The 54,431-nt window shown below is 38.1% G+C and overlaps 1 protein-coding gene across 1 annotated transcript; it reads left to right on the top strand.

Moving 5' to 3' along the window:
- Nucleotides 1-2,065: 2,065 nt before the first annotated feature.
- PROM1 (prominin 1) lies at nt 2,066-54,020 on the top strand (the record flags this gene model as incomplete). Its single annotated transcript, XM_080623994.1, has 26 exons — nt 2,066-2,285; nt 18,634-18,692; nt 21,738-21,764; nt 23,318-23,529; nt 29,060-29,180; nt 31,388-31,451; nt 33,713-33,802; nt 34,462-34,485; nt 35,105-35,322; nt 35,737-35,811; nt 36,981-37,044; nt 38,837-38,996; nt 40,752-40,904; nt 42,287-42,410; nt 42,836-42,939; nt 43,256-43,340; nt 44,947-45,093; nt 45,354-45,425; nt 48,064-48,156; nt 48,874-48,891; nt 49,479-49,532; nt 51,010-51,090; nt 51,179-51,247; nt 51,790-51,882; nt 53,439-53,554; nt 53,984-54,020. 26 exons carry the CDS (start codon nt 2,066-2,068, stop codon nt 54,018-54,020), a joined length of 2,580 nt encoding a protein of 859 aa, XP_080480120.1.
- Between the last annotated feature and the right edge of the window lie 411 nt (nt 54,021-54,431).

Raw genomic sequence — 54,431 nt, 5'->3', positions numbered from 1 at the left:
ATTCACTGAAAAATATCTTTTAGGCTGAAAAACTAAGCCTCAAGAAAAAATGAAAGGAGGACAAATATTTTGGAGCTTTACCTTCTTTTCCTCCCCCCTTCATTATTGTTTAACAAAGCATTCTGTTCCAGATAGGAAAATACTCAGTTTGGTATGTTCTAAATTCTTATGTTCCTGTGTTGAGCATCATATTACAGAGTGGTTAATGACATCACCTTTTTGAATAAGGCTTGGATAATTCTGCTATTCATAGCATTATTACTGTTCGTTCTTCCTGATTTTCACTATCCATGAAGGTGAAAAATAAATTTGAATTTTCCTTCTTCACTCAGTTGGACTTCAGGGAAACAAAACTGTCTCTCGTTCTTTGATGTAGTCTTGTATTCCTCTGTTCCATATTTTCTTGATCTTGAACTATTCTTTGAGTGCAGCACAGACTGCTAAATAAGCCTGCAACATGGGTTGTTGTTGGTTTGCAGAAAGATAGCCTGTGTTTTATCAGAGACTGTAAAGCATGGGAGAGACATCCTACCTTGTTACTGATTTTTAGGTCTTTTTGTGTTCAGAATCTCTTTGACCTGGAGGCACCTTGGAAGTCAAGGTGTTAGTGTAGGATTGCTCTGACTGATGTTGTGAGGTGTTTGTGTTATTTTGCTGTCATTCTTGTAAGTGAATAGTCTGAACAATATGGTGGAGATTAAAACATTGCTGTTGGGTAGTGCTGCTGAAAAAAGGCAACAGGTGCACAACTATGCTAAGCAAAGGCAGTTTGTGCTGGGTGCTTTGAAGTAGGTGTTTGAAGTGGGTGGCTTGTCATGAAAAATGTGTTCCCAGGTATTCCCAGCAGCAACACTCTGGTAGATCACTGAAGACGTATAAAAGATAAGCCAGTTTGATGGGTGAGAAAGTCAGTGTAATCACTTGCGTGCTTCTCAAGTACATGTGGCTTCTGAAGTCAGTAAGTGGCAGAAGTTTTCTGTTGCCTTTTACTTACTGGGTTTTTTTCTTGACCTGTTTCCTTGGAGGCCACCATAGCCCACACTGAGGTGAAGAAATCTTGCCTAGCCACAGATGGATGGAGATGTGGTCAGTTGTTTTGTTGGAACCCGAGGGTGTGTGTTTGTATTTTCTGTTTACATTGCTTAGGTAGTGGTTGATTAGACTGCTGTGATTTTGTAGATTCAGAATGTTCTTAAATGTGTAAGCATCCAAACTGGCCTTAATGACTCTTGGCTTTAGCAAGCTATGAATAAAATTTGTTGAGTTGACTTCTCCAGTTCCAGAGGGGAGAATTGAGATAGCTTGAGTTAATAGAAAGTAATTGTTGTCACATGTTAGGAAGCTGAAGTTTTTATGTTGTGGTATTAACTTTTCAGTCATAATTTCTTTCCTCAGTTTTAGAGGATGGTTAGGAGTAGCTGCATCTGGAAGGCTTTACTGAAAGGTTGAGATTAAAGAAGCTACGGGATATGACTTGTGATAATTGCCATAAACTACGGTAACATCAGGTGGCTGATTAAATGCATTGTGTAACTGTTATGATATGACATACTGTACTTAGTTGGAAGTGCAATTCAGACATGGTTCCTTTAGTTTTATTTCCCTTGGAGCTGTCCCAATGCTCTGCTTTGTTTGTATTTGAAAACTCACTGACCTGGAACTATGCATAATGGTTTTTGCCCCTTGTTCAAGTACAGTGTGTATAGTAGACCATATTATTACCAAGTCTTGATTTTATTTTTTAACTTTTCTGTCCAATCTGGCCTGCTTTTGCAACTATCAGTGTGTTCAGTTTTCACAGAAGATTGCAGGTTATCTTGCACTTTAATATTTGCTTGCACACATCTTAACAAGCTCTTTCTTGTTTTTGCCAGAGATGGTGCACTGAGTGATTTCCACAAGAGGCTTCTCTACCCCTCTAAAGCAAGAATACATTGAAGAACCTTGTGTGAGGGCACAGCATTGTACTCCTGGCTAGAAGGCTAACTCCCAGGTGAATGTATTGAAGATTTCTAGACTTGGTGGGACAAATATCTCTACCTCCAATTTATGAATACTGCTAGCTATGGCTGTGGAACTCTGTTTGCTGCTGCTACTGTTTTGTGGAAGTACTGTTTCAGAGGTACAGCCTATATACAAACCGCCTCCTGGGACTTTGGATTTTGGATTTGTACCAGCCAAGACATATGATACAGGTGCATACCATGAACCTGGGCCAATAGGAATTTTGTTTAAAATAGTACATGCATATCTGTACTTAGTGCAACCAAATTCTTTTCCGCAAGGTAAGCAGATAAATTACTTTTTTTTTTAATTAAATTGATGCGTTCATCGTGTTGTACATACCAAGACCATAATCTGGAAGTAAATTATATGAAGGGCTTTCTTAGTAGCACATGTTATGGCCTGGAAATGTGTACAGTTTATAAAATAACATTTTTCTGCTAAGCATAGTGGGGGGGGAGGTTGTTAATGAAATTTCATCAACATTTGGTTTTCATAGACCTTTACTTAAATATCTCAAAGCTGTCACTGATGCATTTGAGGCTATTTTTATTCCCTTAACTGACTTTTTTTTTTATGTTTGCCCAGAAGCATGAGTTAGGAGTAAAGCATAAACTGCTTTGTGTTTAATATTAAATCTGTAAGAGACAACTCTTGGATTTATATATTATGATAAACAGTCAGAAGGTTATAATATGGTGCAATTTGGGTTAGGAAATGGAAATTTAGCAGCTTGAAATAAATTTCATATGCTTCCATATCTGTGCATCTACAGTGAGGTTTTATATAAGGGCAGTTCCTTTACATGGTTGTATGTAACTTCTCACTCCTTTGTAAGTGGTCAGGACTTGAAATTACATCTGTTTTATTGAGACTTTCTTTTTTCCACTGCTTTCCTACTAAGTTGTCCCTTCTTTGAAGAAAATGTTAAGATACAGAAATGTGTGCTTATTGAGCTTGTATTGATTAAAAAGTGCTTTTGGGAAGTCTCTGTGGATGTGAAAGTTAAGTTGTATGAACTTAGCTTTCCAACATGCTTTTTGTTTCATTTAGCTCTTAAAAGAAATGTGTTTGTAAAATACTGCCATTTAAAATTATATTAAGGTGAAACTTTGATAAAATCTAAGAATAGCTTTGGTTTGTTACCATTTCCTTTTGTTTAGCTATAAGTGTATACAATAGGTGTTTATATTATTTTGTAGTGTGTCTTTCAATTTGTATATTAAACCTTTGAGTAATTTAAAGTCTTAAATCCTTTGGTCATGTAGTGGTATGATGCCTGTGAGTTATTATTTGCTTGTATTTTTGACATTTCTTCAATAGCTGTAGAAGAATGAGCTCAAATGAACTTGAATGAATTAATTCTATTCAGACAAGTGCCCAATGTCCCAGGTGTTAATGAGGAGAGCAAAATCCTGGCCTGTTCCCTGCAGGATTACACAAGGTGTAATGAGGGCAATTGCATGAAGCTAACAGCAATGTCACCTTTTGGAGGAACTGTTTCCAGATACCTCTGCTTTTGTGGCTTTTTTCCTTCCATTAAATATATAAGCAAACATACATACATCTAAATGAACATACTTCTCTGTGAGACCTGGTATGTTAGGATTGTCATCTGCATTCAACAATGGCCTTTATTCTGCCTGAAGCCCTGCTGGAATATTTTATTCTTTTAGGACTGTGGAAACCTGATTTCAAAGAGATATTTGGTGTGTCTTATACAGGAATTTGGTCTGTAACTTTGTAAGTCAAATTTAATATTATGTGTCCTAAGCATGTAAATAATTGAGTATCAAGTTTATCGTCACGATTATGATACTGTGGGACCTCCTGTAGTAAATTCTGCTTCGAGTAGGTGCTGTGAAATCCAGCCTTAAAGAGAAAAGGTCTCATGCAGAAGTGTTCAAAGTTTGTTCTTTCCTTGTTAGCGTTTCTTATCTCTCCTTCCTTCCTGGCAGATACTTTTTGCCAAATCAGTTATCTTTTAGAAGTTTAGCTTTCATTATTTGCATTGAGTGAAGTCCTTTTCCCATGGCCCTGCTTTCCTCACTGCAAAATACGGATCCAATGGATTGTGTTGGTTTGAGTCATACCATTTAATTGGTTAATCCACATAATCTCTTTTGCCATATGCTGTTCTATTTTCACATCAAGTGTATTAATGATGTAGCTACATATTGAAAATGCTTTTTTTTTTTTTGTACTGCCGATTGACATGGAGTTCTGCTTCGGGGATGAAAACAAATGTAATCACAAATGTGCACAGAATGCAAAACTTTTGATGTTTCTAGCTCAAAACTTTGTCATTGTGATTTTGCTGGTGCTTCAGAAGAGTTAGCTCCGGGTTGATGCCCCAATGTATTGCATATAACCATAACAGAGGAGAAGTGTGATTTGTGTGCAGGACTTGGCATCAGTCACTCAGACCTCTAATCTTAGTAGTCTTATATTTTCTTTCATAATATTTGGAAGTACTGGATGTTTGGTTTCCCAATCTTCTGCTAGTACTCTTAGCTGGGAGGAAAAAAGTGTCAGGGTTGTCTAACTGCATGTAGATATTCCTGCCTTTCCAAATCATCCATGTGCTTACAGTAGCACTCTGATGGAGCAGAACATATACACTATAACATTCATACCCCTTCAGTCCCATGTATGCCTTTTAGGAAGAAAGCTAGTATGAGCTTTATGCTGTTACGATAAATCAGAATATGAAGTACATCAGAGTCTTTGGGGAGCATTGTTCTTAAAGTATTTGCATGCTGCTAAGCCTTAATGTTCATTTAAAAATTCTTATATGCTACTTTAGATTTAATAGGTAAGATGTTATTGAGATTAAATATAGTGCTCATGTAAAGCACAGTAACAGAACCAGGGCAAGGAAGTTTTTTTACATTGCTGAATCTTTCGGACCATCACTGTGCTTTTTGGATGTGGCAAGAAACTAGTTTAAAAAAAAATGTGCTAGGATATCTAATTACAATGCTTCAGTGAGCATAAATAGATTCTCATTTCAACTCCACCAGTCAAATATTTTGACCTCACTAGATTGTTTACTGGTGTAAATGGGAGTGAATTTACTCCCAAGTGTGAGCTGTTATGCAGGGAAGCAGCCTCCACTTAGAGTAATGATACACTGGAGTGCGAAACACTGTGTTTGGTCACTGATTTGCTACCTGAGGCTCAGTATGTCACTTTAATCTTACTGTGCCTTGGTTTCTGCATCTATAAAATGGAAATGATGGTTCTACTACTACTTTTGTTGAGGACTGTGTAGTATAGAGCATCGTTATTCTTTCCTGTTAATAGCATCACTTACAATAAATAGATGGTAATAAGAAAATTATTAGTTGCTTCCATCTGTCAGCTAAGAGGACATCTAGCAAAGCAAATTGTCAGTTTTTCACTTAGAATGTGTCATAAACTGAAGCATTCATTTATTAATAAAGTGAAGTCAGTTCATGGCTGTGACATGATGCATGTCACCTCTTGTGTTGGAGACCTTCAGATGTGAATGTGGTGTAGACAAGGCATGGTCAGTATGCTCCCCTGTCTGCTGTGAATATCTTATCGTGGTTTTGTCTTTGTTCCCGTGGAAACCAGTTGTTAGTTGCAGTAAGACAATATTAATCTGAGATTCTACTTGCCAGCAGGATGGGCATGACAAATCTTCAGCTTCCCAGCTTGTGCCTTGTAATGAGAATGTGAAGAGTTTATAAAGCAAAAAAGCTGGGGTTAAAGCTCCTGCTCCTGGTTTTAGGTGAAGTAAGACAAAGACTACGGGCCTGTTTACCGTACACTTCTGTAGCTGAACATACTGCAGAACAACTGTGCCACTTAGGTTGAGTTGTAACTGCTTTTTTCCAGCTTCTGTTTTTTATTCTGGATAAACCTGTTTCCTCTGTAGTGGGAATAAAACTTTAATGTAAAAATCAACTGTTGAATGCAGGTACTTCCTGGGCAGAATATAAGATGAAGAGTTAAATATACTATTGGCCTGTGGGGAACAAGAGCAGGCTGTTTTTCACACCTGGACTACACTCTTCCTGTTTGTAGAGCCTCACTTGTTGAAAAGTTTGAGCATAAGACTGAGGATAAGAACTTGACTATTTTAATGCAAAGTCCTAACTCTGACCGTTTTGACTGTCTTTCTCCTCACCTGGCCAGCCTTTAAAGTAGCTGCTAATTGTGGAGTTCAGCAAGTTTATCCTGTGTTCACTATCTCTGTAATTAATAACCTGAAGTGTATTCAGCAATTAAAACATTTTTAGAGTAAAAAATAATCACTTTATGTGAGAACAAACTGTATCTGTAGCTGTAATAGAAAATGCATATGTAAAACCCTGTTGAAGGTAGGTTTGATGAGCTCCTAGAATATTGATTTTTAATACATTAGCTGTGTTGGATGTGAGGTTCTAAAGCAAATCATCAAAATGCTTTATCACCCCCTCAGTTAAAAACTCAGTAAGCGAGATTTTTTTTAATCTTTTTTTTTATGTAAAACTAATTTCTTTGCCTTTTGTAACTGTTTAGTTCTTGGCTGCCTGATTTCTACTTTAGTTTTGCTTCCTGTTAATAATAAATCTTCCACAGCTCCCCTACATAAAAAAGTGCATGTGTCTGGATGTTGCAGCATTGGAGCTAAACTCAGCAATGCATAGTTGGTAATGCCCTTTGTTTTTAAACTTGAGACTTTCCCAGGAACTTTGAGCATAACCACACTAGCATGTGATGAAAGGACTGTGCATCTGTGCAGATGCTGCAGTCCAGCCCCTAAAGCAATTACGACTTTTTGTAGAAACATAAATTACAATGACCTTTCTCCAGTTGTGTGCAGTTTGGGTGTGAAACAGCACTGATGTGATAGACTTGTGTTTGACAGCCGCCCCCCTGTACATAGGCATTGGTTTTCTTAAAGCTTCCGTCCTAGAGCTGGGTTGGGAGCACAGATGTAGTAGCTGGTGCAGGAACTGAGAAGGGAGAAGAAGCAAGACCTGCCCTTCAGTAAGTTAGCTGTTAGACTGGCTAAGCTGTATTGTGAAATGGCAATTTCGGTGAGCTATAGGGTCAGTGCCTTTACCACATAGAATGGTTAGGGTTGGAAAGGACTTTAAGATCATCTAGTTCAGCCCCCCTGCCATGGGCACGGACACCTCACACTAGACCATGTTGCCCAAGGCTCTGTCCAGCCTGGCCTTGAACACTGCCAGGGATAAAGCATTTGCCACTTCTCTGGGCAGCCTCCTCCAGTGCCTCACCACCCTTGCAGTAAAGAACTTCTTCCTTGTATCTAACCTGTACTTCCCTTGTTTAAGTTTGTACCAATTACCCCTTGTCCTATCTCTGAAATCCCTGATGAAGAGTTCCTCTATAATTGATTTCCCCTTTTTTTTTTTCTAGTGGTGTAGCTAGAGCTGTGGCATAAAGGTACAGTAGTAGCTAAAGTGCGTACAATAAAAATACAGGTTTCAGTGACAAGAGTTGTATGTAGCAAGTAGTGGTGGTGTCACTTGGGTAGAACTGGGTTAAGAAGGGGAACTTAAAGTGCTCCTTTATTTGATAATATGGTGTACACATTGAAAGAAATTTCTTCTATCTAATGTTGGAAATACTGGGGAAGGTGGAGCAGCAGAAAGATAAAAGATGAATTAGCCTTTTTTCTCTGCCCACTCATATATGTTTAATGAAATAGTGTTTATAAAAAATCGTTGCTCTTTTCATACTGGGAAGTTAAGAGGTGGCATACCCATGTAAACAAGGAACACGCTGAGAGTGTTTCAGAAGCAGTTTTAAGGTCTGATTTATTTTTTTTTTGTTTTGTTTTCTTAGGTATCAGAAGAGTAATGCCTCTTTCCCTTAACTACTCCAAACTACACACTATCTAACAGATTGTGTGTCAAAGGGATTTTTTGTGGACAGGGAGGAGACAGAGGTTTTGGGGAGGGGAGGTTTATGTACAGTATCTACTAGAGAGTGCTGCAAAACTACAGTTTCAGTCATTGACACTTCTTGATGTCTTCCTGTCCACTCATTTGGATTATGTAAACAAGGAATCTCTTTTGCAGTCAAGTATGATGTGGAAAATATGCAAGTAATTTTTTTTAATCAGTGTAGTATAGCCGGTCATTTGAAAGTCTTGCACTGTACACACATCTGGAATCCTTTCTCTACAGTACCCGCAGTGCTTGCCCTAATCTGGTTTAATATTGCCTGCCAGCTGTGCCTACGAGAAAAAACATGCCTTGACAGCAATTGGAAAATGACAGTCCAGCTTCGCAATTTCAACACTATTAGTTCAGAAGGGAGAAACTAATGAAAATCAACCTCAAGCAGAGTTTGAGGGAGTTGGGTTACTTTCTGTGGGGAGGGTGCTCAGAAGTGGTGTTACCACAGATGGCTGTGGTAATAGACTGGAGGGTGCCTCAAGCAGTAGTGCCTTTTGGAGGCTAGCTTGTACTAGTAAATATAATGGGCCTACAGTCGTGTGGTATTGAGACTCAGCTCATATTTCTCAAACCTAACCTGCCTTCTACCCCTTCCAGTCCTTTCAGTCTGTTTAGAACATTTCCTGGCAAGCAGGTTGGGCATTTTCTGGGTGAGGTACTGAGGAAACCTGCTAATAGTTACAGCATGGCAGTGCCAGGCCAGTGCTTGAAACTGTCCCAACCCTGTTCTGTTTGTCTGTGGACATTACTGAGAGACACAAGGTCTCAGACACAAAGAGCTGATCAGGAGCATTCCCTGCCTCATTGTGCAGGGGGAACGAGTTCTGAGCACAGCTAAATCCAGGGGTGCTGCCTACAAGGAAGGGAAGGGAGGGAGGTACACGATGGTACTTTGACAGAAGGTGGTCTTGTTGTTCGTTTATCATTCTAGATAAAGAAGCTTTGTTGACAGGGTTTGTATATTTAAAGAAAAAAGCAAAGGCACTATGTCCTAAAAATGCATGTATCTAGATAATTGGTACTACTGTGTGGTGTGTGTATTGGGGGTAGGAGTGGTGATGTTGGGTATGTTGAATGTGGTGTGATGTCTGTGTGCCAGCAATTACAGCAAAACACTGAATTAAGTTCTTTGTGCATTCATTTTTCTTTTCTAAAAGATTGCCCATCCTATTTAGTATCTCATAGCAAAGAGATAAGCACCTTGGGCATCAACCCGTAGTCAAAGCCTAAGCTTTGTCTTTTGGATGCCAGTGAGTCAGATTATAACCACGTGAAGAAGGCAGTTTTTTGTGTCCCTCCCTCTGTTAGCAGGAAATCTAAACCATTGAAAACATGAAAGCTTAATTGAGACTCCAGAACATACCTGCAGCATTTTATATGGTGAGAAGTGGGATTTAAATAGGTTTTGGGTCAGCCACAGTCTCTGGTAACTTACATTGTGTGTGAACCTCTCTGAAAATTATCTGTGACTGCAGACATCTTAGGGGTTTTCAGGCCACTCTGCTGAGGCTCCATGAGTTTCCTAGCTTAACAATGGCACCTGCTCTGCTATCCATCCTCCCCCTCCATTTAATTTTTTACAAGCTTATCTATCTGCATAGTGTTGAACCTCATTCTCTTTTGCAACTTTTGTAGTTCATGGAACTGATGGGGATGTCTCTGAACATACTGGAATAATGTTTTTACAGGCCTCTAACGGTCCTCTCAATTACTTCATTGTCTTGGCTGTTATGAAGCATTTGGAGTATTTTGTGACATACTTACAGATACTGCCTGTTATTGGAAAAGCAGTCATTTGACTTCTTTTTTTTTTTTTTTTTTTTTTTTTCATTACAGACCATGGTAATCAGATAACATTAGCCCAGCCTTCTCATTTTTTGTCGCTTTGGTTTGTTGTTGTTTACACAACAACAAACTCCTATGTCTCATGCAATGATGGCTTTTTCTTGCCTGATATCAGCTGGAGTAATAAGAATTTGACAGATCTTCACAACAAATCTTCTTCCCACTCTCCTCATATTCAGTGTTTAATTACAGTGAAGATTGAGAATTAGAATTTTTCCTCTCCCTTTTCCTCACCATTTCATTTTGCTTCTCAAGATGCTTTGCATAACTTTTAGATCTCAACAAAAGTTATGCTTTTGTTTCCTAAGTGAATATGCACTATTCAAAAGTTGCTGAGGAAAAATAAATGTGTAAATATTAATTTTAGTGGGTTTTGTCATCCTTTTAACAGTATTAAATCTTTTCATATTGGTATGAAAGCTTTTGAGTATACTTCTTCCTTTTCCACAAGCAAATTACCTTGTTAGAAGGGAAACCAGCTGCCACAAGCGTCAGCTATTGTAGTTTAAGCTGACTAATCTATCAGTCTATAATCCTAGTGCAAGACTACCAGTTACAAAAAAAAAAAAAAAAAAGTTTTGACACTTTTTTTTTTTCAATATGTAGATTTATTTTTTTTTTTTCTCATCTAGGAGCAGTTCTAAGATTAAACTATGATCTGTATTGTGTCCGGATCTTTCTTTTCTCTGAAAATACAGCAAATCCGTTTATTTTTGTGAACTTTTAACAGTGATTACAGTTGTGAATGTGGATATCTTACTAAGTATTGCTTTTGCTGTTTAACTCAGCTGAAAGATGCCTGGGTGTACCTATATAGAACAAACGCAGGCTTGATGCCTAATTAACTTCAAAGTGGCGACCTTTACTTTTGCTTTGTTTTTTGAGTGAAGTAGTGATCTCTGTAATACTTGAAACCTGTATGCATGCCACAGATACTGAACATATGTGGAAAATTGTGGCTCTTGCAGAAATGGGAAAACAGAGAGAAGGAATTCTAAGGTATCTCAGTGAAGCTGCCAGAACACCAGTCACTGAGGTAATTAAAAGCTGGTAGCAGCAGGGATCCAGTGTGTCATTCCCAATTATCTCTGTTCGTATTTCAAATAATTCAAGTTACGCAATGTAAGAGGATTTTCTATGCTTTCCTCAGTTTACAGCAACTTCTGAGGAGAGAAGGGGGTAGGAAAAATGTTGTTCATACAGTCTAAATATTTACTACTTTGATCAAAGTTACAAGTCCAATATGTCTACACAGTCCACACTATCAAGAAGTTGCTCAGTCTCTGCAGTGTGCTAAAACGGTGCACCAGGTTAAATCTTTGCCCATAATCTGTTGTAAATCCTTACCAGATGGTGGCCTAGGGAGAGCTTCAGGTAGCTACTGCAGGCATAGTAAGTGCCAAAAAATAGCTGCTGTGGCACAGTGTGCTATAGAAGTTTTGTTGCCTTCGCAGAATGAGAAAATGCAGTTTCTGTGTGGAATACTTCTTCAAAGCTTTCTACTTGACTTTGTGTCTGCGTGATACATGCAAATTTATTACAGCCTCCTAAGCAAAGATTTTTCTAAAGGCTTCTCTCTTTTTGTTCTTTTTCCAAAACTTCAGCAAGATCAGAACTTTCTTTGTAGCAAAGAACAGCTAGAAAGCCCCTGCAAAGGTTATTTTCAAAGGAGAAAGCTTTCATTCTAGGTGTCCTGTAACAGTCAATATTGTGGCTCTTTCTTTTTTTCTCCAAACCTTTTCCTGACCAGGCTCTTTAATGTTGCCTGTGCATGTTGATGGAAAGCAGAATGTGCCTAAACAGAAAATGTAACTGCGCTAATGGAAGAACCTCACATTTGGGCAGCTATAAGGTGTGAGGTTTTTCTGTGGAAAGATTAAATTGCCTGTTTGATCTTTCTGACTAACAACAACCCTGAGAAAGCTAAACTTGGAAAACTTCCATTGTCTTATCCATATATTTTGAATATTGGGGAACTTTTTGCATGCATAAATGAGGTTCATGGACTGTTACTATTATCTGATCCTCTGCTGTTTAGTTTCTTAAATGGATCAGTGATGTTTTCTGTCAGAAAGCGTTAAAGGGGGTCTCCTTAATTTCATGGCCTGGCTCCTTCAGCAGCTGTGGATGCCCTGTAGTTCCTTATCTTCAGCAGTTCCAACATGCCTAGTTCTACCTGTGCTGTGGTTAAAGCTCACCCTGTTTAGACTACTTCTGCAGTTCCAATCCTGCTCATAGCTGCTCCTCAATACATTACCTACTTGGTGTTGCAGCTCTGCCGCCTCTGATGTTGCTCCTCACTGCATCCAATATAAGCTAAGACTTATTTCTAGGTGTTCTAGTAACTTGTCCATTCAATTATGAATAAAGCAGTATGTGCTCTACAAGTCTGCTGAGATCTTAAAAATGCATTTGCTATATTTTTGCTTGTGTCATATGTTGTTGGACTTTGAGATTGAGCCTAAGCACAATAGGATAAGTGCTTTTGATCAGGGTGTAATTAAAGAACACAGAGTCAGTGAATGGGAATGGACGATGATCATGTTGGTGAGAGGAAACAGCATACGCAAGTCAAAAGATGGTGAAAAAAAGATTACAATAGAGATGAGTTAAAATACTTACACAATTTAGTATGTATTTGTTGTTTTTTACTCCCATTCAAACATGTTCTTCCAGCCATTGTAGAGTAACAGGTTCCAGGGCTTCATTTTGTGTGTCAGTGGTGAGGTAAAGCAGAAAGGCTCCTTTCTTACTTGCCTTTTTTTCTTGTCCAAAGGCACACCTGATGGTTTAAGACTATAGTTTTTGCACATTATTTCTTCAATGTAGGAGAATAAACAGAACTTCGTTTCCACATCTCTGTAGTGTAAGTAGGTGTTCTCATGTGTGGGCTTCAGAAGCGAGGGGAAGATAGGTCGCTCAGGAGTCGTGCTGAAAGGGAAGAGGGCCAGGATGGCCTTCTGCAAGGAGTGGGAGGGTGGAAGCCAAACCAGCCTGATGTTCCCAGTAATTCAAGGAAAAAGATGGCAATTGTATAGAGAGATAGCTTGCCTAAAAGTTGTGGGGAGAATTTATCTAAGAAGGGTAGGGTTTTTTCTTAGTCTGGGGACAAAGGTTATGTCCCCAAACAGGAGGAGGGACATAACCCGTGGCTGAGGGAGACATGAAGAGAGTTAATTCTGGAGCTGGAAAAGAATGGTCTAGGCTGTGAGTGGACACATGGATTAGACTCCTCATCTTTGTACTTACTCTTGTGGGAAGTGGGAAGATTTCATCTGTGAGACTTTGCATTGGCCTACAGAGTGAGTTTTCTTGATGCTCTGTGGAAAGAGGACAGACTGCTTAGGGGGTGAGCAGTGTGGCAGGATCCTCTCTGCAGTCTCTGCACCAGTGAGCATGGTGGATGCTGTGGCCATCAACATCACTGAATTCTTGCCTCTGGGGAACCAGAGCCAAGTGATCTCTGTGGAATTAGGGGCACTGAGAGTGAGCAGAGCCGTTAGGTAGGTGGTGGCAGTGAAGGGGATCAAAGGTAGCCTTGGGATACCTGCTGAAGGAGACCTTGTCAATGGCAGCTGAATCTGACTATAGTGGCTGTCTAGCTTTGGGGAAGTAACCAAGTCCCCACTCAAGGCAAAGCAAGTATTGTGAAATGACAATAAACTGGACTTGCAGTAAAACTTACCTGAAAAGCTTTTATCTCTGGTAAGTCTGAAAGGCTAATATAGATTTCCTGGTTTTCTTGGACTTGCAAGAGTTATTTGTCAGTCTGAGTCATAATTAGAGAGGAAAAAAACAAGCTTGAAGTAATTTTAATTCATAAATTTCAGTCTAGTTATCGCTGTTTATTTATTACACTAAATGTGGTCAAACTGACCCATATTCAGAGAGATGCTGAACTCTTCTGTATGTGTGTAGTCCATTGAGTCTATTTATTATAGCTGAAAGGGAATGGGATGAAGTACTGTTTTATGCATTAGAATGAGATATCATTAAAACAGTTATTAATTTATCATGTGTATTATCTATGTAATTCTCCCTTGTTGCTCTGAAAAATCTCCATTCAGTGTGACATGAATGCTTCAGTGATGGTTCTTACTGGTTTGTTTGAAGTCCTTGTCAGAATAGAAGCTCAATATGTTATGCATAAAAAGATAAATTAATTTCTGGCATAATGTGATTAATGCGGGAGTTGCCCTATAACTGAACTGGCTCAATGGAATTGTTTGAGTGAAGAGGAAGCATAGCATTCCCAAGGGTTTTACTCCAACTGTTTTCCTGTCGCCTAGATTTGAAAAGCTTTCTTGGAAGAAGAATTTGTAACTAATTTATGTTGGTACTTAATAGCCAGACAGCTTATTTTTAAATCTCTTATTATTTTTGCTATCCCTTTTTGTAGAGCAGTTCTGAGAGGCAAGCCTAGTGATTACCCAAGCGGGAAAATGAGGTTATGAGATATTGAATGTATGTACACAATACTCATGCAGTGCAGCAGTCAGTGATTATGTTTTCTTAACTGGGATTCCTCAGAGGTGCTTAATATTTCATCACAAATTGCATTGGTAAATTAACAGTTCATCTGGCTAGTTAGATTTACTAGGGCAGATGGCATTTTGCATGTGTGATGAGAGCAGGGAGGAGACAGAGAAAACAGTAATGTAATTAGCTGTGTAAATGAGCCTCACAAAGTAAATCTCTTTAACCCCAGTAATAAAATATGTTCTGTGCTAAAGCCTTGGATTACTGGTCCTGTGAAACAATGTGTGCAGTTGGTCAAGCTGAGATTTCAGAAGTAATCCTGTTAATTTGAAAATAGAGGACACTGGTTTTTATCACACCTTCCTAGCACTTTTGTATTTGAAACAGAAATCAGCCTCAAGGTGGTACTCTACCAATAATGCAGAAGAGTTGAGTGGAGTCACCTTAGTTTGATTTTTAAATAAAATCTTACTTCAATACTAGACATGAGATGTACTAGCTAGGGAGGAAAGATGCTTCATAAAAGCAAACCAAAATCACAGACTGAATTAAATGTGAGCAGAGATGTCTTTTTGCTGTGCTACAGCGAGCAGCGTAGCCATACCTGAAAACATGGTGCTTCTGATTGCAGAGTACCTGGCACAGAACATTCCCTAGCCTAACCCTTATGTGCCGCAGTAGTAGCTGTGATTGCTATCAATGTGCATAAAACTCAGTAGAATCATAGAATAGTTAGGGTTGGAAAGGAACTTAAGATCATCTAGTTCCAACCCCCCTGCCATGGGCAGGGACACCTCACACTAAACCATGTCACCCAAGGCCTCATCCAACCTGGCCTTGAACACCGCCAAGGATGGAGCATTCGCAACCTCCCTGGGCAACCCATTCCAGTGCCTCACCAGCCTCACAGTAAAGAATTTCTTCCTTAGATCCAAGCTAAACTTCCCCTGTTTAAGTTTGAACCCATTACCGCTTGTCCTGTCACTACAGTCCCTAATGAATAGTCCCTCCCCAGCATCCTTGTAGGCCCCCTTCAGATCATAGAATAGTTCGGCTTGGAGAGACCTTTAAAGATCTCTTTAAAGTCCAATGCCCTCTGCAATGAGAAGGGAGATTCTTGGTGCTGCAAAACCACTAAGGCATGTTTGTACTTACAAATGTGTGGGTGAGTAACCGCGGGTAGTCTCACATTCTAGGCTGAGAAAGTTGGGGCTGTTCAGCCTGGAGAAGAGAAGGCTGCGTGGAGACCTCATAGCAGCCTTCCAGTATCTGAAGGGGGCCTTACAAGGGTGCTGGAGAGGGACTCTTCATTAGGGACTGTAGCGATAGGACAAGGGGGAATGGGTTTAAACTTAACCAGTAGGAGTTCAGGTTAGATATAAGGAAGTTCTTTACTGAGTGAGTGGCACTAGAGGAGGCTGCCCAAAGAAGTGGTAAATGCTCCATCCCTGGCAGTGTTCAAGGCCAGGTTGGACAGGGCCTTGAGCAACCTGGTCTAGAGTGAGGTGTCCCTGCCCCGTGGCAAGGGGTTGGAACTAGATGATCTTGAGATCCTTTCCAACCCTAACTATTCTATGATTCAGTTATAGCCCAAAATTTTTATGAGAAATATGACTGCCACATTTCATTTGAAATGAATTAACTGGGAATATGTCTAATCCAGTTGATACTGAAGGCTATTGAAATAGTAAATTTATGGCAATGACTGGTCAATCCCTGTGTGTTGCCTAGTGAGAAAAACACCCTGAAGCATCATGTTACGTCTGAAAAATCATTGCAGAGTAATATAAGTAGTAAATCTTTATTCAGTAGGGAAATCTCACATTCTGGGAAATTAAGGGGGAAAATGGGCTGTGTAATAGTGGCCATTGTGCTGTGTATGAAACCTGTATTGTTCTCACAATTTGACTTATTCAATCCATGTGGGAACTTTATGTACCTAATTTCAGGCTTTCTTATTTATGACAAACCTAAAAGTTATTAGGTTCTGATGAGCAGGATTTAGAACTTCTAAATTTCAAAAACACATTGAAAATGCTGTTTTCTCCATCAGTTTGTCATAGTGTATTCAGGTTGATTTCTGTCATTTTTTTGACTGACATGCTATAAATTACTGAAACAATATAAACAAACAACTGAATCGGGAATATTCTGAGCAATTTAAACATCTTGCAAGTACTTGCAATAGTTTTGGTTGGTGTTTTTGTTTGTTTGTTTTTAAAGTATTGTCTGTTCTCCTTGGAGATACTTTTAAAACCTGACTGGATGTGATCCTTGGTAACCTGCGGTGGGTGAGTGTGCACTGAGCTGGGGGGTTGGACTGGATGATCTCAGGAGGGTTCTTTCCAGCCTCAACCATCCTTTGTTTTTCTTGAGTAGCTGTACATATCCATACAGATGTCTTTAAATATATGTGTGTGTAGATGTATGTAAAGCTTTATGTAAAGTGTTTGTTGGGGATTTTTTATTTTAATTTATGAGTGGAACAGACACTCAGCTAGAAAAATGGTTAAAAACTTTCAACTTCTATGTAACAGGAGAGGCTGATGCTTTTGAAATTTTATCTTGTACTAGTTCCCAGTGGTTGGGAATTCAGCTTTCTAAAATGCTTCCTGGCAGTGCCTTCACTCCTCCATTAAATATTTTATAATAAAAAGTCATGATGATTGTAGGATAACTTTGAAGTAATTCAGATCAGATGGGACCTCCAGAGGTCATCAGGTCCAACCTTTTTCCAGAGCAAGAGGAACCTTCAAGTTAGGAGCAGTCTGGAAGTGAGGTTGCTGGGGAGTCTTCTCTGTTTGCATCGAAGTAGCAATAAGGAGAGTGATGCCACAGCATCCTTGGCAGTCACATCTCGCATTTGACCACTTGCACACCCATGGTCTGTACTGCCTCATGCCACTGAGGATCACAGAAGTTATCACTTTTTGTTCCGTCCCATCACACTCTCATTTAAGTTGGTAGAAGTTTCTCTTCGGTGGCTGTTCTTCAGTGTGTTGTCAACAATGCAAAATGGTTGAATAAAAACATAAACAAGAGGGTTGGTTTAGCTCTTTCCTCTTAGAGAGGAGTGAGATCACAGCCTCTGTGAGCTCACTGAGCATATTTCATGAGTCCTACAATAATTTCTGAGAGGGTTTGGATTTTTGGGAGGTCGACAGTCAATTTTGAACCTTCAGGTCCTTTACTGATCCCCAGGATAGCTAACTTACTGGAGGGTTTTATCAAGTATGTTCATTTCCGTATGGGGCCACTAATGACAGGGCAGTAGTAGTACCATGAAGTCCAGCTCTGTATGAGCATGGAGGGCAGAGTGCTCTTCCTTGAGGTGTAGTGTGCTCCTTCCTAATGTTCTTCTTCTTCATCAGAGATCAGAAGGCTGTCAATCATTCCTTCGAAACATTGCTGCTTTTACACAACCAGAGGGTCTGCAGAACTGGTGGTGCCCCTCTTCAAGTGCAGGGTGTCACAGAAATGAAAAGCGACAGTTCCCAGCGTAGTTCCCATAGGTTTGTCAAAACCTTGATAAGGATTGGGCTAGTGATGTCCCCAAAAGGAGATCCATTCATTGCAGCTGCTGGTTTATATTGAAAGAAACTGATGTGGTGAAATGACATTTACAATGTGAAGTGGTGCTATTTGTATTATATTCCTACTTTGTGGTTTTGATTGGGGTTTTTCTTCTTGGTGGTTGCTGTATTTTGTCCATATTTTGAATAAGTTAAGGATGAGTGTGTTAGATGGGGCTGCAAGCACAGTAAGTTATCATCTGTTAGGCTTTCTGATTTGTTGGTGGTGTTGTGTACTCTCATGCAAAGTCTGTTGGTCCAGAGAGACCAAAAGAAAAGGAGGGCATGAAGGGGCAAAGACCAAATGATTGAGATAATGCTGGCAAGATAAGGCCCTTCTTCCTTGTACCATTCAGTCAAGAAGTCATTGTTTACATGCTTGTTTGACACATTTTGTATCTAATGCTTTATGTGTATCTATAATGTATTCATGTATGTACTTCGCGTAAACATGAAGTGGAACTGAACATTGTCCAAATAACTGGTGTGTGATTAACTTTTAATAATGATTTTATGATACAGAGGATGACCACAGAAAAACCTTCACTGTATTTCAGTGGGAATTGATTCATTGACAGATCATGTGGTTATCTTAATGTACACTCAGAGTTAATTAAAAATCTTGTTAGTAGACAGGCTTATGAAAACACTTACGTGCTTGACTATCCTGCTGATGTCTGTTCTTAATTTTGTCATGCCTATCTTAACAATAGAATTTATACCTACTTTTCTTCCCCCATTTTTATAATGTATGTTGTTTGAAATTCTGGCATATTCTTGCTTATTTTCAGATCTTGTCAGAAAACTAGCACAACAGAAGTTTGGAAATGCACAGGGCGATTATCAAAAGGTAAATTGTTTATTTATCTCTGCATAAAACAATGAAAACTGACTTTGAAATTTAGTTTTGTTTCTAAAGCAGGGAATAGAATTTTAAAGCTTTAACAATAGGATGCAAGAATCAAATTTGCGAATAACAAGTCTGATGGTTTCCTAGAAAATATGGGATGAAATCCTTTCAAAAAATGTTACAAAGAAAAGTCCATAAGATACTATAAAGAAGCTAAGCATAGTTAATTCCAGCTGTTATGTGATTATGGTGTCTGTTGCACAAAGATTGAAGGCTCTTTGTACTGAAAAATTCTGCCTTTATTTAAAAACACTTAGAGGGACCCATTACTGCTCAGCTCTCATGTTAGTTTCAGCTGGTGTTCTTAAAAAGCTGAATTTATATGCTGGTTCTTGTGCCTTTGTAAATTGCAAGTTTCCATATAAGTTTCCTACTTGTAAAGTATGTTTTAGTTTATGTAGCATGCTAATCACATCAAAGATATTTTCTGTTCTCTCTTTTGGTTTGTGATTGTCCTGAACAGCTGGAATTCGTAGGGTATCTGGTAGCAAGAGAAGATAGAATGTAACATCCATCTGATTCAGGCTGTTCCCAAGGAGAGTAGCCCATTTTTGAAGCAGTGTCACTGGTTGAGTTCCTGCAGTAGGAACCTTAACCACAACCATGCAGTAGATGTTACTGTGTATGAATTTACTTGCTTGTGGTGCCTGCAGTGTGGTGTATCTGTCAGGAAGATGAGTATGGCACTTGGCATACAGACACTCAGCTGTAAATCAGAATGACCTGAATGATTCTGGGATTTGAAGGGGAAAAGTCATGTGCTTCTGTGTCTTCCTGACAATGAGCCTATTGCTCCAGTAGTAACCTCTGCATGACATTGAAGTGTGTGGGTATAGTTATACTGCATGAAGTTACTTGCATATCCGATGTGCTTGTTTGGTGGGGCTCTGTGAGAGTGCTGCATCACAGACAGTGCCTGCACAACCATGAAGGAATGTAGGGTAGACTTGGTTGGCAGTCTGTGGACAAAACCGTTAGACCATAGGTGGTATACATAAGCACAAGTATAGTGTTTAGTAACTAGCACCTAAGTCATGAGAAATTAAAGACAAATGACAGCTGTAATCTTGTGTGGTGAAGGCACTTGTTAAAATACAGTGTGATTATAGGGTGGCAAATATAATATTAGGTGTGCTTAAAAAGCAAAACAGATACAGGTCCTAAATGTGACCTGACTACAGTGCAAAACTTGAAAACAAATTTGGAAAAGGAGACTATATCAGGGCAAATATAGGGTCCCTCAGAAGTATCAGCGAGAGAGAGCTGTGCAGAGATCAGTGTGTCTGTAGAATGTACCCTAGATGAATTTCCAATGGGAATAGGGAATTATGGATGTCTTTGAAGGGTGCAGGTAAGTAGTTAGAAATGACTGTAGTTTTGATCACTCAAATTTAGGGAGAATGAACTCGAACTTGATGAGTTCAGAAAGTATCTAGTAGGGTGATCTGGGGAGCATGCAGGTCTTCAGAGGAGACTGGAAGAGTTTGGTTTGCTTAGGAAAAGAATTGATAAGGGGTGTGATTTGCCTTTTAAGATATATCTGGAGAGGAAACACCAGGAAGAAAGCACTCTTATTTGGGCAAAAGATGGTGCTACCACAGAAGCAAAGGGACAGAAATGGGCCATATGTAAATCCACGTGAGAAGACTCATTCACCAAGCATTAGGAACAGCCCTTCAATAGCAAGAACAGACCTGCCTCTGCTGTCATTCCTTCCTATCTTTTTTAGTGCGTGTTTTTAATCTATATGTAGAATGTGTCAGTGACCCATGAGGCTCTTCCCACTTCTGTGCTGTGTCCCCTAGTGTTCCCAGTTGGACTCTTTACCAATGACATGTCCCCGTCCCCTGCCAGGGTGAGCAATCTGGCAGGACAGCCCAGCTGCCGTGCCTGCTCAGGGGGAGCCAGCTCGTGGCTGCTGCCATTGCTTTACCTCTGCTGGGAGATGTGTTGCTTAAAACGTCCAAAATTGTACTTGGGACCAGGTTTATAGGGAAGAGTAAGCACTGGTTTCCCTCCCATTAAAAATACAGTTCTGATTTTAAACATTTTAAGTATATTGTACAGTAGATGTTTCATAAAGATGTGTGCGATACTGAAGAAAATTTCCCAGGACTTGAGAACATTTCTGATTCGCACACATCAGACCTTGGGTTGAGTGGTCTTGCTGTCTTTAGCTTGTCTGTTTCCCTTTTCCCTTCCACTTATGAGAAAAAGTGAAAGTGTTATCAGCTGTGAACTTGTCATACAGAGATGAAGGGTAAAAATACAAGAAATTCTATTTCCATTTTGGAAACAAAGGGGAAGTTGGGTTCTTCTGAAATTCCTGTCATTGAATATTTAGTTTTCAGTGTTCTTCTGAAATTACAGGTAAGAAGACAATTAAGAACCTTTTAAGTAGACTTCTTCAGTTGTTCTTGAATGCCTGTTCTTTTTCTACCTTTGAATAATTTAAAATTAACTTCTACATAATTAGTTAAAAGAGAGGGTGAATTTTGTCTGTAATGTGTTAAGAACCTAAAACTGCTATTGAAGCTGCTTAAAATAAGTGTTGAAAAGAAAAAATTAGTCAGGAGTATCATATCTGTTATGACTGGAATTTGTGAAGAAATTGCTAAACCACAAAGTAATGTGATCTCTGGCCTTCTCTTTTGAGAGATGTGTTTGGAATGATATGAAACAGATGCTCAGTGTGGAAATAAGTGGTCTGTTGTTGGTTTAAGATGGAAATATTTGTTGGGCAAATCTTAGATTCCTTTTATTTACCAAGAAAACTGGAAGTTATCTGTTGTGTATTTTATCATAAATATTTTTCCATAATTATTTATTGGTGTTCCTATGCATTGTTTTACTTCAGTGGCTTTTTGTTACTGTTTCTGTGTCAGTTGTTTTGGTCATGGTTAATTATTCATTATTCATGCGATTTGTTTTTGTGCATGCTGCCTGTGTATTATACACATTCTCCATTTGTTTTGACTTCCACAGCCAGAGAATGTTGTCCTGACTCTTCAGGTAATGTCTTATAGTAGAGGTGCAGCTTTGAAAAGAAACTAACCATGTCTGTATGCACTACTTCTATTAAAACATCAATAACTATTATCAGTGTTATTTTAAATAGTGTTTTTCCATCTAACCTATATTAAAATAATGTATGTTTTCAAATAATTTCTGAGGTGTTCAGCTAGCTAACAAAAAACCCCCAGTAATTCTTTTGCAAGGTCTTGCCAAATTTTTCTTCCAAGCATCTATTTCATATTCTCTAGAAGGGATAACACCTTTTAACCAGCAGTTAATAACAATAATAATAATAAACCCACCCAGATTTCAACCTAGAATTGGTAATTAGGTCAGAAATTTGCAACTGTGCTAATGGTGATGGTTGCTGTATGTGGATCACTTGGTAATTAAGGATTGTGAGGGAGGGCATCAGCAAAGGTGGAACTGGAGTGTGATTGATAGCTTGTGAGAAACTAACTTATTTTGCAGGACAACACAGCCTGCATTTCATCCTTTTACCGCCAAGTTACCCTTGTGCTGGTGGATTTATAAAATGGAAGTGGACTCTTAAGTACTAGAGTGAGAATTGGTCCTCATAAAATTGGGAAAGGAAAGGAAAAGAGCTTTATCAGGGAAAAAAGACCACCGGGGCATGCCCAGACTGCACTGTCTAGCTCTGTGTGCAGACACTTGCCTGATCTTGTTTGGGATGTGCTGGCTTGTGTCTGCAGCAGAGGGAAAAATGCATGGCCAACTCACAGCTTGTCCCCTTGAGGCCGCATTGCCTCATGTAGGACTGTGCCAGGGCTGCCTGCCCCAGCTTCTCTGTCCTGGAGCACTTGCACTGTTTCCAGTGTAAAAGCTAGTTAGGGTATTGCACTGCATTGCTCCCTTTCACTCCTTCCAGCTTTTAAAAGCATCCTTGTAGTTGCTGTTGCTTTGCTGTTTGGCAGCACAACAAATGTCTTTACCTGGAAGAGCTTAAAATCCACTTCTTCATGTTTTCCAATCCCTAAGCACTTTTAACTTCAGCACTTTGGAGAAACCTCTGCCACTGCAATCCATCACCCAGAGGAGTACTTCCCTTTGTGGTCATACATACAAATCTTTCTACTCATAACTAATTAAAATGGAGAACAAGCTAAGCTTCCTTTCCCCCCTCTCAGATGAAGTATTGATCTAGTCAGCCTTTCTGGCATTTGTGGAGCCTTTTTGGAAACAGATGTGAGAAACAGTAAATTTGTGGTCTGGGAAATCAAATGTGTCCATCTTTAACCTGTTTCACTTGCACTGATTCACATTTGTTTCTTGTGAGTGTATTTTTCTCCTAGTACTCACTCCTGTAGTTTACCTAGAGTATTCTAGCTAAATAATTATTAGCTATCAGTATTTGATGTTATGTATCTTTTTGTTAGAAAAGTTGTCAATTGATAAAACACACCAACTCCATAACCTGGGTAACTTAGTAGATGGTTTAGTCTGTAGTTTGATTTTTAATTATTTGCTCCATATTGATTGCAGTTACTTTGTGATATCTGCTATTACCACTATCTTTTTCTGAATTACAGGCCATCTACTATGAAATCGGTTTTATAGTCTCCGCAGCCTTGGGATTCGTATTTATTTTGTTACTGCCTCTTGTGGGACTTTGCTTCTGTATGTGTCGTTGCTGTGACAACTGTGGTGGGGAAATGCATCAAAGACAGAAGAAAAATGCTGACTGTCAGAGGAGCTGTTTTGCAACATTTCTTTTTGTTGCTTCTTTAATAATAAGGCAAGTGTAATAAAGAGAACAATGTGAAGCTTGGCATAGCACTAACTTTGCAGTTTCACATGATAAATAATGTTACTGTATTAGCCTACTGATGTGGAAATGATTTTATTAGACAAAGTAATATTATTGCTTATTAAAGAAAATATGACTGCATTATGAAAATGATGCTACCATTACTATCCACAGGTCATTGTATACTCGAGAGGAATGTAGGTATGAAACCAAACAAAATTTAAGCTTGAATTTGGGAAATGAAGTTTTTTGCCAGTCTTAAAATGGCAATTGCAGAATGTTACATTAGATTTATGAACATAAGATACTATGTCCTATGTTCATTTACCATCCCGTTGAGAATCTGAGGTACAAAATAATGCTTTGGTGTTGATAGAGTAGTAGGAGTGAGAAAAGCAATTGTGTGACCTCCTTCACTATTTGCCGTACTTGAGATTTTTCTCATTAGTTCAAAACAACGGTTTTCTTTGGAGCACTGAGTTGTTTAAACCATGCATGCACTCACTGTAAATTCATGGAGTTTGGAGCTCTTTTTGCACTACTGGCATTCAGAGCATACATACTCCTGTGCTGGGTGTGTTAACAGGTGATGAGGGACTGACTGCAGTCAACTTTTCTTTTTGCTTTAGATGCTTTCAAAATACATTATTTGCTTCAAGCTTTTTATTTTCCTTCAACTTCTTCATATTTTCACTTGCCTCCTATCCTTACTTTGTGATTTATTTTTTTTTTATATATTAAAAAATCGAGTTTTGCTCTGTACTGTGTGACTGTTCAGTCAGATGGGATTTACTTTGTCACTTCAGTGTAATCTAGAATTTTTTTCTTTTTACTACTGTTTGTCATGACAAATTGAGACCTCGCCTATGCTCAAATGTAAGCCATGCTGATACAAGAGATGAGAATACATTCTTTTCTCCCAGGCATCACTAACAAACATGACACTTCAGTATTCTAAAGAACAGGAAGCCGAATGGTATTGTGGGTGATAGGTGCATTCCTGCTATGATGACAGGACAAAAGTTCTTCATATGACAATGAAGTCAAAGTAAGTTATTAAATTACCTTGTGGCATGCCAAAACTGAAGTTGGCTCACAGAGCTTGCCAGCTATCTTTACACCAGCTTGCAGAATGCTACAGTCCAGTTATAATGGCTGAGGAATGTTGCCTGCCAGCTGAGAAACTAAGAAATCGTCCTCTCAGTTGGTCTCTCTAACTTGTGTGTTTGCTGCCAGCTATTCTAGTGGTATTAAGCATATCCCAGCACTGGCAAATGTTCCTTCTCAGGTCATGACTGGCAGATCAGTGATCCATAGTAACATGCTTTCCAGGAGTAGGGAAACTGCCTCTTTAACTCATCCTTTCTTTTCTCTCTTGTATAAGACATGAGGAGTATCAGATGCTTACCCTAAGGGAGGTGTTGGCCTGAGCTCTGTCTGCAGGTTTCACAGGTGAAGATAATCTCATATGACTCCCTGGCTAAGTCTCTAATGCTGTGAGTGCTGTGCAAGGCAAGATAGGACTTTACAAAGCTAATATTACTGACCTCAGTCTGATTGAGTGCTCTGGTCTCTAGTACGCCTCTGTATAAGGCAGGATTCTGCTGTCCTTCCTGGATCTTCTTTCACAAGGGAAAGAAGATGCTGTGCTTGGATCTATTTAAGCCCATGTCAGCTTTCTTACCACTATGCTGAAAAATGAAAGGACAGTCTTGTTGGTAGCCATTGCCCCAGCAAAACAAGGAAGGTGCTGGAAGGAATGGGAAGGTTTTCTAGGGGATGTACTTCTTCAGGTTTATCATCTAAGTGTATGTTATGGGTGACATTTCTGTGTGCCAGCATGCAGATTCAAACTGACTTACATATGTATGCTGTTAATGTAGATTTTGGAAGGTTTCAGCTAGTAGATTTAATCACAAAGAACATTTCTTATTACTTTTCCAGTGATACAGTGCTCTCGTAATTAGGATGACGTTTTAATACTAAGTTTACTGGAATTATGTGTAAATAATATATAAAGATGGCATTTTTTTTATTAAAAGATCTGCTAGATCTTAGATCTGCTTTGTGAAGGTGAGGTATACATGGGAATTATGCTTTCCTCAAGGAAGAGGTGTAAGAAACAAGTCAGAAGACTTGTGATTACATACGGTTGTTTATCTTAAAGTAAATAGGCCTTAAGTGTGTCATTTTCCAGTACATGTATTTTGTGCTTGAAATATTTCTTTCGATAGAGTCAAAAATACATTCAGAGTCTTTGGTAATTCACAGCTTTCATACATGAATGTTGTCCTACGAAGTAGGATTCTATTGCTAAAGAGCACAGGATCTAGAAATAATGTATCAAATAGATAGCTGGGTAGGTTTGACATTCCATATTTATCATTAAACAATTATGTGTTTTTCTTCAAAGGTTAAGAGTTTAGGGACAGAGAAATGGGAAAAAAATGTAATTTCATCAATTCCTCTATATTGTAAAGGCAAGGAAGGGACATTTGATTTTTTTAAGAACGTGTACATTGTAATACCAAAAATACCAAATTTAATAGTGGTGGTAGAAAGTGTCGTGGCTATTGGACAGAAAAGCACATAGCCAAGTTTTCTGTCCTTCCCAAGACAGCTTGTGTTAAAAGCTCTTTCTTGAAATTGTGGATGTTATATAAGAAGCTAGGGAAAGCCAAGTCTGAAGGAAGGAAATGATACTCCATTGTGGCAAGTACCTCATGCAGGCTTCATAGAAGTTCTCTTGGCTTTCTGAAAAAGCATTGCCAATCTCACAAACTGGGAGTCAACGTTATGTGAAAGAATTGGTGAAAAAGTTGGTACAGAAATCTGTGGACCATTATTGTCTTGAATTCATTAGCTAGCAGTGAGAAGGTGACATTCTTTCAATATGCAAATCTGTTTCTATTCTATGACTCGAAATGTTTTGCAAGCACAGCTAAAGGGAAAGCTTGGGTCCCCCTCCTGCAACTGGTTTAGTAACATTTGTATCAGCCTGTGAAACCTGACAAGAAATTGAGGGTGGAATATCTGACTCTTGAAGAGACTGTTTCAACAGTCCTCTAATCTGTTACGAAAAAAAACGTGTCCTTTTATTACTGCTTTATGACTTTCTCCTTGTAGCCACTTGCGGAATGTTGACTCAAGCCTCAGCTACATCATAAATGGATTTCTTCCTTTCTCACATTGTGTTTGTTTAGTTACGTTTGAAATGTAGTTGCAGTTGTCTGCTTAAAGCATCTCTGCTGTCTTGTTTCCTCCCACTCCTTCCATTTAGAAGACTGAAAAGAAAAATGATCATGCTCAGGTCTTACAAAGTACTGTTTTGTTAGCTTCCAATTGACCTTTGTGCTCTGTGAGCGTAACTTTGAAAGGACATAAAAATGCTGACTGTCCAAAGAACAAGGATGTTGTTACAGACTCCAAACCTCAGAGAGATATAAAAATGTTTACTTTTCCTGATAGCGTGAGACAGTTTGTCTTCTGATATTAAAAAAAAAAAAAAAGTTTTTAAAACAATTACTATTTATAACTGTGGAAGAAATAATATATTGCATATGTCTAAAATGAAACTGCTTACTTCTGCTTATCATGGAATCACAGAATGGTTTGGGTTGAAAGTTACTCAGTTTCTTGGGTGCATTCAGTGTTCTCATTCCATGGGCAATAGCCAATGATTGGCTGCTTGAATGTTGGTCATAATGGAAATAAAACTATGCCATTTGCTGTTAGTTAAATAAGTAGCAAGAAAAATGTTGGTGTCCCTTCATTCATTAGTGACTTCTGGGAAGGTAGTTAATAGCCAGTTCTGAATACATAACTGAAATCTTGGGTAGAGGAGCAACCTCTTTATCTCAAACTCTGCCATCCTGTTCTGAATATTTTTGGATGTTGATAAAAATGTTAGTGAAAAAATCCTAGTAGACCAGCACCTGTAGCGTATGGTCTTGCCATTTCTCCCTGTCTCATGCTTTGGACTCTGAATTTTCCAACTGAGAGTATTTATTTGTCAGAGCAGCAAAAATGCTTGTACTTGACCAGTTTTATAGGGAGATCAAGTCTTTAGGAAGTTAAAGTAGGCAAAGTAAAATAAGGATGAAGATTTGTTTTTGGATCACTGATAAGAGGAGACAAGCATCATCAGGGTGCTTGCACCCATCTTACCCTGGTTGCCCAGGTAAAATGCGTAAATTGTGTCATTTTAGGTCCCCATTTGCTTTCCACCATCTCATTTCTCATTTGCATGGCTGTATTATGGCTTTCTTTGAACATACATTTGGATCAAGAATTATGCTTACCATATGTATTTTGTCCCATATGGAGCCTGGTATGGTTTTCTTTAAGCCGTATTTAAAACCAGTGGTATTTAGGTGGTCTTGACACTCAAACTCAGGAAAAGTATCAGTCTGGGAAGAGTACAGTACCATTTGTGTTAGTGACTCCCTTCTCCTGTGGTGCTTGGATTTTTGTGATGGCTTTTCAGAGTGCTGCCTGTCTAGTACTGAGCTCCAATGCAAAGTAAGAAACTGAATAAATGTGCCATCCAGGAATTGCCTGTGATGCACCTGACTGCAGCTTCTAGGCAGTCTTTGCCCTCTGGGGTGTATCGTGCCTGTGTGTTGAGTGGATCTGTGCTGCTCACAAGTTAATCTGTGGGAAATAAGTGCTGAACTCATCAAGTGGGTTTGTAGTCAGCCTGCTTTTGAGGCTATTGCCACTCTGATGGTTCCTCTTGATTTTTCTGGTGCTTATCTGAAAGGGTAGCTGTTAATGTGAGATGTTTAAAAAAAAAAAGTCATCCTTCTGTTTAGGTCTGGTTTACACCTGAACTAAACAAAAACCTAAGGATCATATACACTAAGAGAGCTTTTGAAGCCTCTCATGGGACTTTTAATTGCCTTTTTACTTACTGTTTGCGCAGATCTTCTGGGCTGTAATTAGAATTTCACAGTGGGGAATGATCAAATAGAAAATAATCAGCAGTGCTGACTGGAAGTCTAGCTCACTTTCCATCGGGAAATCCTTATATAGTATTTTTGAGACTATTCAAGTGCCTTTAAAAGATCTATGCAGTTGTGTAAATAAATTGGGCCATTATGAGTAAATGTTGCTGAAGTTCTCAAGTGTAAAATATTCCTTTTCACAGTTAACTTAGGAGCATTTGCTTGTAGCTGTGTGAGGGTTAATGGTACTTGTAAAAGAGCCTAACATTTCAAAGGCCCCTATAATTTACCTGGGCTGTTTTCCTGACAGAATCAGTGCAAATGGATAAGTAACTAACTTCAGAAGACTTTGGGTTAACTTTGCTTTTTCCTTTCTGTTTTTTGAATTAGTGGTACAATATCAGCCCTTATGGGAAATTCTTCTACTCCTGCCTCATGGTGCATGTGAGAACTTGTAGTAAGAAAAAGAGAATATGTAAATTTATGAAGCCCTTTATTTTGATAATGTTTACCTTTTATTTGCTGTGATTTTTTTGTTCTGTACAATAATAAATACCCATTATTTGTATTTTTTGTAGTGTTGGAGTGCTCTGTGCGTATGCTGCCAACCAGCATTTAACTAACCAAGTCCGAGGAGCAAAGAAACTGGTTAACAGTAATTTTAAAGATCTGAAAATTTTCCTTAATGACACTCCAGCGGTAAAGAATTTTTTCACTATGGGGAATGGGGATGGGAGGGAAGAGGTGTAAGAAAAAAGTGTTGCAGAAAATAATTGTTTCTTCCTATTCAGTATAAATCACACCTGCAGTATTTTGTTTATTCTTTGTGTGTCGGTCTCGCGAAGTTGAGTAAATGATGCAAGGTAAGACGTTTTCACACAGCAGTAAATGTTTGGGAGTTATCCTGATGGATCAGCATTCTTCAAGCAACTTCTGAGCTGTATTCCTGGGATATCCTGTGGTGATACTTATAGGCCCTTTTCCTCCTACTGAACTAGTGTAGATCACTAGCAGAAGGTGACTCGTTTGGGAAAATATGGTTTTAAAAGGAATACATATAAAAAAGATATTGTATGAAAACTTGGATTTCTTGTTGCTCTTTCCTGTTTCCTTGTATTAAGGGCTGACTTGTATGTGCTCTGGGATTGAGCTACAGTAACTTCTTTTCCAGAAGTATTTTTGACTGCTTTTTCTTTAAAGTAGTGTCATACTGTGCCATACTGAACAGGAAAGATTCTCTCTTTTCTGCTTTCAGGCTTTCCTTAGAGTCCCGAAAGCAGTCCTCTGCATATCTTACTTGCATTGAAAGAAATAAGAAATTCTAGCAAGGAAGGCTTGTAAACTTTCTCATGTACAAATTCCAGTTCTTTATTGATTAGAAAGAAAAAAAAACTCCAACATCCTATTAACTTGGCTTTCATTCATTTTAATGAATTAAATTTAATTAATCTGTTTTACTCCCACATGGCTGATAAATTGGAAGTAGGTGGCATTCCCACAATTATGAGGGATCCACGAGTATGATAGCATCCCAGTCACAATAACTCTGGGCTGGTTTTCTGCTGACAGAACTGTATGAGAGCAAGAGACATCTGCCTAAGTAATTTTCTTAGACAAGGTACATAAATGTCTCTCTCTCACACACACACACACGTAAGAATTTCTTGAGGATAGGAGGACTTAAGCTTCTTGAAGAAAGTTGTAGAATCCAACTAATTGGCTGTAAAGCTCTGAAATCCTGACTGATGTTCTTGACTCATCGGTATGAGGTGTACAGCATATAAGAGGATTTGGAAAAAGAAGTCCCATGTTAAGAGTTCATGTTATAGAAGATTTGCAGACTATGAGTATTGAGCAATAACACCATTAGTTATACAGAATTACCTTTAATCTGTGGCATTGCTGGAGACAACACAAAACCTGTAGCCCTGCAAACTCGTAGTCCTTAGGTTACCCTAGGAAGACAAACAAATAAACAAAAATATACTTACAGCCTTATCAGTAAGAAACTTTTTCTTTTCCTTTTTAGAAAAAGGAGGTCTGCCTCATACTTTGTATTTTAATTACATCCACTGCTGTATGATCAATAGGTTGGTTAAGGGTGCTTTATTGTCTGTTGGTTTTTTTTCCTTTGCTCCACAGAAAACATGAGACTGAATGCCAGATTGGTACACATTTAAAATTGTAAACCCATTTGTCAAGTGTGTTACTCTACATTACTTTAACTCAATTGGGGTGGGATTTATAATACATTATTTTAAACATACAGAAATCAGTTGAGGGTTATTTAATGTCGTTTCGAAAGAACCATTTGGGATGGTTCTTTGATAGCCTCTTGTCCAAAGCCAGGATCTGATATAATTAAGTTGTTGGTTTATATCATTAAGGTGTCTTGGTAGAGCTGAAGTTGTGACTGAACTGGGCCACCTGGGGGTTTGGAAAACCATTTGTATCGAGAGAGAGCAGCCAGCTCCTTTCTGCAAGTTAAGCTCTGAGAGGCTGCCCAAATAGAAGCCAGTTTAGTTGGTGAATTGCCTAAAAATTACCACCCCATTAACTTGCCACATGTCTCCATGAAGGGGGAACTAATGCCACTAGAAAATAAAATAACAGAAGTGAAGACATGAAAAATCTCATTGGGCTGACTGACTTCATAAGAACATGGCTCCTGCTACTTAACACTTACAAACTGAATCGTTTACCTCAGAGAGGTTCCAATAGATTTCCCAGTTAAATAGATCTTTCATTATGTGTAGCTTTGCCGAGCAAGGTAGAAAACAGTAGAGTGCCAGGATTTTGGGGGTTTGTACAACTATTTTGATTGTTTCAAAAGAGCAGTTTGACTCATTATTTAAAAGCATTACTTTTTTCCAACTCTTTTAACATGTTTTTTATCATCTTTTCAGCAAATTGACTACTTGGTGAGCCAGTACAACACAACTAAGGATAAAGCACTCTCTGACCTAAATAGTAAGTACTTTGATTTAAAGGGGGTTAGCGATGTGTATTTAAAGACTTCAATAAGATGATGCAAATACCTCATAATGCAAAGTGAAATTTGTTTATGAGAATGGGGTTTTCAGACAGAAGCACTATTCTCAGTGATAAATGAGACTAAAGCTGAAAATTCTTTTCACATAAAATGTCTCGGAGCTGGTATAATGCATATTACTTCCTGAAATAAAAGTATTTTATTAAATTGCTTATACAGTAAGTCAGGCTACTATTTTATTTTCCATTTTTATAGTTCCATAACCACACACACCTAATGCTTTTTTAGAATATTATTCCCCAGTTTTTAACTGGAGCCAAATGTCAAGGAACAGAGCTACTAGCTGTTTTGGTGGTTCCAATGAGTGAGAGATCTCTGTAGCTGTTTATTTTGTTTTTATATCTTTGTCCTCAGCTAGAAGCTGAGGTATAAGCTTATCTTCTTTTTAAAGCTGCTTAACGTATTTACCATTTCAGAATGAGCAGTTGAAGAGCAGGAGATAGCACTTGAAATAAGACAACTGCACTTTCCCCTTCAACACAGTTACAATACAAGGTGTTACCTTTTAGAGCTTTTGGTAAAACAGAAGCAACCAAACCACTGATTTCTTTATTTTTTTTTTTTTTTTTTAACATAAGCATCACTTTCCAGAACTGATACAGAAAGGGCCAACCACACGCAGTGCTGATTAGAATTCAGGATACATTGTTAGTGGGCATTAATAAATGTGTCTGCATTTCCAAATGAAGTGAAATACAGGAATACCAAAACCAATTTTAAACAGGATTGTTACTGGGATCAGACTATGCAATTGTGGCAGTGTGCCACTTATCCTAAATTGACTTATCATGCCCAGAATCCGTGCTTCTGTCTAGGCTTAAAATGTGTTTTAAAGGTAGTTTTCAAGACACCCAGCTTACCTCAGGCACACCCTGAGGCCAATGTGTCTTGTCTTATTTGAGGCTACTAAAGCACACTGAATGTGCTTTAAAAAGTATTAGTAGCAGTTGTAGTTAACCAGTCTTCTTACTTAATCCTAGGCAGGAACACTCTAGTCTGAAAAAAAAAAACCCAAGTGTGTCATCTTTAGTTCTATAAAACTAATAAATTGACATCTGCATTTCCAGGAGTTTGTAGCTTATCAGCTACTCCAAACTGAAATTTCAAATTAAGTATTTATTCATTGTCAATGTCAATTTAGTGTAATAGCTAACGGGCACTTAGGGGGATCTGTGATGAGAGTCTCATCAATAAATAAAGTTAGCTTTTCTTTTTGTGAAATACCAGAATTAAGTGTGTGATACCTGGGGACAAAAGGATTTCATTCTAAGGGAATCGACAGTAGCATAAATCTCAAGAGAAATGTAGATTATTTCAGTATGCCCACCGTAAGGAAGTGCTGAAAAGTGTTTTCTGCTTGATAAAAATTCTCATCCCAAGCCAGATATGGCAGTGCTGACAGTAATGGATGGCTCTGTACCACACAGTATTCCCATCTCATCAACAGCAAAAATCTCAAAGCTGTTTACCGTGATCCCAGCAACTACCTAAAGGATGTGCAAAATTAAGATGCTTCACTAGACTACTTGGTGTTTGTCATTTAAGCTTCATTTCTGTTTGTGGGCAGGAGGGTTTGGAGGTGGGGATAGCTATGGGTAAGCATGCAGCCAGTGCTGTGAGCATCAGTGCTGCGTGCACTGTGTGAGGGCACAGGGACTAGAAACACGTGCTTAACACGCTTAAGGGATTTCGGTGGAGGTGACTTGGCAGATCTGGGTTGCAGGTGACCTTGACATTGCTGAGTACATGAGGAGCAGGAGAAAGGAAAAGAATCCATTTTCTCTTATGCTACGAAGATACAGCGTGTAGCAAAGAGTATGCCATAAAATTCCTGTCCAGATGTTGGACTAGACTGTGGGGAAAAATGTCCAAAAAAAAAAAGTAGTAAATGCAATGAAATCTTGAGTTTGAAATGATGCGGTTTTACCTATATGGTCAAATACTAGTGAATATTCTCTGCCATATTTTGATTTACTGCTTTTGTTCTTAGGTCTATAGCTAGCTAAAGGAGAGCTGTGTTCCTGCAGTATCTTCTGTCACTAAGTTCTGATTGTCAGGCCTTAGAGGAATTTTAATTATCTATTTATACTTTAAGTCTGACAGCACCTATACTAAAAGGTATTTTAAATTGAACTAGTGTATAATGTTTTTTTTGTTTTTTACTCTCTCCATGCTACAGATGTTGGACCTTTGCTTGGAAGCAGAGTTCAAGAACAGCTGGGAAAAGAAGTGCGTCCTGCACTTGATGCAGCTCTGACAATGGCAGGAGGTAAAGATGTACATGTTGTTATATTAATGTTCTGTTGCCATGGTAAAACAGGCATCGTCTTTCTAGTGCAGAAGTATGGGATGACTGCAGTACCATGGTTCAACTTACCATTTTTCTATATGCCTTGAAGTTCTTTTAAACTGAGGATTTCAGACATTTTAAGGTTTATAAATGCATTTTAAAACTAAATCGAGATTTATGTGCTATTGTTGATACCTAGTTTCAGCAGTCGTTGAAGAGAGATGAAACCCAAATTCCCTGCTCTAGGTTGTTATTCTTTCTCCATTGAATATAAGGGGGACTAGGAAAACTGTGCTTTAAGAGTGTCCATAGGTCAGCAGGTTAGTCTTTAATAGGTCAGGAAAATATGATGGCCTCATCCTGTACACTGCCAAGCTTATTATGAGATGCTGTCTGTAATTTTTTCATTGTGTCTTTGTGTTTAGCATTCCTCATGCTTAGTTCTGTCTCCTTTCAAAGAAGATATTCCTTTATTACTTTTTCTATCTAGGGCTTTTTTTCAGGAGTCAGGTACAGCTTATAGAGAAAAAGGCATCCATGAATCTCAGTTACTTTTGGGTTTTGTTGTCCATGAATTCTTTCCCATTTACTTGTCGTCATTGTCCTTTTTTGATTTATTTCTCTTGTTTGTCTTGAAGTCAAAGTGGAAAGGGCTATCAAAGGTAAAAAAACCAATAAAACCTTGTGTTTTGTGAAGTGCACTATTTTTGTAACTTGTGTATTTTTAGTTGTATGTGTGTGGTTTTTTGTCTACTAAACACCTGTTCAGTGTTTTGTTTTTTGGGTTTCTTCATCTGATTGGGATGATTGGGATGAAATCTAAAGCTCAGACAGTGTTGAACACTCATTAATGCTTGGTTGATGCAACATGAACTCTTTCCCTTTCATCTTGCAGCTGTATAATTTGTGAGTTGGATTATAAACAAAATACTGAAAATACTGCTTTGTGGATATGGGCTTTCTTCTAATTTCTAATGACCAAGTGTTAAAGTTCTTTGCTGAAACCACTGAGTAAGGAGAGGTAGGGAAAGGGTCGAAGAGTGTAATCTGGGAATCTCAATAAAAGTAGCCTGAGCATATTCGTTTGTTTGTAAGAAAATATAAGTGATGCATTTTTATGTGCAATAAAAACATATTCTGTGCTAGAGGGTTTTTCTGGGAGGGAGGCAGGGTTATTTAAATCAATATCATTAAGAATATAGCATTCACGTGTGTGCACTTTCTCTTTGTATCTGCATGGTTTCTAACTAGAGGGATTTTTGAAACTTCATATCCTTGCAGCCATCAGAGAAACGAAGGAAGCACTGGAAAATGTGAGTGTCTCTGTAGAGGTTTTGCAGGAGGGAACAGAGAGGCTCCATGCAAACTTGACAGATGTTAAAATGCACCTAAGCAACACCCTCAACGATTCTGCATGCTCTGCGACTCAGGCTGCCTCAACTTGCAATATCATCAGGAATTCACTAAATCAACTGAACATCAACGCCAATTTTAGCGGGGTAAGAGAATGTTTTTCAGGCTCCTATGGTGTGATTGCCTTGAATAAGCCCAATAGTATCTCTGCAATGTAATGGCTTGGTGTGTGCTGTTACTGGTGAGATAAGTGACCTTCCCATATTCTGTGTTTCTAGGTAATTCTAGTCACTGTTTTCATCTTCTGTGTAGAAGAGGGTAAAATGTGTGTTGAGCAGTTACATTAAAGTGCTGCTCTGGGCAGTGAAACAGTATGTCCTTCCAAAAATGCTAAGTTTAAGCTTTGCTGTTGTACAGCAAAGGTTTCAGGAGTGTGCTACAAAAATTCTACTGAAAATCATGTTTCTAGTTTCTTCATCCTCTCTCCTACCTTTGAGATGTTTACTAAATTAACAAATCTACTATTTTGATGTGAGTCAAGAATGCTTTTTGCTTTCTAGTTGCCAGGAGTGAGCTCACAGCTTGCGAAGGTCAATGATGTCCTTAAAATAGACCTTTCTAGTCTGGTTCAAAAGGTATGTTTCTTGACAGGCTAGTAAACTGTTAATTAATAAACTGGGATATTTGTATATCACTTGTTTTTCCTAGGCTTTCTCAAACAGATTTCTCTTGTTCCCACCTCATCCTGCCTCATGGTGGATATCTATCATTATTATTCCATTGTTTGGCCAAGATTTGAAAGTATGAATGTAGGGCTTTATATCTCAAGGGTACTACAGATAAAAAATGTATTGCTAATTTTCTGCTTGATGGAACAATCCTTAAAAACCAAAAAGGCAGAAACATGTATCTGCTGGTGTGCTCTATATTTTTTGCTTCAAACTAAAGAAAAGTCCACGCTTTCCTAATTATTTTTATTGTATTCCAGCTATTTTGAAGTATGTCTTCCAAATTCTTCATGTGCGTATTTGATATTAAATCTGGTGCAGTGGACCTGATGGGATTACTGTTTATGTTGCAAAACACAATGATTTTCACCTAGAAAAAAATGGCATAGTTTGAGCAGTTTAAAAATCTAGCAATCTGAAAATGTTTGCTAGGAATAGCGGGCACTTTCTGAAGTCAAAGGCTATGCAAAGGGAGCTTAGACCCTTGCCTGCTTCTGAAGTGATCAGGTCTGCAGGAAGTAAAACTTCAAATATCCACTGCAGTGGCAGCTTCTTTCTGTCCAGATGAGCTACTGAGCTTGGTCCCTATGGTTTAGACTCTTTCTTTCCCTTTCTCACTGAAGAAAGCATTAACAGTGTCTTCAAAGGCAGTTGGATTTTGTTGTTTATAACATGCATTTCCTGTTAAGAAGGCACACACTTGCAAAGAGGAGGCACTGACTGGTACACAGCAGCTCCTTTCACTTAATGAGTCTTCATGTGTACATTCTCCATTTTATATCAGATAGATCTGACACGCAACAGTGCTATAAAGTCTGAGATGTGACTGATGCATGTCTATTTAAATTCAGATTTTTTTTTTCCCCAAGGAATATCTGGGAGAGCAAACTGAATCTGAAATAGAATTGAGTTCCTGTTTTGCTTTGACCTTTTATAATGGGCTGTAATAAAAATGTATTTTTGATGGTATTACCACAAACATTTTAGAATGTGTATAGTTTTACTCCTTGTAGAAAAGGAAAATATAGTAAGTAATTTGACAGTGAGAAATTTATTACAGTTTTTTCAACTTTTAGGGTTATGCGGCATTTAATGATACTCCAGACTTAGTGGTGAATCAAACACGGAATATTTTATCAGGTGAGGACAAACTGTCTTTTAATTCTGATTGTTTAATGTTGATGAAACTTACTGATGTTTTTGTTTTGTTTTACCGATAGTATATTTTCTGGGCTAAAGAGCATGAAATGGAAATGTAAAATTTGGGGTATTTTTATTTAATTTTGTGACACAAAAATCCCATAGAAAGCCACCATGTGTTAATGAGGATCCAAAATTAAATCTAAAAATAGAGCATATGGTATTTTATGGAGGAGTTTTATTTGTTAGGCTTTTTACTGTTCAAAGTCACACTGAAGCTTTATCTTTTTTGGTTGAAAAGCTCATTTTCCTTGACCAGTGTGCCTGTAACGTATTTAGAAGTGTAGTGTTAAAAAAACTGAACCTGCCTGCTGCTGTATTAAAATGTACTGGATGGCAAAGGGGAGGTAAAATTAAGCCTTAAGGATAATTTAAATGTCTCTTTTAATTATTTTGGTACTTGGGTTTACACTATGTTCCTGATTTTTAAACCATGACACACTGTTACTCTCTGATGGTACCTGGACACTTGACATTTGAATAAAATGTAGTGTAGTGTGTGTGTACTAATCTGTTTTAATTTTTGTTCTTGCATTGTGGACCTGTTCTGCATATATAAACAGCTGTTCCTTGTAAGTTTTTTTTTCTATTTCCCCCACCCCTCCCCGGGCAAAATGAAGCACAGTATGTATACAAGCAGAGCATACTGTGTGAACTTGCCTGAACTGAGCTGAAAGTTATATTATGCTTTTCATTAGGAAATATAGTGCAGACTTACTCATTGTCGGTATCTGCTGATACGCATAAACACAGACAAGCCATCTTGATTTATCTATTTATAAATTGCTGGGATTTTGGTTTTATAAAAACTGAGTTTGAGTTACAAAGCAAATAACCTAGGCTTGCTAGGGAAAAAAAAAAAGGCATTTATTTGTAAACTTTCAAAAGAGTGTTTTGGAATCCAGTTGAATTTAGAAGAGTAAGCATCTAAACGAACAGTCAAAACTTGTCCAGTTGTTTGAGAAAGAGGAAACTGTTGCCTACTGCCAAATAGCAACCTGTAGTTTATAGGTCCTGGTTTTTCAGGTATGCTCTAAGTTGAAAGAAGAGGAAGAGTGAATAGAAACTGCATTTTACAAATAGAAAATATGTATAATAAGTAAATTAATCATGTCTTTGTGTATCTAAATAGTGTGTATCTAAACTGTAAGTATAGGGTAGCATGTTCATTCTTAATTTGAGGGGGGAAAATGGCTTAGTTGATCATTATCTCAAGAGTGTTGCTAACTAATTGGAATGAATTTATTTACGTAATCTTTGTTAAGAAGGTTGAAAATAACTAGTATAGATTCTCAACATAGGCAGTCTAATTTCTTTCTCACTGTTGTATTCCCAGGGGATGGAATTTAAATAGTTCTCGATCATGTCCTCTGTAAACTTAGTGGCTAATTGTCTTGCTCAGTGTTACCATATGCAATATTGCATGAAAAGCAAGATTTAAGCTGGCTAGATTAGAAGTGACACATTAATTATAACGAAAGGAAAGAGAGAACTCTGGCTTGACATCTATATCTTTCATCATTAAATGCTAAAAATAAAATGTGTGTTTTAAAATGCCATTGTGTTACTTTGAAGCTCAGTGTTTTTGTTGCCTGCTTGTCTCTTCCTCATGCTTGTCTTAATGGCCTGCTTGTTTCGTGTGGCAAATGGCTTAATAGCATTTTATAATGCATACATGGAATGAAAATTTTTTCTATGAATCTGTAACAGTGCACTATGTTTGTTCTTTTAGATATCAAAAACGTGCTGGAATCCATTGGTTCAAATATCACTACCTTCGCAAAAACGCTCCCTGTTCAGAAGATTTTAGCAGATCTGACGATATATCTTACACAAAGTGAAGCATATGTTCAAGATTATTTTCCAGTAGTGGAGCAGTACGATTTCTACAGGTATGGACAGGAAGTAAATCCAGAGGGAATTGCTACCTGTTGGTAATACTTTGTAATATTTTAATGTTCTGTAAAAACAATTAAAATATTAATGATGAACACAGTGAAACAAAGATGCTATAACGCATTTGTTTGTTACTGGCATTTTGGTAAAAGTCAAAACTGCAGCTAATCAACAACTGGTGCTGTTTCACTACAGAGCAAGAGGTAGTTCCTACTGTGTAGGCCTTCAGGTCTTTTTCAGGAAGGATAGGTGTAGGTAGATGTCAAAGATGTAATGCATAAAAGAAGGGATAATAATCTCACAGTTTGAAGCATAAAGCTTTTTATTTCATACCATTTAACTTTGCCCAGGTTTAGTCATTTCAGTCCTCAAGCTCACAAAGTTCTCTCTACATTTTGAAACTTCAGTTTTTCCCGTAATCAATAATTGTTTCTATCTTTGTGTCATAATCAGTTCCACTGCTGCAGAATGTGTGCTGATGGCATTAATGCAATTTTAAATCAAAATGAGAAGACTGAACTTGAAGAACTTTACTTACAATCTATAATCTTTAACCCATTCCTTGTCAGGCAGTTTTTGTGGTGAGCCTTGATGTGTCAAATTTGTTAGTATTTTCTTTGAAGCTCAGATTGCATTTAGCCAAATAAATACTTTGCTTTGTTCTGCTGCAGTAAGCCTCTGTTAATCTTGTATTTAGATTCAAAGAAGTGGAGAAATATCTTATTTGCATGGCACTTAAATACCCATTCTTGCTAAAACTGACCTAGTAGTATTTCCAAGTACAAGTGAAACCAAAGCCTGTAGCTGTCCAGATTATTTTCTATCTGTCCCTTCCTTAATTACAGATGCATTGTTCATTATTCTTAATAAGTATTCTTCTACAAATGTGCCTGTCAGCATTAATGTTTTTCTTTCTCTGTTTTGGCTGTGCATATTCATTATGATATTCCTTTTTCTGGTTCCCACTTTCCCACTACAGAGATACAGGGAAGAGAAAAGGGAACTTAAGAAATATAAGCTGGGAGAAGGGGAACAAAAGGAAAAAGGAAGAGCAGAGGGAATTGGGAGGAGATAAAAGGCTAGAATGAAATACAAAATGTGTGAACAAATGCATGTGCTCCAAATATGTGGGCAGATAGAATTGTTATGGGATTTAATTAATAAAAATGAAGGTTCAGTTCCTATTCAAGATCCTCCTTCTGATCAAGTTCTGTTAAATGCTCCATATAGTGAAAGCGTTCCACCACAGACACAAAAAGCTAGATATTAATAGCCTTAAATACATTTACTTACTATTAACAGTCCTATCACACTGTGTGCAAAAAGTAGTAAGCCTTGCAGTAAGAGTAATGTATTTCATGACCAATGGTGAGTGCACATTCTAAATTCCTCCATTGTTTCTTGAATAAATTACTGTTTGAGCTCCTGCCTCCTCTGAGTCATTATTTGCTCCACTTGGCACACTTTATAACAGTACAGATCACCTGCAGTAATGAGGTGGGAACACCTTGTTCCTGTGGTGGTTGTTCCCCAGCCCTTCTGGAGCAGCTGTCTGTTATCCAACAGTGATCATGTTCTGTCCTACAATATATGCAAGTGTAGGAAAACCATTTTTTCATTGCTAATATTTGTTGCTCAAACAGAACCATGAGTGAGCCAGTTGGGAATATGGTATTGCCTGATGTATTCTGCAGGTCCCTGGTGTATTCCTCGCATGCTAATAACCAAACACTTTGTGTTTTATTCCTTAGGTGGCTGGGTTGTCTCATTCTGTGCTGCATGGTGGTCCTCATTCTGATCTTCTATTGTCTTGGATTGCTATGTGGCACCTGTGGTTATGATAAACATGCTTCTCCAACAACCAGAGGCTGCATCTCCAACACTGGAGGAAACTTCCTCATGGCGTAAGTTTCACTTACTGGTGAAAGTTAAAAAAAGGTACCTGTAGAAGATTGTTTTTACTGATTTTTTTTGAAGGGCATGTGCATGAGAAGAATTGATGCTTTCTATGTGTATGCGCTGGAAAAAAGTCAGAACAAAAATAAGTACTGGTCTCATGTACTTCCACTAAGGGTCTTGGGAATTTTGGGTTCTCTTTCATTAAGGATTATAGCTGAAGGATAAAATCTCTGAATCTGCTGTTCTAAGGTGAGTGCTGTAGCTGATATATTTCTATGTAATATTGTTTTTTAACCCCAGGCAGCAACTGAGTACCATAGCAGCTCACTCATGCCCACTGGCCTCTGGTGGGATGGGGAGGAGAATCAAGAGAGTTTAATAATGGGGAGTGTATAAAATAATGCTAACAATAACAATTATAATGAAAAAGAGGCATAGAGAGGAATAAACCCCAAGGAAAGAAAACAAGTGATGCACAATACAATTGCTCACCTCCCATTGACCAGTGCCCAACCTGTCCCTGAGCAGTCATCAGTGGCTCCCAGCCAACTCCCTCTGGTCTATATACTGGATATGACATGCTGTGGTATGGAATACCCGTTTGGCTAGTTTGGGTCAGGTGTCCTGTCTCTGCTCCTTCTTGGCTTCTTGTGCCCCTCCTCGCTGCAGAGCATGGGAAACTGAAAAATCCTTGATTTAGGGTAAGCATTACTTAGCAACAACATAAAACATCAGTGTGTTACCAACTTTATTTTCATACTAAATCCAAAACACAGCACTGTACCAGCTACTTAGAATAAAATTAATCTCTAACCCAGCTGAAACAAGGACAGCCAATTTGGAAACTGCAAAAACTGGGAACAGATAATTGAAAATATAAAGAGGGTTTCATAGCTTTTTAGTACACTTGAGCAATTCCTTAAAAGAAAACAAAAGCCATGCAAGGAGTCAAGAAACACTTGACTTTCTCAGAGCACTTAGGAGTTTGGGGGTTACTGTTGGAAGTTCCTAGTAGTGGTTTAATGTCATTTCTGTTAGGTGCAAGAGAAGCTTGCATCTGAAATTTGTCTAAAATTCTTTTGAGAGCACAAGGCTAGAAAGTTGAATTTTAAAAAGAAAATTGTATGCTTTTGTGGCTCTTAATTCTTAAAAGAGTTTGCACACCCAGTGCAGATGTGGGCATTTTAAATGTGATTTAGCTGAAGACTTTACAGAGCTGAAACATGTAAGATGTTTCAGAGGGCAAAAACCTATCTGGAAAACAAAAGTATTTCAACGGTCTACCACTTGTCATATTGTAGCTGCTAACTGTTGGCTTCACTGTTGCCCCAAGTATATGTACCTTGTTCTTCAAAAGCAAAAACTTACTCAACTTATTTTTTTTCAGTGGTGTTGGATTCAGTTTTCTTTTCTCCTGGGTGCTGATGACTGTAGTCGTGCTCACTTTTGTCACAGGTGGAAATGTAGAAAAACTGGTCTGTGAGCCCTTTGAAGATAAAACTTTATTCAAGGTAAAATTATTCACGTTATTAAGCAATGACTGGGATCTCCGTGAGTCCTGATGGTCTTGTCAGTTATGTATGGCATACTATTTTTTTATGGGATATTTGAAGTGAGTTTGGATCTGGTTTTACTTTCCCCTTACTCACCGAATAGACACATTCATCCTTTCTTGGTTTAATTTGCTTTGCAGTGTTAATACTGCATGTTTGTCGTCTTGTGGAGATACTTTTTTCTGTGAATTCAGCATTTCTTGGTGAAGTTCAGCTTTGATATTCATTTTCTGCACCAGAGAGGTTGAATTTGCTGGTTTGCTTGTGTTTCCATTAATGGGTGATGGGCTTATATGTGGGTATGTGTCAAAAGATTGCATATGAATAAATTCATTAATTGAAAACTCTGAATTATAGTAACATTACTGAATTTTGTCTTCTAGGTTTTGGATACTCCCTACTTACTAAATCAGCACTGGAAAAACTATCTTTCTGGCATCCTGTTTAAAAATCCAAATATTAACTTGACTTTCGAAAATGTGTACAGGTACTAAAGTTATGGTCAAGATTTAATTCCATTTATGCATATTAGTTTTGTGGCATCTTCCATGCTTGATATTTAAAGCACATGCAAAAATGGTACACATTCCAGAAGACATTCTGATTTTCCAGTGAATCAGTAGCAAAAGCATGAGTTATTAGAGGTAGTGTTAGTGCAATACATATAACGACATTAGTTGAACTCTTTGATAAAATATTTTGCATCAGATTGATTCTCTTAGAATATGAAAACATTGTGAATCATTCTCTTAACACTTAGTCCTCAAGGTGATTTTTAGGCTGATATATTTTTATTTTTACAGTGATTGTAAGGAAAACAAAGGAATTTATACTTCACTTCGCCTAGAACACCTGTTCGATATCAATGAATTCCTAAATATTAGTATGGTAAGTAAAGAAAGTATGAGCAGGTGCATGATTACTTCTGAAGTCTGGAGAGGTGTTTGAACACAGTATGGCATGTCTGGGGTTTGTGGGATTTTGGTTTTTATATGCAACATATCCTGTAAGGAGGCAAAAAATGGCCAAGCTAATCTGAAATAAAGGAATCTATTTACGAACAAGATGTTCTTTGCCCATCTCAGTGGACCACAGAAGGTTCTCTGATATGCTTTTTATGATAATAAAAATATAGTTGATTTTAATTTTGAAACTTGCATAGAAGGTTCAAGTCTAGCATCTTCCAAAGACTACTTATGGTGTGTAATGAGAGTCTTGCTCTTTAGATAAATGTCTGTCTTAGTGTGTTCTCCTCTGATTCCAGTCAGATTTATATTGATCCAGGATATGATATACTGTGCTCCTAAGAATGGTTCCTGATTTCAGTGGGAAGGAGTTGGGATAAAATATAATCTTTTCAGTTAAGCTGTAATAATACACGACTTCATTGTTTTACTTTTACAAGGGCATGTAGTGATAGAACACAGGAGAATGATTTTAAGCTGAAAGAGGGGTAGCTTTAGATCAGATATTATTCACTGTGAGAGTAGTGAGGTACTGGAAGAGATTGCCCAAAGAAGTTGCAGCTGCCCCATCCCTGGAAGTGTTTAAGACCAGGTTGGACAGGTCTTTGAGCAATCTGGTCTAGTGGAAGGTGTCCCTGCCCAGCTGGACCTGGATGAGCTTTAAGGTCCCTTCCAACCCAAATCATTCTATGATTCTATAATCACATGACTGTACTAATTCTGGAGTTGCCTATAATACTGATCTTCATTACAGCAACCTCTAGGGGATCCATATTCTGTTCTGCCAGGCACTGTACCCACACTTAATAGATACAGCCCCTGCCCCCAAATAATACACAAAATGAACAGGGAAGATTATTTTGGGTGTCCACAGCAGACTGGGAAGGAGGTGGAGGCTGGAAAGGAAGTCAGGTTTTCAGATTCCTCATCTTTTACTCTGTGACCTGTGCAGGAAAGGTAACATTTTAGATTTGGATGCCATGCAGGAGGACTTCAGGTGATGATAAGCAGGTCATCTTTAGTTCCCACTAAACATATTAAGAGGAGTCTCATTTAGTCCTATGGCCAATAGAGTGGACAAGTGTCTGTCCTGGCCACAACGGAGATACCAAATTCTCTAGGTTTCTCTTGGTTAGGGCCAGGGGTATAACTTAAATATTTAAACATAACATTTCCTGGAGAGGAAAGGGAATTCTCTTTTATCTTGGTCTCCTCTTAGGAGGGACTAACATCTATTCAGAGAAGCCTGCTTAAATGGATGTCATGAAAGGGCAAGTAATTCATTGGTATGAAAGATGCATGGCTAGGTTAGAACGTGGCATGGCTAAACTATGTGGATAAAGGGAAGAACATTACCTGGTGGATTCCATCAAAGTTAGTTGAATTCAACTGATGTAAGCAAGAATCAGTGTGTTCTTCTTCATGAAAGTGATGAGTCAGCAAAAGCAAGATGCTTAGGGAAGGACAGCTATAGATGAATACGCACTGGGCGCAAACCACTTATATGCTTTATTTTGTTTCCCTCTCAGTATACAGAAGATGTAGCTCTTAAAATTGAGCATATTCAGATAAACCTCAGCAAAATCATCCTGCTGGATGAAATTGGGAAGGAGAATCTTTTGAATTTCAGCTCTTCAGGAATAGAAGGGATAAACTTTGCAGCGTATTTGGCAGAGGTGAGACTGTAGTCAACCGAGGTTTGACTGGGACGAAGTGTAAAATGAAATGTTTCTTTTAACAGTGGGCAAAATGGAGAAAAATCTGCTTTTGTGTGAAGGGGTGTGTTTTGGAGAATCACAGAACATGGATCAAAAGCACTTCAGAAGTTAAGCTCAGCAAACATTTAAAGAAATAAAGGGGTAGACAAAGTAGGTGGTGTGCAGTGTTTGAATGCAGTAACAACATACACTCTTCTGCTGTTCACATCTTGTTTCAGATCAATAAAAGTGTTACCAAAGTTGATCTTCTGTCATTTGCTAATGACTTAGAAGCAAGAGCAGACCAGCTGGTAAGTTTAATTCACTAATACAGTAATACATAAAATGTATCATTTATATACTTTGTAAGTATAAATACATAGCCAAGCATTTAGAGTTTCTGTGGGAGTATTCTTGTATTTCAGACACTTATATACGTGATGCATTGTCACATAAGGAAAAGCTTTCAAGAACAACATTGGATATGAACTGTATTTTAAATATTGCTAATTACTGATTTTTCTATGTTAACTGTTGTACAATTTCTGCTTTGGAAGTATAATTTCTTGAATTCCACCGTTTGCTTAAGAAATGGGGGGAATATTCCAATTATTTCCTGTTTATGCTGTATACATTTTAGGGTCCCAGTTGGAAAAAAAAAAAAAAGGTTAGACTGTGATGAAGATGATTATTTGAATTAATTTTGTTTCAGTTATTGAGCAGAATGTTTTGCGATTAGCAATAAAATTAATACTGTGGAAGCTCATAAGAGCTCTATTGAGGACTGGGGCTCCACTGTGGCGGGAAAACACACAAAAGAGATCCTGTCTTGCTCTGAAGGGCTTTTTTTGCATGCAGACACATGGACAATGGTCAGAGGGTGCAGCTACGGTATTGCTTGCAAATGAATCTGCAGAATGACACAGCTGTGTTAACAGTTGGTGAATATTCAGCTAATATGTTTGTATGAATGTCAAGGTCACTTCATATTTGTTTTTCAAAATGAGGGTCATACTTTGGCCACGAGGTTGGAGACTGGCCCAAGACAGATGCCTGCATTGCGATGTAGGAGAAAGAGTTATGCTGCATATGTGCTACTATCACTTGGATCACTAAGGGACGCAGAGAGCAGAGTGGGAGCATGCTGTTTGGAATTTATCAGATATCCATTCCTCCCTTCGGGAGAAGGCGGCACAGTAGAGGCTGCTGGTGTGCTTACTCCATATAATTTGATCACACAACTTAGTGCTTTTTTCTGCCACATGTGCACTCATGTCAAGTTTAGGCTGCTCAGAGCTTTTCTTGTATCCTTAGCATCCTCTCCAAGTACCATGAGTGAGCCACATGTTGCCTGTTTACTCATGTAGTTTGTCTGCTGAATTGGACAGATACCAGTAGCTTTGGCCAAAGTTCACTTCAATTTTCAATTTTTACTGTGCCATTTTGAACCTTATACAGGTGGGGAGGTTTTGCTGATGTTTTGGGTTATTTTCTAAGTGAAAGCTGAGGTTCTTCAAATGTATTATGCTTTACATAGAATTGCCTGAAATGTCTCTTTAAAGATATATTCTACGTAGCTCCATAAAGGAAAATTTATTGTGCTGGTAGATGGGTTTGTTTGTTTGTTTTTTTTTTATTTATTTTTGGTAATAGAATCTAAAAGAAGTATTCGAATTGAGAATAGATTAGGCAGAGTAATTTCTTTCTATAGAAGACAAAGAAAACCACAGTATTAAATGTGTTCACTGTCACAGTGTATATTTTTATTTCTTCCTTAGTGTAATCTATGAAATGTCTAAAAAAAGCCCTCCAAAACCCCACAACAATATGACATAGTACAAAAATAAGATTGTTTCAAAACTGATACTGGTTTCCAAGAATATTTTGTAATCCCGCTTTGTTATTAGTGTTAACTCTTAAAGTTTACAAGAACAGTCAGTTAAAGAATAAACTAAAACCGTTTGGAATTAATTAACCATGGGGTTATAGTTTACATTTTCTGGCACCTTACACTAAATTGAATGGATGTTTTTATACTGGAAGGAGCAAATGGAATAAAACTTTTATCAAAACACTGGGTCCAGGATATGGAGGAGGGAGCTACCACCCACAGGTGTTGTTAGGTAAGGGAATTCAGCTTGTCAGTGCACCACATGAAGCATCCTGAAGCTCAGTGCCACAGCTGACCACTTACATGAACACTTCACAGGAAGCAAACACATTTCTGAGGTATGCCATTAGTACACTTTCAAAACAGTGAGGAGTGTGTATTCAGTGTGTATGCAGGGAGCCAAGTGATTTTGCCATCAAAAGGGAATGGAAGAGAAATGTATTTCTGAGAATAAAATCAAATTCCACACTATTTTGCAGCAAGTGTGAGCTCCAGACAGGCAGGCAGTCTTGAAAATCAGGGCACAAACTCGTATCTTCTGACTGAAAAGCAGGAGCTGCAGAAATGAAGAATAACTTCCACAGACACATTTCCAAGTTACCGGCTGGGAAACTTCTGTGCCCCTCAGAAAGCAGTGTGCCTCAGGGTGGTGTCCACAGTGCCCAAAACAAAAGCAAGTACCTGTGCCTGTGCCATGCTCATCCCAGCTGTGGTGCCATGCTGCAGGGTTCTTGCAGTGAGTTAGAGGGGGATGTGCTAGCTCCTCTGTATTTAAAATGGCTTAGAGCACCATGTGAAAATTCTCTCCAGTTAAATCTGTGCTGATAATGTTATAGCCAGAAAAGCAGTATAATGTATCTGGTTTGGTTATTGAGGTTTGAATTATTAATATGGTGATTTTTCCTCTCTTTGTGTTGAGGAATTCAATTTGCCATATCCCGTTGTTAGCATCAGCTGTTCTGCAATGAATGAGGATAATATGCAGCTTTCATTGTTTCTTGCTTTGTTGGAAAGCTTTGAGACTACTGAACAATACTGCATAATTGTGTTTTTTACAGCCAAAAGGAGCACTGGAAAATGCCTTAAAAGGACATGCAAACAACATTCGAATGATTCATAACCAGCAAGTCATTCCACTAGAGCAAGCTATGGTAAAATATTAAATCAAAACTAAAATGTAGTTAAGAAAATATGAATCTTTGAATCCCTTAAATACAGAAAGCTGGACCTTCGCTAGTATATAAGCACAGATTGCATTTTCACTGTCACTGAAGAGTAATCTGGTTAAAGTACGTGTTTAATAAATAGTTTTCCTACTTGTAATACTACTACTTTATAATGCTTTCTAAAATCATGATCTTTTTCCTCCCCATTTTTTTTTCCTGTATCTATTTTTGGTTATATATGAATAAAATAGGAAATGGGAGAAATTTACAAAATCCTAACCCTAATTCACTCATTTTCTTTTTTGCTTAGCATTTGTCTTCAAATAAATTTTCACACTTTATTTCTTGGAATTAGCAATCGCCTAACAGTGTTAATTAGAACTGGAACCTCCTGACAGGAGTATTTAGAACCAAAGAAAAGTATTTTTTATTGATGCCATAAAAGACGTGAAAGGGCTGCTTCTGCCTTATTTTGCCAGGCTTTTAAGTATCAAGCTGTGTGTATGTTAGGTGTTGCTTTTTCTTCTAGGTAACATGATGACTTTTAGTTTATGCTATCATCTGATACAGTGTTCCTGCCCTATCAAAGCCCTCTGGTAGAAAAGCATTGTCTTCTCTTCCAGTCTAATTCTATGTTGATCTTTCCTAATTAACTCCTAATTATTCTCATCTCTTTTTCCTTTTACAAAACCGACTGTCAAGAAATATGTTAAAGCTAGGGTAAGTGCTTTTTCCCTTCTGAAATTGCACATTATAGAATTCTCTGAATGCTTGGTTCTGATTTTAACTGTTCTCTCTTCACTCCAAATAAATCTTAGTTAAATCTAAAATCTTCCAGTACACAGTGCATAAGAGTCATAGCATGGTTTGGTTTGGAAGGGATTATTAGAGATAATATCGTTCCAACCCGCTGCTAGGGGCAGGGACAGCTTCCACTAGACCAGGTTTCTCAAAGCCCCATCCAGCCTGGCCTTGAACACTTCCAGGAATGGAGCAGCCACAACTTCTCTGGACAACTTGTGCCAGTGCTTCACCACCCTCACAGGGAAGAACTTCTTCCTTATATCTAATCTAAATCTACCCTCTTTCAATTTAAAGCCATTACCTCTTTTCCTGTCACTACTTGCTCTTATAAAAAGTCATATTCATTTTAATACAACTGTTGTTACTATATATAGTGTGATATATTGTATTATATGAAGTAATCTAGATAAGATCAAAGTATGCATATAATATTAAAAGAGATGGGCTCTTACCTGTAGCAATGACTTGAATGTTTGTTTTCTTTCTTCCCTCCTTTCTAATAGAGCACTTTAAATCAGAGCATCCGGTTACTGAAGAGGACATCATCTGAACTTATGGTAAACTTTTCTTTCTGGCAACAGGAACATTTTTATGTGTTTTAAGTCTATTCATCATATATGCAGGGCATATATTTTCAATACAGCGGTTTGTATTTCTAGCTGTTCTGTTATTGGAAAAGATTGTAATGCATTGAGGTTGTAGCAGGGATTCAGATATTTCTTGTACACAGCTTTTTCTACCCTGGCTTTCCCTTCCTTACAGAGGGAAAAAAAAAAAAAAATGAAAGAAAAAGATGGGAATTTTTTTTGAAGCATGAGTTGTAAACTAACTAGACTTGAGCACAGTTCCATATGGTGTGTTACTCATTTTCCTAAAACTGTAGTTTTTTTCTAGAATCCTTGAATACAAAACTTGGGGAGTTAGGGGGGAAGACAACCAAGAAGTAAAATGCAAAAATTCAACTGAGAAAAGAGAGCTTAACATGTCTTTAACTACCTGTTGTCCAACATCCAGCTCCCAGGGGCCTGTTTCTTTAGCACTGGACTGTTACCTTCCTGCTTCTGCAGCGTCAGCCTTGCTGTGGGAGCCTGGACCTGTATAGAGGCTTCCCCAGGACAGCCATGTTTCCCCTCTAAGTAGCAGCTCATGCCCACACAATGGGACCACTGCCTTCACAGTCTGCTGGACTTGGGAGAATATGCAACAGGATGGTTACTTTCCTGGCAGCAAAGCTTTCTGTTGCCACCAGCCTGCCTTGGCTCTGCTAGCAAGAATCCAGCCACACTTGCTAGCACTTAAGAGTCATAGTTGCAACAGCTTGATGGGCCATACCTACCCCAGTTCTTCCCATTATGGTTTTCACCCATCCACAGCAGCAGGTGAGCTAGGTTTCCTTTAGAATCTGTGATTTGAACCTGGAAGGTGGGGCTAAGAAGCCATGAAATCAGGTGCTGATAAGAAAGTGTTTGACCTGTAAGTGTATTTGGGAAACACCTCTACAGTTTCAAGCTGTATGTACATTATCCTTTGTGTGTGTTCTGTGAGAGACTTGATAGGGTTGCACATGCATTGAAGAAGTGTCTCAATCCTTTTGCATATTGATTAGCAGAATGTTCTAGCTGTACAGAATCATACTCTAGTAAGAGTTGTAATAGTATACAGGCACTGTATTCTTGCTGTGCACTGTATGTGTCTGTAATGTATATACTACATTGATGAATGTATTTCTACTTTTACAGAAAGGAAAGAGAACGGAAGAGAAAGCTGATTTAGTATATAAATTGGTAACATAGGATTCAGGAGAAGATACTGTTTATAACCACTAATGTCTTCCTTTTCTAGTAGTGAGAGAATTTTGTCAGGTGATCTTGAATCTGTAGGCCGGCTCATGTTCTGTCTGGAGTTATTTGGAGTTTTTTGACAGGACAGTAACATTGGTTTTTAAAGAGAATAGGGTCCCAAAAATGGCTGCAGAGCCATTGTAACAGCCTGAAAGGGATTTATTTGTATTAAACGCTGTCTCTTCCTCTCCAGGTTAAGGTGAAAAATGTCATAAGCGCTGTTAATGCTGCCCAGCTTCTCATAAATAACAACGCTTCTTTAGTTATTGTACAGGTGAGCTTTAGTTAATTAAAGTACATTAATTTATGATGTCATGGAGATAAAGTTTCACTTACTTTTATTCACTTTTTTCTGTTCCTAGGAGACAAAAAAGTACATGGATACCATTGTTGGCTACTTTGAGCAATACATTGAGTGGGTCAAGGAGTCGGTAAGATGCATTAACTTCATTGACAGAAGCTGTGTTTGAAAAGAATGTGAAAAATCTAGACAATAATAATGATCATGTTAGTTTGATAGTATGTTTTATAGCTTCAATTTGTAAGAGATTTGTACTTACTATGAAGGGGAAAACTTGTTGTCTGTAAATAGTTCTGTTGTGTTTGAAATAGAACAGAAATGATGAGTTGTGTTGATTGGAATAAGATGTAAAAACTACTTTTTTTTTTCCAGGGCTAGCCTGAAATCTGCCATTAGCATTTGTGCTAATACTGCACTGAGCATGTCCCTGCTTAGTTCAAATTGATGTCATTAGCATCTTGTTTTATTTTTCTTCCTTCAGCTGCAGCCTTTAAGAAAGTAAGCTGAGGTTTTAGAGATGTTCAGTTGATAGCATACCCCCATTGGAATTTGGATAGGGCGAGAGAAAACAATTTAATAAACAGCATCTGTAACTATAGGCAAGTTTTGAGATTCTTATTTTATTCTGTTACATTCTTTGAACTATATACTTATTTTTTTAATGTCTTTCAGATTGCCATGGAGGTAGCAGCATGCAAGCCTATTGCCAATGTGATAGATACAGCAGTAGATATTTTTCTATGCAGCTATATAGCCGATTCTGTGGTAAGGAATATTTTCTGTTATTCAGAATTGGGGCAGTGGGAAATTCTTTGAACGTACGTCTGCGTTTAATTATTCTGGCTAGACTGTTCTGAAGTATGATAATGAAGTGTCATGTTCAAAGTTATTCAGGGAAAAAAAAAATGTTCAGATCTGGATCAAATCCAAAGCCAAACCAGTGCTGGACTTGTTTTATGTTCCCTGTAAACTTAGGCTTCTATTAGTGAGAATGCTGTAAAATTAACTGTTCTTACTAAATTTCTTACAACTTGAATTGCAAAGTAAATACAGTACTACTGGTTTGGAATAAAAGTTCTGGAAAAAAATAGCTGGGTTTCTGTTTGATTACTTGATTCTGAATGACCTTGAAATGGAAAAGCATAAAGATCTGAAGTTTCAGCTGTAACTGTTTCTGACTTGAGGAGAGGGAGTGGGGGAAGGAAGTGAGTGAGAAATAGGAAGGAAAAACTTTCTCGAGTATCTTTCCTGGAATCCAGAAAACCTGAATGAGGTTTTATCACTTGACTTGTAGCAGACCTTGATTCATTCCTATACAGTGGAGACTTGGAGCATGACTGGTTGCAATATATAAGGGCAATACTTGCTTTTCATCTTGCTTAAAAGAGCTTGGAAAGAGGGCAGTATGTATTAAAAAGAGCATATGAAACCACATGCCTGGAAACTACCTAAAATATCTCCTAGCTATTGCTTAGCTTTATGGCACTTGTAGCAAGGTCCTAATTAGGACCTTGTGTATAATCAGTCAAAGCCAAAGCATTCGAACCTTGATAATGCTTTAACCACAAAATGCTTAACCTTGATGATGCTTAACCACATAAACCTCCTAACCTGGCAGAATCATCGATTCTGACATGTTACAGAGCTTCTTTTCTCCTTTGTGTAGCCACTAACCATCTGGAGGGAGATGGACCATGATTTTCCTGATGGTAGAACTTAGCTGAGTCACTTAAAAATCAAAATTCCTCCAGCCGATAGAAATCAAATTTGAAAAATGATCTTTTTAACATCCAGTGATAACTCAGTTCAACTGTATGATAATGAAATTAGTTACACAAACAGGTTGCAGTTAGCAAGTTTAAAAGTACCTTGAGAGAGTGCTGGAAACTTTGATTTTGAGAAAGAACCATGAGAAAGATGAATACTTTAAAATACCAAGAAAGGAGAAAGAAAAAATGTGACTGGTAAATTAATGCTGACACGCAAAATTACTTTCTCGCCCAAGGCTGAGTACATTGAAATAACTTCTTAGGGCACTCTGGCTGTGTAGCTTTGAGCAACTTCAGACACATTTCTATTTGGTCACATTTGAGGACAGTGCTGTTCTTACGTTAGTTCACAGTGACAGTAGGGAACACTTAACATGCCCTGCTCCATACTAGTATAAGGAGTTCTGATAATCCATAAGACCAGTGCCACTAATTTTGGCTGTGTTCTTCCAGTAACAATGATTAGAATATCATGATCTTAAGGTCCTTTCCAACCCTAACTATTCTATGATTCTATGATCAGTCTTTTTCCTGGATTCTGCTTTGTTTCAGAATACCTTCTGGTTTGGTTTGGGAGGCTCTTCAATATTTTTAATTCCTGCCATAATTTTTGCTGTGAAACTCTCCAAATACTATCGTAGAATGGATACAGAGGATGTATACGATGAGTAAGTATATATTCCTAAGTAAGCTAAATGGCACATGGATTGAAATATTTTTGTAGTATCTCACATGAAGGCACTATAATCCTGAAACCTTCTGCACAGTCAGATTAGAACTGTATGTTCTTGTAAAGTATTGCAGGTTTGGGTTGGTGCCTACACAGTGCTTCGTGCAGGTGGGATGTGGTTGCCTTGTCTTGCTATGACTCTGTGCAGATAGTGTCAGCCCTGACTTTGAGAAACTTATTTCAGAATGAGGTTTTCAGAGCTTCGTGTACAGTGATTATATAAATGTATTCTAAATGTACAAATGATTAGCTTTGCTAAGTAACCTGTTAAGGTGAATTACGCCTGCTTTTTAATCTTCTTGAATTAATTATTTGCTTTCTTAGTGTCTTAGTTATTCCTAACGAGTCTTTCCTTTTTCAATTGCAGTTCCTCTGTCTCAGGGACTTGGCATTTTACTTTATGATAACTGTTCTTGCACATTTTCCCATCAGTTTTGTTTTCACTGTTTCCTACTCTTTGGTTTTGCTCATTGTTCAGTTAGTTTGTGTACTGCATTTCTCAGTTTTCACACTGGTCATTTTTCATTACACATTCACTAGTCAGTGGAGCAGAAACAGGCATGTACAGCTAAAATTACTCACTTATTAGTATCTAGTTAATTACTCCTCCTTTTCTGTGTTTTTTAGTGGTGAAACTATACCCATGAAAACGTAAGACATTTTTGATGGTATTTGTTACAATTATTTTATTCTGGTGGGAGGGTTTATATTTTTCATGTAACTTGTTACTTCAAATGAGGTAACGTGTTCTGTTTCACCAAACAATATAGATTATATTAGAGTATCCAACTCAAGAATACAAAAATACTTAATTT

Source organism: Psittacula echo, assembly GCF_963264785.1.
Source record: "Psittacula echo genome assembly, chromosome: 1".
Taxonomy (NCBI): domain Eukaryota; kingdom Metazoa; phylum Chordata; class Aves; order Psittaciformes; family Psittacidae; genus Psittacula; species Psittacula echo.
The sequence above is the reverse complement of the archived record's forward strand: the minus strand, read 5'-3'. Positions and strand labels throughout refer to the sequence as shown.